Below are 71,456 nucleotides of genomic sequence, written 5' to 3' on the forward strand. Positions count from 1 at the left end.
AGCTGCATTCCACTTCCCCATGTGAACTAGTTTGGTGTCTGTTAACCAGTGAGCCTTTTGGGTTGGTGGAATTCAATATTTTGAAAGTCATCCCACCATGAGAGTCCTTTTGAACTGTTAAACTTTTAAACAAAAGCTGCTTTTTGTGTGTGTGTTCAGAAGAGCGATAGGGGACTAGGTATATTGGTTAGGGTTTTCTAAGGAACTAGAGCTGATAGAATGAATATATTGGGGTTGGGGATTTAGCTCAGTGGTAGAGCGCTTGCCTAGGAAGCGCAAGGCCCTGGGTTCGGTCCCCAGCTCCGAAAAAAAGAAGCAAAAAAAAAAAAATGAATATATTATTAAAGGGTTTTTTTTTTTTTTTTTGAGTGTCTTTTTGATGTTGTCAAGTTAATACAATGGTGGATAGCAGAACAAATTTGTTGACAGAGTCTTAGAGGATTCCCAGTGAGCTGCCGCTCTTCAGTCTACCTTGGAATCCCAAAGAAGTCGGTCCTAATTCTAGCAAAGAAATGCCTCAGCAACAGGGTAGATGAACTTGCCAGCCAGAGTGGAAGGCAAGTAGGCAAAAAGCCAAGCAAGCATCCTTCTGTGTCCTTTTGTATAGACTGCCACCAGAAAGTGTGACCCAAGTGGGCCTTCATCCTCAAATGATCCAGCCAAAAAACTTGGGTTTTAGTTTGATTCAGATATAGTTAAATAGACAACCAGATTAGTCATCACACCAGCACTGACAACATGGTGTAAGTGTCGATGATTTGCTGAAGAATGATACCTCACACTCAAACGGTGTGCAACGGCGATGAGTGTCTATTCTGCAGAGAAACTGCATGCAGGGGTCTAACATACATCAAGGTGGAAGACAGGGGTGTAGACTTTTGCAGGGCCAAGGCTGGGTGACTTTTACCTTTCTTTCACTTGATTGGTTGGCTTTCTCTCAGGGCTCTGGGTTCTTTGCAGGGCATCCTTGGAATGGCTACTCACAGCTGTGGTTGGCTGACCCACGTTTCTGGGGCTTGGTTTTCATTTCTGGAAAGCAGAAACGTGAGGGCCTATTGTCCTAGACTGTCAGTTTGCAGCCTGCCATGGAGTCTGGCTCTGGATAACTCAGAGACTGGGGTTCTCTGGAGAGTAAGCATCCCTCACTCTTAGCTGTTGAGCCATCTCTCCAGCCCACTCCCAAACCCCGCTGATCAGGTGTCCCCCAAGACAGGGTTTCTCTGTGTAACAGCCCTGGCTAGCCTCAATTTGTAGACCAGATTGGCCTTGAACTCACAGATTCCCGTCTCTGTGTCTTACTCCTCTCAGGGACATAAGACCATGCTAGGAAACGTGGTAAAGGAGAGCAGGTTGAGACCGGAGACTCGGTGGGTGCACACCTGAGGCTTAGATGACTCCCAGCTCCCTGCCGGACTCCTGACTTGGACCATGTGCCATGCTTCTCCATAAAGAGACGTTTCCTAGGTCACATAGGCTCAAAACTGAGTTCTCCATGCTAATGAGGTACCTGGAGGCCCAGAGGGTTCAGCCAATAGCTTCCTTCCCAGACATTCCTCCCATAAAGGTGTTTAATCTCACCTTGAGAAGCATCCACTTTCCGCCATGACAATAAACTGTTTAGAACCATGGACTGTCTCTTTTCATCAAGATCTGCTGTGGGGAGCCATGAAGAAGGCCTTGACTACAGAGCTGCAGCCTAATCTCCCTCAAAAGGCCTCTCTGCACTCCCAGCCACCACCACCACCAAGCCTGCATCTGCCAAGGTAAAGACAGTCACCATGAGACAAGTGGGGAGCCAGGGTGTGTGTGTGCGTGTGTGTGTGTGTGTGTGTGTGTGTGTGTGTGTGTGTGTGTCTGTGTCTGTGTCTGTGTCTGTGTCTGTGTCTGTGTCTGTGTCTCTTTCTCTTTCTCTCTCTCTGTGTATCTCTGTGTGTGTGTCTGTGTGTGTGTGTGTGTATATCTGTGTGTGTGTCTGTGTGTGTGTCTGTGTGTGTATATCTGTGTGTGTGTCTGTGTGTGTGTCTGTGTGTGTATGTGTGTGCGTGTGTTCCCCTTTCCCCCTAGACACTGGCCCCAGCCCACTGGCCCCCTACTCCGTTCTCTGCTCTTCCAGAACTCCCAGTGGTACTTGGATGTCCAAGAATCTGGGAATCGCAAGGCTTTTGTCACAGGCCAGTGACCCCCAAGTCAGCTCTGGCTCTCCCACATCTTAGACTGGGTTTCCCATCCCAGGGGCAGTGCCTCAGCACTTCCTTACTGCCCAGAAAAGAGCAGTCAAACCCCCTGCTTCGCCTCCCCAAGAGTCCATTGGCCACAGGCCTACAACCCTGCACCCTCAGTGTTGGGATTAAAGGTGTCCATCACTACTCCTGGCTTTATATAATTTTTAGCTTAACTTATAGGTTCTATAAAAACAGGTTAGTGTCAGGGTTGGGGATTTAGCTCAGTGGTAGAGAGCTTGCCTAGCAAGCGCAAGGCCCTGAGTTCAGTCCCCAGCTCCGAAAAAAAGAAAAAAGAAAAAAGAAAAAAAACAAAAACAAACAACAAAAAAAAACAGGTCAGTGTCTAAGTCTGGCTTTTGGATTGTGCCTTGTTGACCCATCTAGAAGTTTCTTTATTTAAATCACTGTCCATAAAAAGAAAAGACTTAGAAGTTATGAGATTATGTGTGAAGATGTTGACTTTTCTCTAGTAAAGGTACAAGGACTTCTGTCTGGTAGAAATGTTATATCAGAGGCTCTGGCTGCCATCATGCACTGTACATATTCAGCACTCAGGACGCAGGGGCAGGCAGACTTCTATGAGTTCAAAACAAGATAGGGGTGCGCAGTGAAACCCTTTCTCAAGCAAAATGTAAGTCGAACTGTATGGCTAGAACCTTTTGGAATCTGTTTTGTTCACACAAAGTAATTCTCTAGGAATTCATGTAGTTGAAAATGAATTCTTTTTCTTGAAATTTCTTTTCCAGGATGGGCATGGTGGCATAGCCTAACCTCCTACTCCGGAGGCTAAGGCAGAAGGATCATGGCTGAAGGCCAGTCTGGGCTGCGTATCAAGACACCTTCTGGGGCTGGAGAGATGGCTCAGAGGTTAAGAGCACCTGACTGCTCTTCCAGAGGTCATGAGTTCAATTCCCAGCAACCACATGGTGGCTCACAACCATCTGTAAAGAGATCTGATGTCCTCTTCTGGTGTGTCTGAAGACAGCTACAGTGTACTCATATATAATAAATAAATAAATCTTTAAAAAAAAAAAAGACACCTTCTGAAGGGGCATCGATGAAGGAGGAAGAGAGAGGAAAAAGAAGAAGAGAAAGAGGAGAAGAAAGGGGGAAGGGAGGAAAAGAGAGTGGGCAAAAGACAGAAATGGGGATGGGGAGTGGGGGGGAAACTAAACAAGACTCTCCTCAAGGGCAGTGCCCAGCCTGAGCCAGCGTCATCTCCTGGATCATTCCCCCTTTGATGAATTGTCATTTCTGTGAGTCATGTTCAAACTTTCTGAAAATAATACTTTGTCATAATTGTTTGGTTTGGGCAGATGTCTTATAGCGTGGCTCAGTCATCATCATCATCATCATCATCATCATCATCATCATCATCATCATCATCATCATCATCATCATTATTATTATTATTTACAAAACTTGTACTTGGTCAGAAAAGGCCAGACCACCTTTTCTCCCCCAAGGCAGAATCAAAACACTGATTGCTTTGAGACAGTGGAAGGCCCATGAGGTCTCTATCCAGTAATGGGTTATTTTTGTGAGATTTTGGGGTAGGTTAAGAAGGAGGTTTTAAGATAGCATATGCCACAGGCTGTTTTCATTTTCCAAGCAGTGCTCCCAATAGTACATCAGCACAGATATGTGTGAGCATTGGATGAAACAAAAGGCCCAGGCATCCGACAGCTTTCTGCTGCTAATGAAACACAGGTGTCCTGATAGAAATTCGTGCTCAGGAGAAAAGGTGGAGGGACGGGGCCACTCTTTTGAGTGAACTGTTTCTGAGCATTATCAGAATAAGCTTCCTTAAAAACAAAACCCTTGGGGTTGGGGATTTAGCTCAGTGGTAGGCGCTTGCCTAGCAAGCACAAGGCCCTGGAGTTCGGTCCCCAGCTCGAAAAAAAAAAAAAAAAAAAAAACCCTTGGGCTGGAGAGATGGCTCAGTGGTTAAGAGCACTGACTGCTTTTCCAGAGGACCTGAGTTCAAATCCCAGCAACCACATGGTGGCTCACAACCATCTGTAATGAGAACTGATACCCTCTTCTGGTGTGTCTGAAGACAGGTACAGTGCACTCATATAAATAAAATAAATAAATCTTTAAAAACAAAACAAAACCCTGCAGCTCGGGGCCTGAGGAAGTAGCTCACCAGCTAAGAGTACATACTGCTCTTGCAGAGGACCTGAGTTTTGTTCCCAGCACGTCCATTGCACAAATTCCATTGCACAGATCACAGCTGCTGACCAAGGCCAAGAGAATCTGACACCTTCTGCCCAGCGTGGGCGCCACACATGAGAATACACCCATACACACATGCATAATAACACCAAGGGAATCTGACACCTTCTGTCCAGCGTGGACACCCACACATGAGAACATACCATATATATATATATATATTAAAATATAAATAATGAAAATATGAAAATAATGGGGATTTAGTTCAGTGGTAGAGCGCTTGCCTAGCAAGAGCAAGGCCCTGGGTTCGGTCCCCAGCTACGAAAAAAAGAAAAAGAAAAAAAAAAAGAAAATACAAATAATTCAAAAAGCAAGCCACATTATATTATAATATATATAGGAGTGACATAGAATATATCTCTCTTCTATGGACACATTACTACACACATACATACACACGCATCTATATAGAGATAGATATAGATGATATAGATATAAATATGTGTATATATCTCAAAAGCTCACATGTCACACCATTTAGATTCTACACTATCCATATCTTGTCAGTCTTCTTTAATTGTTGCTTGTAATTTCCTCCAACTTTGTAAATCACAGACATTATAGAGTTTCATTTTATGAACACTTCAGGATCTCCTTTGGTTTTGTTTGTTTGCTTGCTTGTTTATCGTTTTTTACTTTGATAGATCCTCCACTTTGTAACTCAGTCGGCTGCCAGCACACACCGCCATGCCTGATCCCCTTTAAGAGTTTTTTTTTTTTTTTTTAAAGATGTATTTATTTTTTATGTGGGTAAGTATACTACTGCTGTCTTCAGAACACCAGAAGAGGGCATCGAATCCCATTACAGATGGTTGTGAGCTACCATGTGGTTGCTGGGATTTGAACTCAGGACCTCTGGAAGAGCAGTCAGTGCTCTTAACCACTGAGCCATCTCACCAGCCCCCCCCTTTAAGAGTTTTAACATCTTTGTTTCATTTATTTTGCTTTGTCTTGATTTTTGTTTTCCAAATGGTATGAAGCAGCAGTCCAAATTCATAGCTTTCATGGAGACACCATCAAAGAAAGAAATATTTAACCATTGCTAAAGACATTAGTAAGGAGCACTTTATTCAAGGGAATGCTATATTGTGTGAGGTAGGAGAGAGTTTAAACTCAACTCTGAATGCAGATTCGGTGGAGATTTTAAGCTGGTATGATGGTGCATAACTATATTCCCAGGCTTTGGGAAGCTGAGGCAGGAGTATTATGAGTTTGATGCCAGCCTGTGATACATAGAGAACCCTGCTGTAGAGAGAGTGTGGTGTGTGGCGATGTGAAGTCAAGGAACAGAATAGGCAGTCAATGGAAAGGAAATTAATCGGAGGAACTATCAGGAGAAAGTGATGTCTTAGGGTTTTACTGCTGTGAGCAGACACCATGACCAATGCAACTCTTACAAGGACAACATTTAATTGGGGGTGGCTTACGGGTTCAGAGGGTCCATTGTCATCATGGTGGGAGCCTAGCAGCATCCAGGCAGGCTTGGTGCAGGAGGAGCTGAGAGTTCTACATCTTCATCTGAAGACTGGCTCTCATGTGGTTAGGAGGAGGGTCTCATTGCCCACTCTCACAGTGACACATTTCTTCCAACAAGGCCACACCTCCTAACAGTGCCACTTCCTGGGCCAGGAATGTTCAAACAACCACAGGGGGTTCTGACTAACCTGACTTTACAGACTTCTTGCTGAGGCAAGCCAGAGTAGTCAGATAACACCTCAAAGTGATGAGACTCAGGAAGAGAGAAATCCTTCCTAAAGGGACATTCTCTTGTTCATAAACTTGGTGATGCAGACCTAGCAAGGACAGGCACTGAGCAGTAATGCCAGATGGAAAACAAGCCCCTTTCTAGAGTTAGTCCAGGAAGAGATGGGCTGGGGATGTGGCTAATTAGAACGACCGCCTAGCACTCATGAAGCACTCGGTTCGATCCCCCCGCATTGCATGAACTGAGTGTGGTGGCATTTACAGCACCGGAGAAGTAGGGGTGGGAGGATCAGAGGTTCAAGGTCATCCTCAGCCGTTTGGCAAGTTTGAGGCCAGCTTAGGCTGCTAGATGATATCCATTCTAAGAGAGGAGAGCATGAGAGACGGGGAGAGGGTAATACACTCCATCATTCCCCAGCACACATTCAAGGCACCGAGAAAGCAGCTCCTGCCCTTTTTAGAACCCAGGCAGAAGGGAGGCAGAAAGAAGGGGAGATGCTCACTTGCCCCAGATTTGTGGGCTCTGGCTTTCAATTTCTTCACTTGAGAAACCTGTCCGAGCAGTGGTGGCTAGGATCTGGTCAGTGCTTACCTTATAACTAATAGCATCACACTTATTGCTGGCTAAAAAAGTGGGTAGCCATGGTCTCCCGCCCTGGGCAACCAACACAATAAATATCAGCAGTCGGGAGGGGGTGGGGCACACAGGGGTTGTTGTGGTCTCCGTTACACACAGGCGCGCACGCACACACACACACACACACACACACACACACACACACACACACACTCAGCAAAACCCTGTCCTCAGGTACTCATTTTCTACATTAATTTAGAAAAGCAGATCGTACTTTAAATGAAACCGACATGCCCTCCAGGGCTTCTGGCTGGAATGGTACAGCTCACTTCCTCAGACATCACAAGTAGATAACTATCTCCAAGGAAGGAGTTCCCTGTGGGAGCCGACGGAACCTCAAGACACAGTCAGCAGATCATTGACTTTTAATGGCTAGAGTATATTAAATATGTTTTAAATATTAATGCCATGCTGCCTTCAGACTTCCTATAAAACACTGTAGACTGAAAATGTGTGTTCTCTAAATGCGAGCTGGGTCTTTGGGAGGCCATTAATTAGGCATGAGAGTGGAGCCCAGATGATGGGATCAGTGCCTCTTTTTACGTTGCCCGTCATTTTTTAAAATTTACCTTTTCACTTATTCATTTTACATCCTGCTCACTGCCCTCCTCCCAGTCACCCCTCCCACAATCCTTCCTCCTTCCCCCTCCTTTTCTTCTCTGAGTGGGTGGGGCTCCCCTGGGTATCCCCACCCCCCACCCTGGCACTTCAAGTCTCTGCAAGGCCAGGTAGATGCTTCCTCTCCCACTGAGGCCAGACAAGTAACAGTTTGTTCCTGATCCCCAGCTGCTCCTACACTCTACTCCACGGTAGAGTAGCATATACAAAATTAAATATAAATACAAATACATATATAATAATTATAAATATAGTAACTATAAAGTATAATAACATATAATATAGTAAATATAAATGCAAGATTAAAGATAAAAGTAGGGACACACGTGGTTTCACACCCCTTTACTCTATGGTCTATGGTACTTGGTCATAGCAGCCTGCACCAACACAAATGATGCTTCCTCTTTGGAAGATTAATCTAACAGTCACGGTCCTTGCTATCTATATCTTTGTTAGTCAGTGTGATAAGAATAAAAGAGGTTCTGCGCCGCTTCGAATGGGGAGAGGGTAATACTATGCCAGGAAAAGGAGACCAAAGGCAGAAAGGACTTCAAGAAACGAAAAGGAAGGAGATGTCTCAGGGGTTACATGTGCTTGACTCACAAGCTCCATGACTCGATGTTGATCCCCAGGACCCACATGGTGGAAATCGAGAACCAACTCCCACGATTCATCCTCTCAGCTCACACGGGCATGTGTATGACTGTTCCCAGCATCTGCTGTCAGGCAGCTCAGAAACCCCACAACTGCGGGTTCAGGGTGATCCCGCACCAGTGGCCTCTGTGTGCACTACACTCAGGTGCACACAACCAACACACAGCTTCAACAAAACAAAAATAAAAATTAGGGACAAGCATGGCTTCACACACCTTTAATCCTGGCACTTGGGAAGCCGAGGTAGGCTGAGCTCTGAGTTTGAGGCCTGGTTTACAAATCGAGTTCCGGGATAGCCAGGGCTACACAGAAGAACCCTATCTTGAAAAAGTAAAACCAAACCAACTCTCCTTCCCTGCCCCTACTCCCCCCTCTCCCCCAAAAAAGGAAGAAAATAAAAGAAAGGAAGAAAAGAAAGAAAGAAAAGTGGGTGCAGGAAGATCTATAAACTCAAGGTCATCCTTAGCCACATACTGAGTTGGAGTTTAACCTTAGGCTAAACGAGACCCTGTCTCAAAAAAGGAAAAAGAAAAATTGGCCCTATGACTGTCTATGGTGCTAAGAAGGTATCCTCTATAATGCTCTGGTGACAACCACTGTTTTCTCTTGACCTAATTGGAAATACAGACTTCCAAGACCCCATTCATACTCTCCATGCCTTGGTTTGCTTTCTTTTGCTGTGATATGCACCAAGACCAAAAGCAACTCTGGAGGAAAGGGTTTAGTATAACTTACAGCTTACACTCCTCATGACAGAAGTCAGGGCAGGAGCTCAAGGCAGGAACCGAGAGGCAGGAACTGAAGCAGAGACTGTGGAGGACCACCGCTTGCTGGGCTGCTCTCTGTGGCGTGCTTTCTTACACCTCCTGCCTTACACTAGGACAATTTGTCTGGTCGTGGCATTGCCCACAGTGGGCTGGCCCTCCTATGTCAAGAAAATGTCCTCGGACTTGCTTACAGGAAATGGGATGGAGGCAGGCTCCAGTCACCAGGCTTGGTGGCAAGCGTCCTTACCCACAGAACCACCTGCCAGGGCCTCTGGCCCAGCTCTTCCTTCTCACGGTCTCATCTGAGCTCTCCCGGGATGAATCTTCCCCAGAGAGGTTTGCTGAACGACTCAGCTAAAAGTACGACCCTTCCTCCCACCCTGACCCTGTTCTCTTGTTGAATTTTCTTCCGTGCATTTATTGTGATTTAAAACTACACATTCGTGATGCTAGAATTTATAACGTAACTGTGTATTTGCTCTTTTTCAACTTTGGCACAGAGCTCCTAAAAACCTTGAATTTCTTAAAGGACATGAGACAGCTGCTGGGGTTGGGGAGATGGCTCAATGCTTTAAGAGCACAAGAAACAAGCGCTTGCCTAGGGGCAAGGCCCTGGGTTAGGTCCCCAGCTCCAAAAAAAGAACCAAAAAAAAAAAAAAAAAAAAAAAGCACAAGAAACTCTTCCAGAGGACCTAGGTTAAACTCCTAGCACCCACTTGTAGTACATACCTGCCCACTCCAGTTTTAGAGGATCTGACTCTTTCTTCTGGCCTCCGTGGGCACTGTATATATGTGATACACAGGCATCCATGCAGGCAAAATGTTTATAGTCATAAAAGGAAAACAAATAGCTATTCAAAAAAAACTCCCTTCCAGGTTCTTGGATGACCACAGCATTTGGGTTTGTTGTCAGGGAAACTAGCCAGGGTTGGATGGGAGGACTGGAGTTTCAGTGTCTCTTCAGGGAGCAAGAAGGACTGACTAAACCCAACATCAGAATTTGGTCACTCATGCCTCTGTGGCAGAACCTCTATAAAACCCCTAGACTATGGGACTTAGTGACTACACAGAGGTGCTGCTCTGCCGGAAATTCTAGTCTTCTCCTTCTAACTTTCTTTATGCCTTTCTTCAGTCTGGCTACCCCTGAAGTACATCCTATATAATAAACCTGCCAATGGTATTGTTTCCTGTGCTGTGAGCTGCTCTCGTACTTTTCCACCTGAGGGTGGGAGCCATAGGAATTCCTGACAGAAAACAAGTTGGTAAGAAGTAAGGAATCTGGGTTTGTGATAGGAGCAGTGTTGACACCAGCTCTCTGTGGACAGTTAGAATTATACTGGGAGAAGTCAGAGCCTAGGTGGTGTGGGTTTGTAACAATGACTTGGAGGGAGACTTCCCTCAAGGGACTGACTTTTCACTTAGGTGTAATGGGTCAACATTTGGCATCTCTGCCTCCATTTTGAATCTGCTCACTTTGCTGTTAGTCATCCTCCTGTGTCAATACCTTGAATTCCAGGCACTACAGATATGATAAATAAGGATCTTGTGTGGACAGTCTTATCTGTTGCTTATGAAGCAGTGACCCTTATCACCACATTTTCCCCCCTGACCAGCCCAAACCAAACCAATTTGACCAAGACTCACTAATGAGGCATACACCCCTGCTCCAGCCCCATATCAATGTGTGTTCAGGTCAGTATTCCTGTCTATAGTGGAAGTGTATGCTTTATATCTTAATGACTTTCAATATAGGATAGATATTGATTGGATTTCTTTTCTTCCCCTCTACTAATAGTTTTCCTTTTGGTTTCTGGGTCAAATGGTGGCTAGCACAATTTGTTGGAGATCTTACCTTGCCCCGCTGTGCTCTCAGAGTGCACCAGAAGGACTCCTACGTGTTAGAGCTGTGGGCTCTCAGGTTTCCTTCTCGCATGAAGATGTCACACGGTACTGGCCTATGCCTGGCATTGAGAAATCTGAATCAACGTGTTCAGATACTTTCTAAGTACCATAGATATTCAACTTCTTCTGTTGGAAGACTTTAGACCGCACTCTCAGGGCAAGGAGGCTGTTTTTAATCAAACACATTTGTTACTGGATGTGTCATGTTGTTGAGGAAATCGTGGTCTATTTTCCAAATGTTTATGTTCCCCCCTTTTTTTTTTTTTTCCCTTTTTTTTCGGAGCTGGGGACCGAACCCAGGGCCTTGCGCTTGCTAGGCAAGCGCTCTACCACTGAGCTAAATCCCCAACCCTTATATTCCCCTTCTTCGTACTAAGTCTTCCCTCTGCTGTCTTGATGCCCAGATACTTCCTGCCCTCAGCTGACTGTCCTCTGGATGATCCTTCCTATTCACTCTGCAGCCAGACCATAGTCCAGTTAACCTCCTGATGACCTTCTGCCTGACCGATGCAGTATCTTCTGGGTGTACTAAGTAGCACAAATGAACTCTGAGTTGTCTGCCAATGAAGGTCTTATTATTGTATACATTTACTCCTCTACCGACATCCAACTTGGTGAACCAGCAAGTTACTTACAGGACTACGGATGAGAGGGGACTTACAGAATCAGAAATGACTCAACGACAGCTGCATCAGCAAAGCTCTCCTTAGCACAGGTGACAACCCACAGAGCTGGGAACACTGCACATCCCGCAGGCAGCTCAGCAGGCCGGAGAGTGATGCCTCTGCTCTACATCTCTTCCATGCAGCCCAGATGGGTTCTGCTTCTTCCAGGGAGCTGGTCTGGCCTCAAGAGTCTTCTTTGCAGCTCAGCTTGTCTGAGACTTTTTGGCAGCTCTGCTCCTATAGTTTCCTGTCAGGGAGCGGTCTATCGAATCTGGTCAGCTTCAGGATTTCCTGAAGCTACTTTGAGTTTATTTACCTTCTTGCTTTGAGAAGGCTAGGCTAACTCCATGACAGGCTTCAAACTGGCAGTTCAGGAGACGAGGCCTAAATCTGTTTCTAAGAACTAGGCAAGTCCAGGCCTCAAACGCTGCCCTTTCACCTCGTCTGACGTCAGAACAGTTCCCAGACTTCCAGAGCGACAGACTCCATGCCCCTAGGCCCCAGCAATGGTTATGGAATATTCCTAGAGATGGAGCAAGATGAAGGTCACCTGCCCCAGAATTCCCCTCAGGTACTTTAAATTGGTCCTGTGAGCTAACTTTGGGAGCTCTCTCTTTGTAGATGGCAGACCCCAGCGTGCTGGACTTCTGCAGAATAAAACACTTCTTGTTTGCATACTATTTGAATCCGGGAAGGTATTCTTCGGCAAATCATGGGCACTTACGTTTGGGGTCCCTAGAGGTGTGAGCCGGCTGGAAGGGCCAGTCACTCCTTTGCTGCCTCAGCAGTGTGGCCAGTGTGAGGAGAGCAGAGGAGACAAATGCACTATTGGTTCTCACTTGTGCTTTGATGGCTGTTCTCTCACTCCAGGCCTTTCCTTCACTCCAGAAAGCACAGAGGAGGCCAGGGAGCGACCCTGTGGGAGGAATGACCTGGAATCCTGGCCATGAATCAGCCACCCCAGTGGACACTGTGTATGAGTCTCACACCCCATACCCAATGGAGACACTGCTATGCCGCGTCTGAGGACTGCCCACTTGGCGAGCACCTTGCTGCCCTTTAGCCAGCGACAAGATTTTTACATGCACTCAGTTTTAGAACATTTATTTATTTACATAGTTAGTAGAAAGGCGTTCTTAAAAATATTTATTACATTTGCTTTTAGAAATGATAGAAAATAAAACTGGCTAGAGTCACGTTCCACAACTCCAGAAAGGCATTTGCATCCTTTCGGAGGAGGGGTTTCTGCAGTGCTCATGATGGAGATTCTTAAGCAGCTGCAGGTGAAAGCAGGAGCCCTTCTCAGCTTTCCAGAGTTTCTCTGTGGTCACTATGTACTTTTGAGTCCAGTGGAAAGGGTTCTGAAAGTAAAAGGCACCTACAGTAAAATCAGTAAAATCAGACTGCACCCAATAAAAGCTACAGGCTTCTATCAAGGGCACCGCTCCCCTTGAAAGATGCTGACAGACTACCCAGAAAGGCACTGGGAGCCAAGCTGTATATAAACGCTTACCCACTGAAACCAACACGAGTACTGCGTGTTAAGCGTGCAGTACTAATTTCCAGTCCAGATTTGTCTGCTGCATCAGCTCTGACATGAACCACTGTATAATCCCACCACAAACATAAAATTGTTTGTACTCCAGGTGCACAGCAAAACCTAAAACTGCAACTTTAAACCAAAGTCCCCCTTTATTCTTATAAAGCCACAAAGCTGAAACTGTCCTAGAATTTAAGCACCTAAGGGATATTCTGACCAATTTTTATTTTCTGAGCTATAACTAGGATCCTCAGGATTTGTACATGTGTACAAATATTGCAAAGTATTTAAGCTGATACAAACTTTACAAAATACAAATAATTCTTTACTATAAAAGATTCATATCCCAAACATGAGTCAGCACATAAAAAGAACAGAACAGGTCGGAAGCAGGTCTGCATCTGTCTATCCGTCCATCCGCTCTCTGAGCGACCTACTACTCAGACCCACTGCTCATCGCAGCCAGCTTGTGTTTAGCTGGGTCTGGTTCTTGATGCTGGTGTCCATTTTGAGCACTTCTCGAATGGCCATGGTGGCGTAAGTAGAGGGAGGAAGAGAGAAGTCCATCTTCAGAGCCCTGTATCTGCCTTCTGCCAGGAGAGAAAGAACAGAGCGCAGTCAAAGGCGGATCGCGTAGCTGCAGGCTGACCAAATGTCACCCCCAACCCTCCACCCCAAGCTATGCCTGTTTCTTTACAATTCCACTCCTCAGGTCCTCGGAGAGAGAATGAGACCACAAAATGAGAGCACAGGAGTGTGTGGACCAGCGGGGGTGTGGTGACTTTACCAGGCGGGGCTGGCAAAGTGGCCCACCAAGTAGAAGCACCTGCCACTAAGCCTGGTGACTTGAATTTGATCCCTGGGACCCAAAGAGTGAAGAGAACCAACCCCCCCAAAAACACTTTGTGTTGCACTGATTTACCAGAAGCAAAGACTGGTGGTGGTTTCCCTTCGAGGTTGTCCACATCCGTGTTGAAAAGTGGAATTTTGGGATCATCGTATGCAACAACTTCCCTTCAAAACACAGAAAGGCGAGCGAGAATGAGCATCAGAAGGGGTGCAGGTCTTGTTATCCCCATTTGCTGAGCAAGGAAAACACACAAGCTGACTGGCAGGCCTCCCCAGGAACAGACGAGGAGGACTATGGTAACAACACTTCACCGCTGCCTTATTGTAGAACGCAAATGGCATCAGACAGTGGGAAGGATGTGGACTGCTGCCCTGGCACGGTAGGCGTCACTCTGTGTGGGCAAGGTGGAAGTAACGGTGACATTTGCATCTCCTCCACCGTGGGTGCCATGCCACCACCTTCTCCTGAGAGGGACCGCTCTCCAGAGTGTGGATGGTAACCTCCGACTCTGCCAACTTCACGGCCACAACCCGGAAAGGAAAAGGGAGCGGGAAAGAGAAATTCCTGGAAATGGGCAACTAGTTCAGGACTTCATTTTAAAGTTAAGAAACTTGAGGAAAGGGGCTGGAGAGATGGCTCAGTGGTTAAGAGCACCGACTGCTCTTCCAGAGGTCCTGAGTTCAATTCCCAGCAGCCACATGGTGGCTCACAACCATCTGTAATGGGATCCGATGCCCTCTTCTGGTGTATCTGAAGACAGCGACAGTGTACTCAGATATAATAAATGAATAAATCTTTAAAAAAAAAAAAAGAAACTTGACGGAAATAATATAAATATCAAAGGTATCTTTTAAAATATTTTTTAACTCTCATTTTATTTTGTATGTATGAATGTTTTGCTTGCCTGTGTGTCTGTGTACCAGGTGTGCAGTGCCCAAGGAGGTCTGGAGTTACAGACCATTGTGAGCTGCCACGTGGGTGCTGGGAATTGAACCTGGGTCCTCTGGAGGAGCAGCCAGTGCTCTTAACTGCTGAGCCATCTCTCCAGCCGCAGAGGCAAATGGAAGTTTTACAGAGAAAGGCAAGAAAGTTCATTTTCTGTGTATCTCTTCAGTAAGTCAGGGATTCCAACAACATGTAAGAGAAGCAACTTTCACTACACGATTGTAGCCAACTCTAATTGGTTGAACACTTGAAAAACAAAGACAGGTGGCAGTGGTTACCATGGTAGTAAGTACAGGCGAGTGGCAGTGGTTACCACGGTAATAAGTACAGGCGACTGCTATGGAGCCTTATATGCTAGGTTCTGAGCAAAGAAAGACACACACACAACGCAAAACCTCGTGATCCTAAAGAAGGCCCCAGCTCTGCTTCAGTTCTCACTCACCAGCTGACGCTCTGAGGTCGGATGATGATCTTTCGGTAGGCCCCCGATAAGGAGTAATCGCGAATCGTGTGTCTCATGTTGTCAATATCAAGGTTGTCCGCGGCAAGCATTTCCCTGTAGGCCTCGCTAACTAATATAAACACAAACAGTTCATTGGAATGCAGCCTGTCAGCAGGTGACCCTCAACGAGCATTCAACTAATGCTACCAGAAATACCGTTAACAAAGTTGGTTAACTCTAGTGACACAGTGACCAGGCCGAAGGTACCTCCCACTTTACTTCAGCCACCCTGTGGTTTTATGTACGTAATCAGCCACAGGGATTGAGGCATAAAGTTCCCACGCCAACTTCAAACGGCCTCTTCACATGGACTTCCTCAGTACAATTTATACAATGACTCGAAATGTTTAAAAATGGGAGACCCAGGCAACCACCTGGTCACCTCAGCCCACTGGAGAGTTTTCTAATATTCCCTTCCATGAGAACATATTAGACGGTCCCTTCTATTGCAAACAGGCTTGTTTTCCTGCGTGCTCCCTTGGCTTGTCTGGAACACGGTAGATTAGCTGTGCTCCTGTGACCACACTTCTGGAACTGTCGGGCCTTTCCTTTGACTCTGGCTCCTTCAACTGTCTCTCCTTTGACATTTTTGGTTTTGTCTGACCCAGACTAAGAGGATTCAACAGTAACACCTGACTCCTTTTTTTTCCCCCCAAATTTTTTCTTTTAAAGATTTATTTATTTTATGTATGTGAAAACACTGTCGCTGTCTTCAGACACCAGAAGAGGACATTGGATCCCATTACAGATGGTTGTGAGCCACCATGTGGTTGCTGGGGATTGAACTCAGGACCTCTGGAAGAGCAGTCAGTGCTCCTAACTGCTGAGCCATCTCTCCAGCCCTACATATTATTTCTTTGATCGTTCAAGAGATGGCTTCCCTGTGTAGTCTTGGCTATCCTGGAACTAGCTCTGTAGAGCAGACCTAGCTCAGAGTGAGTGAGTGAGTGTGTGTGTGTGCGTGCGTGTGCGTGTGCGTGTGTGTGTGTGTGTTTGTAAGAGAGAGACGGTTCTGTTCATAGGCATAGGGCACATGTGGAGGTCCTTTCCTTGATTCACGTGTGTTCTAGAAACTGAACACAGTTACCAAATTTTCATACAGCAAATGCCTTTACCCATCTTGCTGGCCCTTAGTATTTTTTCTTTTTCGGAGACAAGATCTCACTATGTATCCCTAGTTGGTCTCTAACTTACATGGGCAGGCTGGTCTCCAACTCAGTGATCCTCCTGCCTACACCTCTTTAGTGTTAGGATTAAAGGTGTGAGTCACCACACACAGCCTTCTAGGTCCTTAAGTTTTTCTAAGCTACCATCTAACTGAATTTGTTTTCATGATTTAAAAACATTTTTCACGGGGTTGGGGATTTAGCTTAGTGGTAGAGCGTTTGCCTAGGAAGCGCAAGGCCCTGGGTTCGGTCCCCAGCTCCGAAAAAAAGAACCAAAAAAAAAAAAAACAAAACATTTTTCACTTTTGTTTATGCAAAAGCTTGCATATCCGTGTGTATGCATATATACGTCATTCATGTGGATGCCTATGGAAGGCACTGGATCCCCTGGGGCCTAAGTTGCAGGTAAATGTGTACCACTCAGTGTGGGTGCTGAGAACTGAACTTCGACTGTCTGGGAAGACTAACAGATTCCTGGGCCACAGCTCTAGGATACTGCCATGTAGCTCAGGAGCCTCTAATGAACCTTCTTGCCTCAGCTCCCCCGTGCTAAGGTAATGGCCTGAAGATCTGACTGTTGGGCCTGACTCCATTCCATGACTTCTGTGACTCTCACTTTCCCTATTACTAACATGAACCTCATCATACAAGTATGGCAAGATTTAGGAATACCGTCAGTCATTTCTTTATTCAAGTCAGCTATCAAATGCTGCAAGTACACTGACAAGGCAAGAAGACTTCCGGGTGCTAGCCGTGCCCATGTTACAGATCCAAAAGCTCAACTACATCCAGTAGGGTGTGTCCCGCCCGTGACTACAGGGTTTCGTGAATGGCTTTGTCAAGAGTTCTTCTAAATTTTCTTTCTTATTAGAGCCAGCCAAGTTCCCGGTACTGAGAGGAATAAGAAAGAAGAGGGAGGAACGGACTTTTTCTCTGTTGTGACGGCTGGCTCAGGGTATCAAGCCTGACTAATGGACACTTGGTGTACATTGGTGTACTCTAATGGACACCTAGTGTATCCATTAGTTTTGATAACTTGACACCAACTATTGTCACCTGGAAGAAGGGACTTGTTTCCATCAAACTGGCCTGTGGGAGTCGGTGGTGCGTCTTTCCTGACTGCTGGTTACTGTAGGAAGGTCTAGCCCTCCGTGGGTGGTGACCCTGGACTGGGTCCTGGCTTGTCTAGGTAAGGAAGCTGAGCAGGTCACAGGAAGCAATCCTGTAAGCAGCACCCCTCCAGCTCCTGCATGTGTCCTTGCTGTGTTCCTGTCCACCTCCCTCAGTGACTAGCATGTCACCCGGTTCTTTTCTCCTGCCCTGAACAGAGCAGAAAGGCAGAAGAAAGGCTGGTGAGCTCCTGTTTTCCAGACCTCAGACACTGTTTTTCTCTTGCCCCCAGACCCCACAGCTTGTACCAGCAGACCCTAGGCTCTTGACCTGAAGGCGCTGACTGGACAGACCAATGGCTTCTCTGGTTCTGTCTCTAGCACACAGGTGGCCCGGGACTCCTCGCTGGCTATAATCATCAAGTAAGCTAGGGCCTCTCGCAGGCCCCTTCCCTATCTCTATGCTGTCTGTGCCAGGAGGGTCCTGGCGAAAGCAAAGGCTCCCTCACGCTTCTGAAAGCATGAGCCACAGAACTTCACAGAAGAACCCCAAAGACAAGCTGTGCTCTCAGCAGCCATCCAGAGGGAGGAAGAGAGAAAACCAAGACATTCGAGCTGGGCATGGAGGTCAGTCACGTGGCAAACAGGAGGGAGGGGCCTTCAGAGACAGAGCAAGGAAGCCCCGAGGACCAGAGAAGCCTTACTTGTGTTCAGCCTGCATCAGACAGAAAAAGGAAACAAACACCCCAGGAACAGGCAGAATCAATGGATCCTCATGGCAGCCGAGAGCATTTTATACCCTCTCCTCGGTCGCTTCTAAGAGAAGCAGGCAGTCCTTGCCTACCTTCCTCATCCTCTCGCTCCTGTCCACTGCCTTCTCCTCAGAAAGTCAGTCAGTACAGGCACTGGAGGCAGAGCCACGTGGAGGACTTACTCAATCACCTGGCTAGAGGCATCCCATCAGCCACTATGCCTTCAGTCCTAATCGCTACAAAATGTCAAGGACTGTAACGTTAGTGGGCAGAATTCTGGCCCTGTGACAGAAAAACACATTGTCCACGGGCCAGTGTGGGCTGAGAGTAAGTGTTGGGTCAGTTCTTCCAAACGGCCCAGAGTTGTTTCTTTTTCTGCCCCTGAATCTACCACCGAGGGCATCCACGAAAGTGATGGTAATGACAGAAAGTCTGGAGAGTGGGACGTACTGTAGAGCATCCTAACTTTTCATTTCCTCCTCTCAGACTGGCATCCAACGGACAGGATGAAGCCATTTTCTAGTCTGAGCACTGGAGATCACAGGCCCATGACACTGCAGTGGGGCGGATTCTAATTTAAAGTTCCCTCCTGAACATACTCCTTCCTGGAAGGCCTGAACAACAGATACTTAATACATTTAATGTATTTTGTGTGTGTGTGTGTGTGTGTGTGTTATATGTGTGAGTGTTATGTATGTATAAATACATACATACATACACTTTTTAACTTTTAAATTTCCAGACAGGGGCTGTCTAGGTAGCCCTGATTGGCTTGCAATTCAATTTAGAAACCAGGTTAGCCCCCGAATTCTCAGAGAACTGTCAGCCTGTGCTGGGATCAGGCACCATATCCAGCTATTTTTGCAGGCTAAATCTCTATTAAAATGTGCTAGAAAGCTCTAAGAATGAATTTCCCCCTCTGGTTCAATCTTGGATATTGTTGGATACTCAATCACATCATATTATTTGGCCCAAATAGAACTTACTTTTATGTTTGGGGTAGATGACATCAAAGCCAGGCAAAGGCATCACCACATCGTGAATGGAGTAGTTATTAACGTCATCTTCCTCAATATAGGTGGCCGTGGCTGCAAGTCCACAAGTAAACAGGTTAAGAACAGACATTTTCCATGAACTCAGGTTCCTAAAAATTATACACATCCAGGTGCATTGAAAGCACAGGTGTTCAGCTGCAGAGGCCCGGGACGCTTAGAGCGCTGTTGTTTTTTTTTAATCAGCTGAGGAACCTTGAGCAAGGGGCTACATCTCATAAAATCAGAATGCTTCCCAGTAGTACTGTGACAGAGCAATGCAGCAAACTGTACAGTGACACTCAGTAAATATTCCATTGTGGACAGGATATTAGCACTTCTTTTTTAAAAAAAAAAATTATTTCCCTTTTTGTGTAAGAATGTTTTCCCAGTATTTATGCCTGTGCATCATGTGTGGGCAGGACCTTGGAGGCCAGAAGAGGGTGCTGGGTCCCCTGAAACTGGAGTTACAGACAGCTGTGAGCCACCATGTGGGTGGTGGGTGCTGGGGACCGAGAACAGCTGGGGCTCTTTATAGTCCAGCCAAGTTCTAGATTCATCCTAGCCTTCTTGTCCTGTCCTGTCCTGTCCTGTCCTGTCCTGTCCTGTCCTGTCCTGTCCTGTCCTCTCTTTCAAGACAGGGCTTCTCCTGTAACCTGACTGTCCTAGTCATAGCTCTGTAGACCAGTCTGGCCTTGAACTCATGGAGATCCCACCTCTGCCTCCTAAGTGTGGGATGCCACCACGGCCGGGCAAGCATTCTCCTCTGTGAACGCTGTGGCTCATTCTATCATGCTCACCAGTGCAGTCAGCTCCAGGCTGGCGTTCATCTGAAGAAACTGCCTGACGGCGTTCGGAAACACCAACACATCCATGAGTAGACACGCTTAGAAGCCCCAGATTGACCGTTTGTAAAGACTTTTAGCCAATGCTGGCCCAATATCATTCTGCTATACTTAAGTTCAGACTTAGCTGCTTATTCAAAACACTTACATATTCTTTCACAAACTAGCAGCCTGACCTCATGCGGCCCTTCTAGGTCCCAATTATTACACATCGCTTTCTTAATTAGCACCACGCTGATTAACATCCGAGTCCTGACCACAGTGCTTCCCGTCGTACCTCCTTTGAGCACGAGGTCCCCCGGCACAGGCTTTAGCCCATACAGCTCAATTCTCCTGCTCACCATGCTATTCCACACATAACTCTGGTAGCTGTGGATGTACATTAAGCGGTTGTTTCTTGGTATCTGCGGAGAATGGAGAAGCAGAAAAAGGAACAATTCTGAACACTTGAAGTGCTGTTTTCCCAGACATTTTGTTCATTTCGTGGTAATTCTAACACAAGAAACTCTCATTTCAGACCTGATGCGGGGCTGGGAAATCACTTTAAGGTGTCCTGAATCACGCACACATGTGGGCTGGGCTTACCAATACTTGAAAGCCCACTGGCAACCCCTTAGCTACTTCCTGTCCAACTCCCTTCCTTGGGCAAAGCTCCAGTGAAGACGTGACAGAGGCACGACGTGCAGTCGGGCCAGGATGACGGAGAAACTTCCATTGGGTAAAGGCACTCGGAGTCACGCCTGACAGCCTAAGTCTGACCCTCAGGGACAAAATCTAAAGAAGGGACTCTCACAGTTGCCCTGACCTACTCCAGTGCGCTCAAGTAAATGCCTGGGCACTGCTCGAGCATGCAGGCAAACCAGGGTTAGAAGAAATGACCGCACAGTGGGGTCTGAACTCTCAAATCCCACTCGGCTACATTAGGTATTTTCCACAGGTAACACCTACAGTCTCAGTAAACACTGCCAGCATTCCCCACACCCATCTGCGCACCGCCCGTCAGGATCAGAGCGAAGCACACGCTAGTGAATTCCTCTGAAGACCACTAAGGATCCATGTTTGCTGCTCCTTCGAGATCATTTTAAGATTGTGTGTAAAAAGCACTGACCACCTCCGAGTCATCGCCTGACTCCACAAATCGCACTCACTATGCCAAACGCAGAGACTATATTCTTCAGTCCATACTTTGAAAGTCCTCGAAGCAGCTGCCCCTCCACACACCTTTTGACGGGTAGCTTTTTGAGGGCAGAGGCTGGGTCTTTGGTCTTGGCCCACTCTTCTCTGCATTTCACCAAGTAACCCTTTTCAGCTGCAGGAGAGAGAAGCGAAGATCAAACTCTCCAACAGAAATTGGGTATCGCCTAACGCACTTCATAGGGAACCTAAAACTGGAGCATGTTTCTGTGTAATGAAGACGCTCACAGTCACGCAAGAGCAAAAACACGGGACCCTGGCGAGAGTGCTTCTCTCTGGTTCTTCCATCAGCCGGAGTTACGATTCATCATTGCAGCAGCTAATCCAGGAAACACCAAGCCCTGAAGGAAGTTTTTCCTTCCCTCGTCCCTGTCCTGTCAAGTTTCACGCTTTCTTTAAAAATAAAAATCCCTCTTGTACAGTGTAGTCTTAAGAGATTTCCCAGAAAAACTTTAATCAACTTTGTAAAAATCCTTAAGGTACTTTGCCAACATCACGTATTTCATTATACTACGCTTTAGCAAAGCAGACATACATATAAGTTCCTCTACGTCAGGGAATTTGAAGTAACCACACAGAAAGCAATTTACTTCAAGTACACTCAACCATGCACGAATAAAGGGCTAAGACTGGGATGGAGACTTTAGAATCCAATCCAATATGCAACACTGTGAAAATAAAACATTTCAATATAAAAGGTCCAGAAAGCTTACAACAACGCAGCCTGCAGTTTCTCTCACGTAAAGTGACGCCATGAATATCTAGCTATGCATTCTATGCGTTTTATTTTTATACAAATCTTTCTCACCTCCAGAGCGGGGTTTCAGTATTAAATCCATGACTTCTGTCCAGGAATTCTGTAGAATTGCTCTAGAATTAAACAGTATTTACGTTAGTTAACTTTGCACGATAAACTTTATGTGCTCGAGTCACACTTCTTAGTGTATTAAACTTAAAAGTATGCAGGAAAGTGATAATACATTCAGTGGACACTACCCACTGTAAAAGGCTTCTCTGGGCTGGGCGGTAGCTCTCTTCTTAGAGAGCTTACTCCTCACGCATAGGACCTGACTGTCATGACCGCCAACGCTCACAGCTGCCTGTAACTCCAGCTCCAGGGGATCTGCTGCCCCCTTCTGGCCTCCATGTGCATCACACGCAGTACGCACAACCTTGACAAAAACCCACACAGATACATTATTTTATCTGTTCTGCTGAACACCTGCATTCAGTTTCTGAATGACCAGTCATATATGGGATATCTGTATCATCTCCTCCATTGAGCATCAAAGAGGAAGGGAGTGGAAAGAATGTATAAGCTGGAGTGGGCACAGGGAGGGAGCCGACTTCTGAGCAGGACAGACTGCATGCACTCTTAAACACTCAGCAGCTGTGGATATTCACACAAGTTCCCCAGAAAACGGGGCCCGTTGACACCCCATCATAGAATGGAGTGGGGCTCATGCACCCTTACTTCAACGATAAGGCACCGAGGATTCTGTAAAGAACTCTAGGGAACCTCAGGGACACGCCTAGGTCACATGAGAGCGGGGAAGCAGTGGGGGGGTTGGGGTTAGAGGACCGGGATGAGAGGGCGAGCGTGAGGACGGAGGGTATGCAGGAGAACACCACTGAATATGTACACATGAAACCATGAAACCAACTAGAACATGTAACTAACAAAAACCATTAGGAAAGGTAAGGGTTGTACTTTGGGACAACGGCATAGCTTTTCCTATATTGCCTTTATATAGGATACAATTCATCTTCTGTCTCACTAAATGCTGGGAAACCCTATGCTGATAACAGTAAGTTCTCTGAGGGTTAGGACATAGTCTGACGTTGTGGAAACAAATAATTTGAAAATCTGAACTAACTCGTGCAGATGTTGGGGAACACTGCAACTTCTGTTTCCGGGTTAAGTCTGACAACACTTTATTGAGCAATTATTCATACTAATATTCTTCGGGATACAAAACTACAGGGTCACATGGCTTTGCTTCTGCTACGTTAATTAAAAATATTAAAAGCAGACTGGTAGCAGTCTTCCCCGGATGCTCTGTCCCACAGCGACCAGTGTCGTCATTATGCTTGTGGGTATTTCCTGAGAATGTGGTGCATGTTCCCTCTCCAGGTGCTGGAGGTCTCGTCTAGGGCCCCGTATGCGACACACGCACTCTGCAGGCTCAGCCACACTCCAGCCCTAACTCCTGACCTTCTCTGCATCAGCACGTGGATCATTCCATGCTGCCCGGGCTGTCCTGTCCCGGACTCACTGGGTCTGGCCTGAAACTAGAAATATTTCCAGTTCTCCTTTTACAACAGTGCTCGAAAGAGGCACCACATGGCAGACTGAGCCCTAAGCAAACATAACCCGATGTTGAAACGCTGAACCAGGAAAAGCTGTTTTTACGGCTGTCCAAGTAGCTTGCAGCCCTCCTGAGGCGCGGCCCCTGCCTCTCCCTGCTCAGACAGAGCCACGACAAATGTTCTTGACTGCACTCTGTGTGCCGCCAGTGTGCCAGCTCCCGGGAGGGCAGTTACTTTACGCCATAGCAGGTCTCTGCTGACAGTGGGGACCCCACTGAACACTTAGGCATTTATTGATAAGATTTCCACTCTAATTTACCCCGGAGGGTTTCCCTATCATCTAGATGTGAACCAAGCTCTTGAACTCCACATTTTATCTTCTAGGGCTTTCTTGAGAGGGTGGGGGAAGGGCGGACGGAAGATGAATCAATGGCAACCCACGTGCTAAGAGAGATCAGTGTGCACACCTTGTGTTACTGTTTTTCACTGGTGTCCACTCACCTGTTAAAAAGTAACAGAGAAGCAGAGTGTGGTGGTGCACACCGTTAGTCCCAGTACTTGGGAGGCAGAGACATGCAGAGTTGGACGGCAGCCTGGTCAGTTCCAGGACAGCCAGGGCTAAACAGAGAAACTCTGTCTTGAAAATTGAAAAGATAAAAACGAACAAAACTCCAAAACTAAGAGACCCCCTGGACTGACTTAATAGTGGGAGGAAAAATTTAGATTTAGGTCTCATTTTTTATCAACTGTGTCTGTGTGCCTGTGTGAGTGCATTATGTATGAGTGAGAGTGTGTATGAGTGCGTCTGCGTGCGTGTGTGTATGAGTGTGTGTGTATGTGTCTGTGTGAGTGCATATGAGTGAGTGTGAGTGCATATGTGTGAGTGTGTGCATGTGTCTGTATGAGTGTGAGTGCATGAGTGTGAGTGTGTGTTGTGTCTGTGAGTGTGAGTGCATGTGAGTGTGTGTGTGAGTGTGTATGTCTGTGTAAGTGTGTGTGTATGTCTGTGTGAGTGTGTGTGTTGTACAAGAGACCCAGGGATGCACATGTATTCACGCCTGGCTCTGCTGAAGGTGCAGGGGACTTGAGGTGAGGTCCTATGCACACTATGTTACTCTGTCTAAATAGTGAGAATGTCTCAACAAACAAGACAAAATAAAACAAAGAACTCACAACCCGAATAAAAAGATGAAAAAACGTTAGAAAACTGAACACACACCTTCCGACCTGGTACGTAGGAACAGCCGTGGTCCCAAACCTTTGCATGCCGTAGTAGTTGATGAAGCCGGTCTGCTGCAGCGAATGCATGGCTTGCTGCACTTGTTCATCCGTTCCCGTTATATTCCTGCAGGGACCCAAGTTATCCCGAGGAAAGACGGACAGCCGGACACATTCACGGTGCACGCCAGAAGAGAGCTCTACATTTCAACTTTTTTTTTATCTCCCTCCCGAGGACCTTGTTGCTTCATTAATGTGATTATATAAATTTGCCATTTTTGAGATAAGGTGTCTCCCTGTGTAGCCCTGGCTGTCCTGGAATTTGCTTTGTAGACCAGGCTGGCCTCAAACTCACTCCAATTCCACTGCTTTGATCCTTAGCGCTGGGGTAAAAGGTATGCACCACCAGCGTCTAGCTCGTTTTAGTCAGCTTTAAGTACCAATTATTATAGCGTAAGCCATGTGCAATATGGTGCAGCACCTTCCACTAAGTAGTTCCCAAACTTCTTCACCATCTCCAAATTCATTCATTCACTCACTCACTCACTCACCCACTCACCCACCCACTCACTCACTCACTCACTCACTCACTCACTCACTCACTCACTCACTCACTCACCCACTCACTCACTCTGCACACTCTTGTTAATATATACAGCCCCTGGCCAGCCTGCAATCCATGTAGACCAGGCTGACCTTGAAGGCAGTGTCATCTCCTGCCTCTGCCTCCTGAGTGCTGGGATTACACGTATGTGCAGCTGTGCCTGATCCCAAACTGAAACTTAGAGCAACAAATAACTCTCCCAGAGCCAGCTCTAAGCTTTCTATGACTGTGTCCACTCTAGGCACCTCACACAAACCCGATCACAGGCTCTCTATCTTTCAGCCTGCGTCTGAAGGACACAGCTCTGAAGGCTAGGGGAGCTTTGCAGGGAGGGACAAAGACCGTTTATCAGGGAAAATACTACACAGTATTTGATCCTCACGCCTATAGGCCTTGCTCTTCTGACCCAGGCACCCCGTACCCAATCAGCACATATGCAGACTCCTGGAGCCCTGCTGTCAATCCAGCTCTGCACCCCACTCCCACCCCAACCCCAGTCCCGCCCCCCCACCGCGGCTCTACACACACACACACACACACACACACACACACACTCTCCCACCCCAGCCCCCCAGCCCCAGTTCTGCACACTCTCACTGTGGTACTTTACCTGAGAACGACAGTGAAGTGGTTTCCTTGAAGCTCTCCTAACTTCAGAGGGGTTTTCTGATAGCTGAAATTGCCTAGCTTAAAGTTCATCAGGCACTTATTCAGGTGGGCAAGCCTTTGTGCACTTATTCTTTAAAGAAAAGAGGAGCAGAGGAAGGACATGAGTTCCACAGAAGACGAGGGCACGCTAGGGCTGTGATGGCAAGGGGGCTAGCAGGAGGCGCAGTGTCCCTTTCCCACTGAGTTACTCCTGTAGCAGAGTTGGAACGGTGGGACGTGAACACCAAGGAGAACACTGAAGTGAGAGACGTGACGGTGCCTACTCCCTGTGGGCAGGAGGTGGCAAAGCTGGCAGACAGCACTCCACATCACCTAGAGAATGGTCTCACGTTTAAGATTCGCCATAGTGGGACCAGTAAGAAAAACATTGAAGAAAACTCTTAACCACAAAACAACCTTGGAAACAGAGAAGAAAGAAACGCCATCGGTTCATCCCCAAAAAGCACAAGATCTCTGTGTTTCCTATCTTTTAAAAGCACACTGAAGATGTGTACAGCTAGACTCACACAACCCTGTACCCTGATATTTTACACAAGTGTTTCCCATGCAGTTAGAATGTCTCACTAAAAAGTCTTCTGTCTTCCTTGACAGGAAATCTATGCAGAAAAGCACACAGCACACTGAAAAGTCTTTGTTCTTTCTTTATCCCACAACCATCTCCACTCACAGTTCTTTCTTTAGTTGTAACTGTGCGTGCGTGCGTGCGGATATGTGATGAGTACAGGTACCCCTGGAGGTCAGTCACTGGATACCCCTAGAGCCAGAGTTACAGGAGGCCACACATCGCCCAGTGTGGGTGCTGGGGACCAACTCAGGTCCTCTGTAAGAGCAGCACACGCACTTTACTGCTGGATTTTGTCTGCAGCCTCCCGGCCTGGAGAGTTTTGAAATAAGATTAATATTACCATAACAAATATGTAAGTACATAAATAAATATCAAAAGGTGTTTATTCCAGAGGGCTTCATGTTCTTGATATATAAAAATTTTGAAAATGTTAAACTTTATATTTTTATTTAAAAAAAACAAAACAAAACAAAACGCCATACTGAGGCTGAAGAGAGCTCAGCGGATCAGAGCGCTTGCTGCTCTTACAGGACCCGCACCCACGCGGAACCCCAGTTCCAGATCCAACGTCCTCTCCTGATTTCCACAGGCACCAAGCCTGTGCACAGGGTGCACACACAGGCAGAATACTCACACATAAAATAAGATAAATCTAGAACAAAACAAAACAAAAAAGCAAAGCCAAGAGCCCCCGTAAGGGCTGTAAAGAGGCCGTCCTGCTTAGCCCCAGGTCATTCCCAGGTCAGCCAAAGTTACAAGTGAGACCCTGCCTAACCCTGCCTAACGACAGACAAACAAACAAACAACCCAAGCCTCAAACTACAGATAAAAGGTGCTTGCCCCTGCGTTCAGCCCCAGGCCAGTCACGTGACACCACCACCTCAAGGCTTCCTATCTGTGGAGTAACCCGAATACAAACGGAGTCCTTAGGTCCATCTAGGCTCCAAGAACCCACTTCATTTACCTATTAGCTGTCTTTGAGACTCTCTAATTTGTATCGTGGTCTAGTTGTTCCCAATTCTCAATTATTGGAAGCAAAACAACCCAATACACCACGGTGACCAGGGCACGGCTTTAATCTTTCCCCTGCTCATGTTTCCTTTGAAGTCATAGCTACTCTGTGGAGGGGGTGAGCCCAGCTTGTGTCTGCCAGTGGCTTCTAGTATATTTATGTCTGTACGTATATGCGCACATTTATGTGTATGTGTACATGTGTGTGTGTGTATACTTGCATATGTACATCTATGAACACAGGGCCTTGGCAGTCAGGGGTGTGGCTCCGCCCCCACACAGTTCACAGACCGGTTCCACAGGCCTCTCCTGTTTCGACACATGGGGGAAGCTGATGGGGCCACTTTGCTCTCCTCCTTGGCCAAAGTAAATAAAAAAGATAAGGAGATATGTGCACTTTAGAATGCACCTTTCCAGGGCTGGAGGTGTGGCTCAGCAGTTAGAGCACCGGCTGCTCTTGCAGGAGACCCAGGTTGGATTCTCAGCACCCACACAGTGGCTCACAACCATCTGTACTTCAGTTCCAGAAGATTTGACCCCTCTGCTGACTTCCATGGGCACCGGGGAGGCACACAGTGCACTTACACAGAAACTAGCAAACCACTCATACACACACAAATAACACACATCTTTTTAAAAAACCATCTATGTAAGAAAGCAGACTGACCACGCTCCTCACTGCTTCATCTCCCTCGCCCGCTTTTGGTCACTGTCGGGTACCCAGCCTTAGGTTAAAAAGATAGCTGCTGCTCCATTAATTGATAGAAAAGGTAGGAAGAAGCCACCCATGTCAGACAACCGGTGAAACCTGAACACCCAGTCCAGTTCCCCTATCGTGTGTGAAGCGGTAGGGCCTCACACAAACCGGGACAAGCCAGAGCAGGGGTGCAGCAGGCCCTTGGATCCTGGTGTGGAGGGAGAATGCTGAAAGTCGCAAAGGACCACAGAAGCAGAGGGTCAGCATAAACAGAGTGCGGCCTGATGGAGCCCTGAAGTCAGGGACTCTGCCGGAGAAAGGAACAGTGCTTCAGAGCAGGGACAGGAATAAAGTAAAATAAAATAAAATAAATGCAATAAAAACAAGCAAAAGCAGGGCTGGAGAGATGGCTCAGCGGTTAAGAGCACTGACTGTTCTCCCAGAGGTCCTGAGTTCAATTCCCAGTAACCACACAGTGGCTCACAACCATCTGTAATGGGATCTGATGCCCTCTTCTGGTGTGTCTGAAGACAGAGACAGTGTACTTAAATATAATAAGTAAGTAAGTAAGTAAATAAATAAATCCATCCTTAAAAAAAAATAAGCAAAACCAGAAGATAGCGTCTTACTAGTGCCAGGAAAAGAGTCTGATGGTTGTCTTTTTCTTCTCTTTCTTTCTTTTTAAGACAGGGTCTCACTATGCCGCCGTGCTGGTCTGGAATTCACTATGTAGGCTATGTGGGTCAGGCTGGTGTCACAGAGATCTGCCTGCCTCTGCCTCCTGAGAGTGCGTGTGTTTAAAGGTGAGTGCCCAGCCTTGTCTTTTTCTAAAAACATAAAACTCAGCATCCTGGCTGTTTGAGTGCTCACTGTGTGCAGTGTGTCCCCACCACCTGAGAGAGAATTCCCACCCAGGCAGCACTGGATCCACGGCCTCCAGCCTGCCCGGCAGCCTCCGTGGTTAATGTACCTTTTTGTGTATAGATGTCACCACTTTGGACATTTCGTGTAAATGGAAAAGAAATCAAATAATGATTTTTTAAAAAAATGCCTGACTACTTAGTGTAATTTTTTTTTTTACTGTTTTTAAATGTCAGGGTCGGTTGGGGATTTAGCTCAGTGGTAGAGTGCTTGCCTAGGAAGCGCAAGGCCCTGGGTTCGGTCCCCAGCTCCGAAAAAAAAGAACTAAATGTCAGGGTCACCCTGTGCAACATAGGCTGGCTTCAAATTTGCTATTTTCCTGCTTCACTCTATAGAATTATTGGCTTGTGCCAACACGCCCAACAGTGCAACAATCTTAAGCTTGTGCTGTAAGATATCTCGCTCTTTTTTACAGCTGAACAACATCCTCTTCCCCAGTACACAGTGGACAGCTATCTCTGCATCTGTACGAACGCCCAGAGCTGTATTCAGTTGTTAAAGGCGAAGGTTGATGACACTGGTCACCACCTCTGCAGAGCGCAGAGCAAGCCCTTGTGGTTGTAAATTCATGTGTGATAACTTGCTTTTCAGCAGTAAGGGCTGACAACAGAAGGTTTTAGTAAAAGAGCCCAAGAAATGCTGGCCCGAGCTCAGACAGGAGGGGGCAGGAAAAGCAGCGAATCACTCTGAATCAGGCAGCTTGAGATTACAAACTTGATTAGACTTGAAATTATGAAGTAGATTAGAGTTGCAAGAAGCTGGAAAGAAATGTTGCTTATCCCAGGACTGATCACCCCGGCAATGATTAAAATCCCTGTTGGAAGAATAGGTTTGCCCTGCTCACTAGTTCTCACAGGAAAGGCCAATTCACCCATTGCATGGCTCCAGGGGGAAAACCCAGGGTGTAACCCAGTTCCTTGAGGTAAGTGTAAAGTGGCCAGCAGTTAGAGTGGACTGTGGTTACTGACAAAGTCAACAGGAAGGTGAAAACAGGGTCTCCGAGAGCAATACCTGATTGAGCCTGACACCTGCTGGCTGGGGAAGAGTCCAGTACCTCAGCTTAAAAAAATTTAGTAGTATTTTTTTGTTTTTTTCAAGACAAGGTTTCTTTGTGTATCCTTGGCTGTACTGGCACTTGATCTGTGAACCAGGCTGGCCTTGAATTTATATAGATCTGCCTGCCTCTGCCTCCCAATTAAAGATGCCTGCTTAGAAGTTATTATTTTTTTTTAAGATTTATTTATTTTATGTATACATTGTCACTGTCTTCAGACACACCAGGAATCGGATCCCATTACGGATGGTTGTGAGCCACCATGTGGTTGCTGGGAATTGAACTCAGGACCTCTGGAAGAGCAGTCAGTGCTCTTAACCGCTGAGCCATCTCTCCAGCCCAGTTATTATGCTTTTAATCCTCAAATTAGCAATGCCTCTCCTCTGCCCCCATTCCAAATAAAGCAGCATCTTCCTGAGTACCTAGGAAACGTCATGGAGAGGGGCTCCTAGGACTAACATGCTGCTGCCTCAGGTTAAGGAAGAAAAGGAGCTTCCTTCCCTCCTCGGTCACCCTCTTTTCTTGCCTGCTCTTTCTTTCCTTCCCTTCCTCCTTCCCTCCCTCCATAGTCCTAATCCACTTGAACGGTCTTTCCATTTCCCCCTTTAGCTTAGCATACGGTGAGTGAGCTTCCTTCCGTCACTTGTACAGATGCCATGTGATGCCTTGCACCCCGCTGTGTGCCCATTTCCTGCCGAGATTCCAAGCCTTCTCAAAACAGTCTCCATCTCTACTTTTTTGCAACACACATTCCTACATTCTTTTTTCTCCCATCTTCCCTCTTGAGGTGTCTTCCTCCCCTCTCATGACATCATCCACCACACACACACACACACACACACACATCACACACACCCCACACACACACACACACACACACACACACACACACACACCACACACACACACACACACACACACACACACACACACACACACACACACACACACACACACACAGACACACACACACACACACACACACACACAGACACACACACACTCACCCACACACACACACACACACACACACACACACACACACACACACACACACACACACACGTTTACATCTGCACACAGGAAGGGGAGGTGTGGTATTTGAGTCTTTTGGTATTTTGCTTATCTAATGCTCTTCTGAGGCATCTATTTACCTAATGGCCTAGCAGGTTGTCCGTCTTTCCTGTATGGATGTCATGCTATCTGTATGATTCCAAGTGTCGACATATGCTGCTGCAGGGGCAAACAGGAAGCTGTATTTCTTGCAACAAGTCCACAAAGCTCCTCAGCCCGCAGTGATGTGCTGTGTGCTGCAGGTCCTTCTAATATGGCTATAAGCTATTTTACTGGTTGGAGATAACCACAAGGTCCGCAAGAAACACCTCCACCTTCTGTAATCAAGACCTAGTTCTCACCCAGAGGCAACACTGACTGCCCCACCTGCCTCCAGGGCATACTTGACAAGTCTGGAGTCAGTTTTATTTTCACAACTGTAGGAGGAGCAGGGGTTTGTTGCATTGGCATATAGAAAGGACCGAGATCAGAGAGGCTGTTAAAATATCTTACAATGAACAGGACCAGTTCCTGACACAGACAGCACACAGTGCAAAGGCTAGGCGTCCTCATCTAAATGAAAACCACAACATCCCTGAGCTGAGCCAACTTCTCTTGACTGGCCTTCACTGTTAAGTCCCAGGCCAGCCCTCAGACGCACGCCCCTAGTTCAGCTTCTATCTTGCTCCAGCAGGGTTCTATTCATCTGTCTGTCCTGTCTGACCATCGTTCCATCTGTATGTGTGCTACATGCAAAAGTTCTCACTGTTTCCTACGTGAATTTTTTTTTTTTCCTTTCTTTTTTTCCGGGGCTGGGGACCGAACCCAGGACCTTGCGCTTCCTAGGCAAGCGCTCTACCACTGAGCCAAATCCCCAACCCCTCCTACGTGAATATTAAAGGATACATGTTGACATTTAATAAACGAGAGAAAGTCACACTTATTCTCTTGGCTATATCACAAACAACTTTTTAAATTACTGAGAAAATAAACAACCCCAAAACCAAGAACCAAAACAAACAAACAAACAAACAAACAAAAGGCCCGTTTGATTAGGAAACACAGAGAGATTCAGGGTGAAAAAACCAAGTAGGAAATAGCATCCACAAAAGAGCAGAAACTGAACTGGCAGTTTGTCTGGTCAGTAGACGGATCTGCTGCCAACCCTGACCCCAATCCAAAGGAGCCACAGGGTAGGAGAGAACGGATTTCCTCCAGTCGTCCTTGACCGCCACGAATGTGCCACCGTGTGTGCATACATATGTCTACATGCACACATAGCAAACAAACATGTCTACAGGATTTTAAAAGGCAGAGGACCAGATAAAGCTGAGAGTGGTAAGTTTGGTAAAGCAGAGCTGAGGCCTCTGCGCCGTCAGTCTGGGCAGGCGCTGGGGCGGGAGCTCCACTTACTTGAGAACAGCGATCTCCTGGACTGTGATAGCCCTTTTGTCTTTGGTTCCCATATAGGAGAATATGTTTGGTTTTACCCTGGTAAGACAGAAACAAAGCAATGTGAAGTCACATACCACAACCAAAGCACATTTCCAATAACTCAAGTCTCAAGATACATACACTAACACATCAAGAGAATAAGGAGAAACTTTATTGAAGAAAGTACAGATGAATATGCAAATTAAAGCAGCAACGAGACGCCTTCTCTGCAGGGTTTGACTCAGAGCATCTGCGGCTACCAGAGAATCAACTTCAGACTGGGCTAACCAGGAAAAAACACACAAGGTGCACTCTTCCAGTCAGAAACAATTGGTTCAGTTATATAAAACCATGACAGTACAGGGGGAAAACGTTCTAGAGGCGTAACGTAGCACTCTCAACATTTTATAGCTTCAGTTCTCAAGTCATAATAGTAATGTGGTTACTATAATATAATATTGCCTTAAATATAATCTATAATTCGACATTTAAAAAAAAAACACCAAAAGCTAAAACAGGCATCTGGATACTTCTGATATGAAGATACCCGAAGTTCCATTCGCCTCCTCCCAGAAGTGCCACCTGTACATCGCAGAGGAACTATTTCCCCAGCCCCAGGAGGGCCATGCATTCTCTAGGACATGAGGCTCTGGTGAGAAGACAGACTGTTTTCAGGAAGCCAGTATAAGAAGTGGAATGTTATTTAATTAGGTACGTGTTCAGGGCTGACCTGCACTCTCCTGGGACTCCCAGAAGCCTTGACTCCTACCATCTCCTATTATAACATTGGAAACAAGGAGATCGCCAGGTTACAACGGCTTCTACGGTGGACTTTACATGGGGTTCTAGGACAGACAGGGCTAGAGACCCTGCCTGAGCAAACCAACATAAACAAAAACAAAAGGAAAAAGAAAAGAAAAAAACCAAAAGGAAATAAAATAAACTACATACTCTGATCTTGAAACCTGCAGCTTCTGGAACTGTGGGAGAATTATGACTGACTTCTGCTGTCTAAGGAACGTGGTATTTTGTGACAGCTGTTCTGGAAAACACATACCCTGTATAGCCATGTTTAAGCAGTTACGTTTCCACAGAATACAGATTAGTTGTGGTATCCGCAGACATTCTTTTTCTTTCTTAAAAAAAAATTATTTGGGGTTGAGGATTTAGCTCACTGGGAGGGCGCTTGCCAAGCGAGCGAAAGTCCTTGCTTTTGGTCCCCACCCACGAAAAAAAAAAAAAAAAAGAAAGAAAGAAAAAAAAAAAAAGAAAAAAAATTATTTTAGGGGCTGGAGAAATGGCTCAGCGGTTAAGAGCACTGACTGTTCTTCCAGAAGTCCTGAGTTCAAATCCCAGCAACCACATGGTGGCTCACAACCATCTGTAATGGGATCTGATGCCCTCTTCTGGAACATCTGAAGACAGCTACAGTGTACTTATATATAATAAATAAATAAATCTTTAAAAAAATTATTTTAGGGGACTGGAGAGATGGCTCAGCGGTTAAGAGCACTGGCTGCTCTTCCAGAGGTCCTGAGTTCAAATCCCAGCAACCACATGGTGGCTCACAACCATCTGTAATGAAACCTGATGCCCTCTTCTGGTGTGTCTGAAGCTACAGTGTACTCACATACATAAAATAAATAAATATATTTAAAAAAAGATTTATTTAAAAAAAAATTATTTTAGCTGAGCATAATATATTCCTTATTCCCAGCACTGGAGAAGCAGAAGCTGACAGATCTCTGGGAGTTCAAGGCCAGTAGCATGGTCTACATAGTAGGTTCAGGACAGCCAGGACAGTCACACAGAGAAACCCTGCTTTGAAAAACCAGCGGGAAAACCCTATTTTGTATGTATGAGTGCTTGCCCGCACATGTCTATGTGTGTATTCCAAGCACATCTGGTGTCTGTGGAGACCAGAAGAGGATGCTGGATCCCGTGGAACTGGAGTTATAGATGGTTACAGGCTATGATGTGGGCACTGGGAACTAATCTGAGTCCGATGAAAAAGCAGCCAATGGTCTTAACTGCTAAGCTATCTCTTCATTTCTACTAAAAACACAAAGGCACAAAAACTTCTGGCACCTCACCCACCCTCAAAACCTACAATCTCTACTTTATTCATTTTTCCCTGACTGTGCTGGTAACTCTCAGTTGTATGTGAATTACTTACTTCCAGAACTTTCACCCTGAGAGCGTGGGGGTCAAAAAGTTTACTGCTCTTCTTCCCAGAGCATCCCTGCTGACCGGATTCCTCCTTTCCCCTGAACTCACACGTAAGGACAGAACCCACGCCTACCTTACTGATCTGTGCAAGAACAAGGACAAGGCACTAACCGCAGATACTTGGACAACACATTGATGGCGTCCATGGTGTCTTTGTTTTCCTTGTAGAGAACAAAGTGGCAGTAACTTCCCCGGGATTTTGGCCAAGAATGTTTTCTTGGATCTTAAAAACAAAAACAAAAAAAGTTAATGTCATATAAACTATTAAAAACTCTATGACTTGGGAAAGCCTGATTCCAATCACGCTACAATCTAGGAACACATCTTAAACAATGCACAGGTTTAGATTTAAACTACTCAGAGTAAAAAGATCAGGGCTCAGGAAACTAAGCTGCAGCTGCAGTGTGCAGACACTGCAAGTGTTCATGAGTCCCATGCGACAGAGGGGCTGTTTGCTGAGGAGTGTATCTAGTTCCAAGGGCACAGAGCTCCAAGAAAGAAAAATTGTAAAAAGAAGGATTTGGCACAATCAATTAGAAAGAATTCCTTTGTTCTGAAAATTTTTCCTTTGCTCTTAAACAAGTCTTTTTACTCAAACTTAGAAATCGTTTCTCTTCAGAGCAGAAGATAGTCCTGGTATGGAAGTTAACTGAACATCTGGCTTTGTCAAGCAAGAGCATTTCTATGTAGCAGGTTAGTGATTTAATCTACAATGTAAGGAACCATCAACCAGGGTAGGCAAGCAGTAACCCACCCCAGAAAACCACCACAGTGTGTATAGACGCCGAGAAAATCAATTTCCTTCTTAGGACTCCGAGAGTCATGTATAGAAACATTCTGTACAGTCGTGTATGGAAAAATATTACAAGGACCCCTTCAGCTGTTGGAGTGAATTTCTCACAGCTTCAGCCTGTCTACAGGAAATGCCAACCGCTCTTACCTGCCGCAGCTCTGACCTCTGTCCGAAGGCACAGAATAAAGAGCACAAGAGAGCAATGTTTAATTTAGAATACTGTTAGCATGCTTTAGCGGTGAGCATGCACATGAGGGCGACTGAAGGCTTCCACAGCACCTCACAGTTCTGCGCTGGCCAGCAGCCACTCTGCCTTTAACAGTGGAATGCTGCAGAGGCAAACACTGCACAACTAGGAAACTCCCCTGGAGGCACAGCCTTCCTTGTCTCAGTCTCCTCACAAGGTCATGTCAGTCCATCCTCCAAGATGTCCTGTCTGCAGCCATGGGGTACAGCACATCCTCAAGTCTAGATACTGAATGCCTCTTTTTCTATGGCTGTTTTCCCGTAAATACGGCAAGCGATGTCTGAAAATGCTGTGTGTGACTATCGTGGCAACGAGAAGCTGCTGTTTTGTTTCATGTTGCTGTGTGTTTTAAAAGTTTCCTGCACTGAAATGCAAAAATCTTTAAAATCTGGACACTGGGATCATTAGTTTTCTATACTCAAACGTCCAGACTAGACGACTTAAGAAATGACTTAGGAGACAACGTCCAGGGCATGCAAGGGTCTGTCCTTATCATCATATATGTCCATAATAAAAAGCTAAAATCCAAGAACAGTGCGAGCTGGTGAAGTGTAGCGACACGTTGTAACCACTGGCCCTGAGCAGTCACAGAGGAGTGCAGTGGCAAGAAACAGTGCAGCCGAGAGGCTACAGACCCAAGTGTTTCCTCCCCTGGCGGACAACAGGTGAGTTTTGCTGACAAGTGTGCACCTCCTATTAGCGGATCCAAGTACAAACCATGAAATCAGTGGCCTCTGCAAGTAACATGCAAGGATTCATGCTCTTGGAATACTCAATATATAAAAGAGGAAAGCGTTTGCACTGGGAATATTCTGAATAAGCAAAAGTTCCATCTCTTGGACTCTATGGGAACTCCAGCCCCTGGGAACATGCATCAGTGCACACCTGACCTCACGATGTGAATGGGGTTAGGGTGCGTTCCACACATTTTTAAGGCACTCTAATTTATAATACACTTGCAAAGAATTCTAAGGCCAGCGTCGCGCTTCCTATTTCCACAAGGCGGGTTCTTCCTTAGGAGGGTGTGACATCACAGCCCAGACCAGGTAACAAGTGAAATGGGAGAAGTCATGCCCAGAGGTCCCGAGAGTGAGAAGGCAGAGCTGGAAGCCTGGGGAGGGTGACACGATGGGGCAGCACGTACAACCTTCTTTCTGCTTATTCAAGGTCACCTTCATCAAAGCACCGGGACACCAGCTTTCTGCTTCTCTGTACCCTGCTGCACCCACGCCTTTACAGCTGTCCTTGTGTCTGCACCTGCCCCTTTCTCTAGCCCCGGCATTTGATATATAAAATACATTCATGGCTCCTTATCTTCCAAGTCACATCGATGTCTTCTCCTTACTATATTTCTCCCCCTTTTCTCTTTGCTTTACCGCTTTATTTAAAAAGCACTGGCCATGGCTGCCTTCTGTCTCAGCCTACTGTGTAGACTTTTCCAGTCTTGTCCTTCCAGTGCACACCCGCTAGGCAAACAGGCACTGGGGGTTTCGTCTGCTGCTCAGTGATGGACATGGTTCTGAGTCACCATCATGCCACATCTGGAGCACTGTAGGTTAAATGTGGGTCCCAAGTCTGCTCCGCCACAGGGCTTGGGACGCCTGGGGAGGACAGACTCGGGAAGTGGATGTGCTTACCCCTCGTCCCTGCTGCTGGGTGGGCGCCGCTGGGCGGGTATCGGGCTGTGGGTTCTGGGATTCTTTCTTTTTGTGGAGCTGGTCCCAGAGAGATTCTGTGTCTGTGTCTCTCCCTCCTCAGTTAGGTAAAGGCCTGGGTCCAGAGACCCTGCCTGGGAACCATTTACCTCAGAAAATATAAAGAACTTGTATTTGTCCTACAAGTTTTCCCTCCCTCAAGGCAGTAGCCCTTTTGGACGATGTAGCTCAGGCTAGCCATGAACTCACGATTCCTTTGACTCTTGAAAGCTGAGACGATATGCTACCATGGCCAGCCCCAGATCACTTTTTTTAAGTTTGTGACTAAAAACAAGCAGTGGGATGCATATAACCCCCAAATATCAATCTATTACTTGCTTGTATAATGTTATAGTCATTTTATAAAATTTACCATGCTTGAATAGGTAAAGCAATGTGTCTTTTTGGACTAGGTTAATGGCTAGTTGTTTCTGATACTGTGCATTGTGATTCAGAAGTCAACGTGTCTGTTTCACAACACACAATTCTATTTGGGAAAAGTTTAATATTGTTAATCTTGATTGGGTGGTAGGAGCAGCACAAACCTGAATCCTAGCACTTGGGAGTCAGGTGGATCTCTTGAGTTTAGGGCCAGCCTGAGCTACAGAGCAACTTCTAAGACAGTCAGAGATACACAGAGAAACCCTATCTCAAAAAACTAAAAAACAATTTAAAAAACAAGCAAATAACATTTTAAAAAAATATTATAAATCTACGTTGGGTGTAGTAGTGGACAACTATAACCCCAGCACTGGAGAGGCACAAGTTGGGTTGGAAAGATCAGGAGTTCAAGATCACTACATGTGAGTTTGAGGTCAACCTGGGTTACATGACACCCCAAGATAAATAAATGAAAACAAAAAAGACTGCTGTAACTTTGCTAAGTATCAAATAACCCAGAGATTACACCAGGGCTTGGCAGTGGATGAGCTCCAAAACAAATCAAAAACTTTAACGACCGCTACATCCAAATGTCCCAGGGCCCAGGAGAACTGGGCTCCATTCTCAGGACCACAGATGATGCCTTCTTCTCTCTGATTCCTTGGGGACTTTTACTTTAAGACACTCTCAACTGGGGACAGGAGAACGGGAGAAAAGTTGGATGTAGCCTCCACAGTGACTTTCTCAGCCTGGGAACAACAGCCTTTGTGAGGAGGTGGAAGAAATCACAGAAGACAAATTGAGCCCACCTTTGTCTAAATGCTCTCAAGCCCGAGCGGTTCAGGTCTCTGGGCAAATGCTGGCCCAATGTGCTTCTTTGAAAAGTAAAATATTCTGTTACTCAAATGGCGAGGGGGTGTTTCACATCACATAAGGCACTTATGACCAAGTCTTACAATTGACTAAAGGATACATGCTGATCTCTGAGTTTGAGACTATATAGTTTGAGCCAAGATGAGTCTGATACACCAGGGCTACATAGTAAGACCCTGTCTCAAAAACAAACAAAAGGGTGCCTATGACATAAGCACAGAAAATCCAGATAGAAACAGAACAAGATGAGACAGTATGACAAGAAAAACAAGAGTGCAAACTAGAATGGCTACCTTGGGCTACGAACTCCCTCATCCTTGCGCAAAATACAGCCTCTCCTAAGAAATGAAGGTCTTTTTAAAGAGGCAACCGGTCAAGAGACACACAGTGACACAGCTTGTGTCTGTTGCAATCTGCATCACCATGGCCACACCGGCAGAGTAAGGCCTTGCCTTTCCTCTCTGCAGAGTGGTTGCTGGCCAAATGCTGATCACCTGCCTCCCCGATGTATCCACGAGAGAATTAAGAAAAAGAATGTCGGGCTGGAGAGATGGCTCAGCGGTTAAGAGCACCCGACTGCTCTTCCAGAGGTCATGAGTTCAATTCCCAGCAACCACATGGTGGCTCACAACCATCTGTAAAGAGATCCGATGCCCTCTTCTGGTGTATCTGAAGACAGCTACAGTATATTTATATATAATAAATGAATAAATCTTCAAAAAAAAAAAAAAAAGAATGTCCACACCTTATATTGATAAGTCACCTTTGTCCTCCCCATCTGGAAGGAACATCCTGCCCTTGGGAGAACTGAAAACAAAGGAATGGAGTCGCTGAAATCACCCCCTTTCGGTGAGTTCTTTGCAAGCTTGTCAGACAGAGGGACGCTAAGACACTGCTTCACACTGACCTAGATGTTGTAGAACCAAACAGGCAGATCCTCCTGCCTTAGCTGCCCATGACAGGCACGTGACCCCATGCCCAGCTTCCCCCGCCCCCTTTTTTTGGTATCAATTGAGAAGGGGCCTGCAGCTCAAAGCTTCTCACTTCCGTTTGACTGTTTCCAGGGAGTCTACCTGGTTTTTCTCTTCAGTCTTTCACTTCACCAGAAGCATCCTTACAAACAACAGTGTCTCCATACACAGCTTTATCCCTTAAATTCATTTAATGGACGCTGACGGTGCCCTAATGGGTTCAAGTCTCATAGGACATCATCCTATGGGCTTCCTGTGGTACATCTACTTTGAAATAAGAGACCACTGACAGGAGAACTTGAGACATGTAGCAGACACAGACATCTTATGTACTGATTTGATGGGGAAAAAAAAAGAAATATCTAATTTTTCTTAGGGTTGTAAGTAAATGGAAATCCTCATGGCCATGGAGAACGTAAGCAAACATAAACATCAAGTGACTGGCAGTGCGTTCCCGCTGACTGAACAGTAAACAACGAGAGATGGACTCGGGTGAATGGCCAACCCCTTAAAACGCCATGCTTTCTGTATGTGAGTGAAGACTAGGAGGGGACACCAATGAACAATAACCCTCCACTGTCTCCACCCACTCTGCTCCTGAGGGAACGGGAGTCTCTTAGGCACCACTGTAAGTCTTCACTCACATACGAGGCTGAATTCCCACTAGACGGACAGACTGACAGACTGCAGGCTTGCTTACATCTGAAATGACTACTGACCACCCCCCCAGGAGTGACATGACCCACAGATCCCTCTCCATGCGATGGCAAGTCGGCCCATGGGCATGAAGCGTAAGGCAAAAGAGCAGGGTCCGCCCCTCCCCCATCCCGGTAGCAGACAGGCCAATGTCACACTTACTTGCCAAAGCCTTCTTGCCAGCAGCATGGTAGGCTACGATGTATCTCTTCCCCTCTCTCTCCTCTGTTTTTGTCTCTAGTCCTGGGAAGAGAGATTTAATGGCTTGATGGATGATGGTTCGTTTCTCTTTGGTGTCCTCAATGACCTATGGAAAGTCGGAGAGACAGCATTACCCTAACAAACAGTATCAGTTCACTAACTCCACAGTCAACAAGAACGCTTGCTAGTATTTCAGAAAACGTTTTTCTGATATTTCTTATCCCGAGGGCTCGTTGTTGGAGCACGTCCATCTGTGGACACCACACAAGCCCTCAGACTCACCTCTTCCTTTAATCCCAATAACCTCCCTGTTAATCCACTATTGTGCCCCGTGTGGAGATGAGAGCAAGGATGTCTGAACTTACACAGTGGGAGGGCCTAAGAGCTGGGTGTGAAACAGGCAGTGAGGCTCTGTGGTCACCACAGAGGTTGCTTGTGATATCAGACAAATACAGGGGAGCCCCAGAGCAAGATGCCGACAGAGGAGCATCTGGGGTATCAGAAGGTTAATCCCTCTGCTGCACCTGCCTCCTTCTGAACTGTATTCTATACTAAATAGATTTGGTGGTGGTGGTGGGGTGTTTCTAATACAATAGGAAAATCAACATAAAGGAAATGTAGACTTATCATTTAAACAACTTTTTGGTCAGTTTTGACATTTCTCAGCAGATTTTACCTCTAACCAATAGCACAAAAGGCTGGCTATCCTGTATTTTAAAGATAAAAAGATTTCCCAAAATGCATAGATGCTCTCTATATTCAGTGCACAGACTTTTATAATTAATTTATTCTGTTAATGGGCTGGCAAGATGTCCCCATGGCTGAGGCACCAGCCACACAAATTTTCCTCTGATGGCCATGTGTGCACATGTGTGCACACTATGGGAGTTTTTAAAAACTATAAAAGAATAAGGTAACTGGGCCACTTGACCTTCAAGGTCCCTTGCCTCTGACAGCCAGAAAAATGACAAGTGCTGACTAGGAGACCTACTAACTTGATTTCACAGACTAATTTAGTTGTTGTGACCCGAAAGCTGAAAACATCAACACAGAGACTACAACCGATGGGTACCTTTGCGAAACACACAACGGTACAGAAAAGAAACTGAAGTAGGAGTCCTGAGCAAATGATTTCCTCGCAGCACAGAGCAAGATCTGTAACTGCTAAAAGTGCTAAGTTGAGGCTGCAGTTTATAAATATGAACACATATTTAGACTGAAAATCCGGCAAGTTCTAAGAAGGCTTGGTGGCTTGCACTGCCTACGATCCCAGCACCTAGGCAATCCCAGGTTCAAGGATAGCCGGGCCACTCACACATTGTGTGCTCCAGGATCGGGAGGGAGGGCTACCACAACTAGGGTTGCAGAGGTGACCCAGCAGCTAAGAGCACTTGCTGCTCTTGCAGAGGGCCTGGGTCAGTTCCCGATGTCCAGTGGCCCCTTATAACCAGAGATGGCTCCAGTTCCAGAGGAGTCTGACGCTTTTGACCTCGCTGGTACCAGGCACACATGTGCTATATATACATACATGCAGGCAAAACACTAACACATAGAATGTATAGATAAGTATAAATATATATGTTTATATATCAATATAATAGATAATATATAAATAAAATATATAAATAAATATTTAAGTCCAAACTAACACCACTATACTAAAACAACAACAATCTGTTATTTTCTTTTCATTTAACAGATGAGGTAATTTGCCCATAATTTATGCTGTTTAAAGTTAAAACTGCCCTGGCATGGTGGCACACGCCTTTACTCTCAGCACTCGGGAGACAGAGGCAGGTGGATCCCTGTTGAGTTAGAGGCCGGGCTGGTCTAGTGCGTTACAGGACAGCCACGGACACATTGAGACATCCTGTCTCTAAAAACAAAAGAAAACAAAACAAAACACCAAGGTTAAATCTGGGGGCTGAAGAGACAGTTTGGCGAATAGAGCAGTGGCTGTCCTCCCAGAAGACCTGGGTCCGTTCTCAGCACCCACACAGCAGCTCACAACGGGCTAAACCTCCACTCCCAGGAGATCTGATACCTCCCCCTGTCGTCCTTGTGCACCAGGCACATGTGGTACCCAGTTATGTGATGCAGGTAAAACACCCAAAAACATAAACATAAAAAAAAAAAAGATAAAGTTAAAACATCTGTTAGCATCGGGCACATCTGTGGACGCCTAGAAGCGACTTCACACTAATCAGACATCTTTCCTGCCTACTCTCAGGGACTTGGCGTCATCTCTAGGCAACAGCTCCTGTGTCTGTCCCTTTGTGCATGTGGATAAAAGACTTGTTCTCCCTGCCCCCCTCTCTCTTTTCTCTCCCAGAGGCTGCCTCTGATCTCCCCCACACCCAGTAAACCTCCCATATGAGACCTGTTGCATGGTGTGATTTGTTTGGGACCGTGCTGCCTACTTCTAACAACTTCAGCAGACAATATAGTTTCCAGGGTAACAGTTTTCTTACACACAGGAAATGTGCCCAAGGGGAAGGTAAAACCCTGCATCTACGCTATCTTTTTAAATATTTTTATTGATTCTTTGTGAATTTCACATCATGCACCCCAATCCCTCTTATCTTTGACCCTTTGCAACACCCCCCCCAAAAAAAAAAAAAAAAAAAAAAACGAAAAGAAAGAAAAAAACTCATCATGGAGGCCGTGGTGTGTCACACCTTTTGACCAAATAGCGTCACCTGCAGATGTGCATTGCAGTGAGTCGTTGGTCTGGCTTGAGACCTCTAATCCCATCACTTAGGAAGCAGAGGCAGGCAGACCTTTGTGAGTTTGAAGCCAGCCTGGTCTATAGTACATTCCGGGACAGCCAGTGCTACATAGAGAAATCCTGTCTCGAAAGACCTCCCATCCCAAAATGTTTGCTTGTTTTTTACTTTGTGTATGTGTTTACTCGTTTGTCTATTTTCATTTTACAAACATTGCTGTTTTGCCCATACTGGAGAGAGTCAGATCCCCTAGAACAAGAGTTACAGACAGCTGCAAGCTGCCATGTGGGTGTGGGGAACTCAGGACCTCTGGAAGAGAAGCCAGTGCTTTTAACTGCTGAGCCATCTCTCCAGCCCTCATGTGTGTGTTTGCTTCCAGGTATGTATTTGTACCACATGTGTACCTGGTACCCTACAAGGTCAGAGGAAGGCATTGGATCTCCTGGAACTGGAGTTTCAGACAGTTGTGAGCCACCATGTAGGTGCTGGGAATTGAACTCAGATCCTCTGCAAGAACATTAGTCTTAACCGACGGTCATCTCTCCAGCCTCAACTGCTCATCTACACAATTCTTAAACCCATCCTTAAAAGCCAAGGTGAGGGGTTGGGGATTTAGCTCAGTGGTAGAGCGCTTGCCTAGGAAGCGCAAGGCCCTGGGTTCGGTCCCCAGCTCCGAAAAAAAGAACTAAAAAAAAAAAAAAAAAGCCAAGGTGAAAGTCCTCCCCACTCCCTCGCTGTCCTTCACAGCGGGTGAGAAGGCAGGAGCGCGTGGGGAGGTGGGGGGGGCGCCAGAGGACTGCCTCAGGATGCAGAGAAGCTGAAGAAGCCAAGGCTGGGCTGAGCTCTAAAACTACTCACTACTGACGGCAGTTTAAAAAAAAAAAGTTCCCAAATCTCCTTTAAAAGATTTTCCTTTCTTTGACAAATGTGATGTCTTAACACTCTAGAGGCAGTCAGATCTCTGAGTTCAAGACCAGCCAAGGCGACATGTCCTGTCTCGAAACAAACAAAAATCAACCATTTTTTCCAACCAAGGTCTTAGGTAACTCCGGCTGTTCTCCGAGCTGCTGCTCCCTCCCCACCATCTCCTCCTGGTACTGGGCTCCCAGGCCTGTGCCAGCGCGTCCAACTAGTTTAAGAGATTATTTTGAGAAACAGACACACTTACAGATTATATGATCACAAGACCACAACCAAACATCCCAGGACCTCTTTTTAAAAAATATCTTATTCCTCTGTTAAAGAGGTGGGTACAGGACTGTGTGGACTCCACAGCTTGATGTATGTAATAAAAGTGAACAGAGCTGTTTCTAGAGAGAATTCTGCAAGCCTGGTGCCCTTGCAACAGTAAATAAATAAATAAATAATAAATAAATAAATAAATAATTTTGCTGGTGATATAAAGAAGCCATAGAATACAATTTATGAAACTATTTAGAAAAGACTAAAACCATACAAGCTATGGAAGACAGACAGCACCACATAAGGAACAGGGTTTGTTTCTGTGACTTCTGATTGTCGGCCATAAAACTGCGCAGAGGTACAACCGAGGAGCTGAGGAGCTAACTCAGTCGCACAGACGGGACTTGCCAAGCAATCAAACCCATTCAGAAAAGCTGGGTGTGGTGATCCACATTTGCAATCCCAGCACTGGGCAGGCAAAGAGAAGACAGCTCCCCAGGGCTCACCTGCCAGCCCGCTGGGGTTAACTGGGTAAGTTCTAGGCCAAGTGAGTGACTGTCTCAAAAATCAAGGAGGACGGCTCCCAAGGAGTGACTCCAGAGGCTGTCTGCTGGCTTCCACAGCATGTGTGCACTCAAGCATCTATGCTCTCCCACACCCGCACAGAAGACACAGTAGTCAGGGATTGTGGTGATGGCGGTGTGTGCCTGTATGTAACCCCAGCTCTTTGAAGAGCAAGGCAGGAAGATCAGGATCCAGGTCATTCTAGGCTACACAGTTGGAGGCCAGGATAGGCTAAAAGAGAAACGATCTCAAATAATAAAAAAAATCACCAAAACCCAAACCAAATCAGAAAAGTAACCATAATCTTAGGGTTGGGGATAAAGCCCAGCTGGCACCAGTTCAGCAGCTCCAAACCCCTAGGCTCCAGAACCAGAAATAACAAAACAAAGGCAGGGTGTGATCGAAATGGCCCGCAATCTCAGCCTGGGGGAGGCTGCGGATTGAGAGCCCCAGGCCGACTTTGGCTCTATGAGAGCCTGTGTTAAAACACACAAAGTCAAACCGAAGCAAAGAGCGCCAAGAGTGAGTGGCAGAGAGGGAGGGGGAGGGGATACGGAGAGGGAAGGAAAAGAGAGGGAGATGGGAAGGAGGGGAGAGAGCACAACCTATGCTAGGACCTTTCTATTCCGTATTGTCAGGGATTTTCGTTTATGGGTAAATTCAGGAATTTAAGAACCCTAAGTGGTCAGAATTTCCTATGTCTGGGAAGTGGTGGTGGGAGAGGAATGCAGGGGTGTGTTTGAGGAAGATAATGAGCTGTGAGGTGGCTCCCCTAGGAGGTGTGGCCTTGTTGGAGGAAGTGTGTCACTGGGGGTGGGCTCTGAGGTTTCAGAGGCTCAAGCCAGGCCCAGCAGCACTCTCTCTCCCTGCTGCCTGCTGATCAGGATGCAGGACTCAGCTCCTCTCCAGCACCACGTCTGCCAGCATGCGTTCCACCACGAGGACAATGGACTAAACCTCTCAACTGTAAGCCGGCCCCGATTAAACGTTTGCCTTTATAAGAGTTGTCGTGGTCATGGTGTTTCTTCACAGAAAAGGAAACCGAAACTAAGAGGCTAATTGGTAAGAGGAGAAATTTTAGACAAATATAAACTTTAGTAGTTTATTACAATTGTGATTTGGGACCCAGCTCAGTGGCAAATGCTGGCCCAGCACGCAGAGTCCGGAGTTTGATCTCAGGTAGCTTATAAAGCTCGTATGGTAGCTCACATCTGTAGTCTCAGGGTTTAGGAGACAGAGCGAGGCAGGAGGACCTGACGTTCAGCCGTCCTTGATTATCTAGAGCATTTCAGTTCCAAGACAGTCTGGTCCACAATGAAAGTCTAATCTCAAAACAAAACCAGAGGGAAGTGGGGAGACCTGGTGCACGGCATGACTGAGGTGAAGGAAGCCTTTGATCCCCAGTACCATGTTTGGTTAACATCACAGCATCACTAGACAGGCTAACCTAAGGAAATAAAATTTCACAGGAAAAAGCTTGAATGGCGGCACTGGCTTCTACCTGTCATCTAAGCTCTCTTTTTCTCATACAGCAGCGGATTCAGGGTGAGCAAACAGTGAGTAAAGGGCTTCCTCCTCTGCTCTCCCCAGCCCCCCATCCCACCCCTCCCCCTCTCAGTGCCCCAGCGACTAAGATGCTGTAAGGCCAGAGCCCCCTGCCTGATCACCATGACTAGCCTGTGGGTCTAAACAGCAGACCTCTCAGTTACACTGTGCTCACAGACTTTCTTCTTGCAGAAAAACATTACTTTGGTAGCTAGGCATGGTGGAAGTTGAGGCTGAATTTTAGGCCAGTCTGGGCTAGAGAGAGATACACTGACACAAACAATAGAAGCTGGCTGTGCTGGCAAACACCGACATCTCGTCACTTGCACGGTGGAACTAGGAGGAATACAGGTTCAAATCCAGCCCTCACTGAGATCCTGCTTCAGTAAGAATAAAACCGGGGTTGGGGATTTAGCTCAGTGGTAGAGCACTTGCCTAGCAAGCGCAGGGCCCTGGGTTCGGTCCCCAGCTCCGAAAAAAAAAAAAAAAAAAAAAAAAAGAATAAAACCAACCTTTTTCCTTTCATATATTTATCTTGAAGTTGATTATTTGCCCCGAATATGCTTGACTGACGGTAGACTGTGCCCTTTGAGATCAATAAGTCACCCCTTTGTTAAGCATGGATCGTTCTTCAGGAGTCACGTGTTATCACCCACCCAATGGCAAGCAGTCCAGCCCTAAGACCTTGCTTCCCACCCTGCTTACCTCGATGGCGACACTGGTTTCTTTATTTTTGAAAAGCTGGAGCTCCTCCAACTGCTGCCTGTCCTCAGCTGTCAAGACAGTGAGGGCATCTTCTGGAGGGTCCTTTAACCACAAGAAGGCAAGAGAGTCACACAGTTTATTTCCAGGGTCACTAGGAAGAGCTGCTACAGACAGAAGGTGGCTTTTCTAGAGACGTCTTTACCTCTTCGTCCACTGGAACAGATAAGTCATCCAAATGGCTGATCCGTCCGTCCTTCCCGATTTCATGAACCACGAAGTCAGAGTATCTAATGAGAAGAAAACCAAAGTGTTTAAGAGGCGGATGCTGTCTTGCTTCCTGCCTAATTTTAGGATAACGGTTTATTACCATTCAAAACAAGGGATTTAGAGAAAATCGTTATTGTCAAGCAGTACCAAGCCATTTTCTCTTATTTTAATGACCACTGAAACACATGCAGTTTTTATACTAGAAGCTTATCATAGAATATTATCAGAGAATATATGAACAGATGCAAAAGGAAAGTGCATCAATATTCAGTCAGTTTAGCGCTTGAGCAGCAAGCACGGATGAGGACCGCGTTTGAGGTAAAAAAGCCAGGTGTGGTCACACAGGCCTGCTGGGCTGTCGGTGTATATGCACTGGTGAGCCCCAGGTTTTGAGACCGTCTCAAAAACAACACAGAAGTGTAGGATGATGTCATCACGCAGGTGTAGGCAGGTACAATAGAAGGAGGCCTGTCACTGGATGAGATGGAGACGGTGAAGAGCTTTAGAGAGAGGAGGAGACTGGAGGCGGCAGGAGGAGAAGCTACGGAGAGAACATGGAGGCTGATGTTAAGGTTCCTCTCTGCACATTTACAGGTTGTTATGAATGTTCTTAAGGGATGGATGTGCTTTGTATGTTTAGGTGGGCAATTATATCTTATCAATTGGATCAGAGGTTATTGTGTTATGTGTTGAAGAGAGTATGAGGTGGCTGGAGACACTAGTCCACCATGGAATTGGGATGTGTGTTTCTGGCATGGTGGTGACCTACCTTGGGAATAGATGGGTAGAGAGATTGCTGCTAGGCTCAGAGAGAAGCCATCGGCAGTGTGATATGGGACAGAACAGAGCGGGTGAGACGCTTTGCTGACTGAGATTACGATATCTACCAGATATCTTGGGGCACTATGGGTGTCAGAACTTGTAGGGGTAAAAGGAAGCCATTTTTTAAATGAAACAAGGAAGGATTGAAGAGATGGCTCAATGGTTGAGAGCACTAGCTGCCCTTGAAGGGAACATGGGCTTGGTCCGCAGTAACCTCATGGCAGCCCACAACTGCCTGCGACTGCAGACTCGGTGGACATTTTCTGGCATCCTTTAGGCACTGTGCACATGTATGCAGATAAATACATGCAGGGACTCACATAATACACATAAAAGCAATCTTTAAAAAAAATAACCATGTGGAGAGTGAGTGGGGAGGGCACCTGAGGTCGGCCTCTTGACACACGCACACACATGCATGCATGCACGTGTGCACACACATACCTAAGATTAGACAGTCTATCTTAAAGTCATAAATGCAGTCATTAGTTAATTAAAACTAAATAAGTTAATTAAAAATAGTTAAATCAGAGTGCAGGGAGCCTGTCCTAAGCTCCCATGAAGACTTGTTCCCACCAGCATACAACCCCAGCGACTCTCACTGTGATGGTGTCCTCTGTCTTGTGGATATGAACCCTGAAGCTCAGGAGGCTTAAATACCTACTAAGTAACTGAATGGAGTCATAGGCCATGCCCAGCTCCAAATAACCCCTTCCTACTGAACAAGGTCTATTCAGATAAAAGAGTTAAGATTATATGTCAAATTAAAAAGAAAAAAAAAAAACCTTAAAATGTCTCAAAGAATGTAACAAGACAAATACTACCACCCCTGTACACACATCCACAACCCGTGTCCCTGGGACATTCTGTTTATTCAAACAGTCCTGGGAGAGATCTCTCCTTGATAAGGACTAAGAATTCATCGTGAGCCAGATTGTGAATTAAAGGCTGAACTGCTTTATGTAGCGAGACCCTGTCAAGAAAGAATGAGATTAAAAGCAAAAGAAACAGAGGAGAACTAGAAAGAAAGCAAGGAGTATCACAGGTACAGAGCAGCAAGAGTGCTTTCCTGGTGTGCATACAGTTTAGGTTGAACGCCCAGTTACTTACTTAGGCAGCTCCCCCACAGTCTGGCCCCCTTCTCATCACGGATGTAAACACTGCTTAGGTTTAGAAAGTAAGTCGAGGGGCTGGAGAGATGGCTCAGCGGCTGAGCACACTGGCTGCTCTCCCAGAGGTCCTGAGTTCAATTCCCAGCAACCACAGGGTGGCTCACAACTCTCTGTAATGGGGTCTGATGCCCTCTTCTGGTGTGCAGGTGTATATGCGGCAGAGCACTCACACATTAAACAAAATTTTAAAAAGGAAAAAAAAAAAAAAAAGCTGAATGGAAAGGCACACCCCCAAATTTCTAATGTACAAGAGGCCGAAGATTGAGAGTTCAAGACTACTTACAGGTCAACCTGGGCTACTTAGGGAGACACTGCCTCAAAAAACAAACAAACTAAAGTTTTCTGTTTTGTTTGTTTTGTTTTTTAAGGACAGAAATTATGGGGAAGATGGGGGAAATGGAGGAGGGAGCACAGGGAGAGAAGGGAAATTGAAGGCCGGGGCAGTAACGCAGTAGCTGAGCTTGGTTGGCACGCCTCAGTCCTGGGGTTTGAATAGGAAGAAATAAGGAGCGAAAGCTAAACTCAAGACTGCACTGCTGATTTCTTTCTGAAGGACAGCGCAGGTCCAGAACCAACATGCTCGCTAAACGCACCTTTCTTTTAAGATCCCCGAGAAGCCCTGATGAGGACTCACGAACTTGGTGATGCCCACATCAAGTTCGGTGAGCCCATGCTTCATCATGTCCGCAAAACTCTCGGGCTCCTCCTCTTCCCCTGCCTCCGAAAGGCCGTCCTCTTCCTCCTCCTCCTCCTCTTCCTCCTGCACCTGAGCGCCGGAGTTCTCGCCATCTTTCATGGTGCTTTCCGCTTCTGGGGACCCCGGCTTGGTCTCACTGCTGTGAAGACTGTCACTCTCCACCCCGTCCGGACTGTTGGTCACACAGCCCTCGGACACCTTCTGTTTCTTCGTCTCCTCGTGTGGGGTCACACTGTCGTTATCTTCCACAACGAGGCACCCACGTTTCAGGGACACACTTGTCATCTCCATCTTTTTTGTTTCCAAGAAAACATTTAAGAGAACCTTTGACAGAGGAGAAGGAGTAGAAAAGTTAACGATCTCCCACAAAGAGGCTGGTTTGGCAAACAGAAGCATGCTGAACTTTGTACGGAGAATCCTTAAAACAAAAATCATTCATTACGATAATTCTCGGGGGTGCGCAGAGACGGCTCAGTGGTTAAGAACACTTGCTGATCTTCCAGAGAACCCAAGTTTGGTTCCTAGCACACATATCGGGTGACTCCCAACCACCTCCAAGTCCAGATTTAGGGGAATAGATACTCTCTTCTGGCCTTCTAAGGTAATCACAAACATGTGGTACACACCAACACACATATGTATAAATAAAATATAAAAGTAACCTCCAATGAGAAAAATACGTAATTCTGACATCTGACATCAGCACGGACTTCAGTGTGTAAAAAGAAGAAAACTAGCACAGCACCTTGTATTAGAAGTCCTGAGAATAGACAGGTGTGGCACATGCCCACACACACACACACACACACACACACACACACACACACACACACACACACACACACACACACACAATTACACAGACAGAAGATGAAACAATCCAAAACAAACCATAAATTGTGAATACATAAGGTTGGGCTTTAACTCTCCAACCTTGGCCTTCTGAGTGCTGGGATTGCAGAAGTGTTCCACTCTACCAGCTGATATGTGGTGTATTTTACCACATCGAAAAAGACACAGCCCGGCTGGACAGACGGCTCAGCAGTTAAGAGCACTGGTTGCTCTTCCAGAGGTCCTGAGTTCAATTCCCAGCACCCACATGGTGGTTCGTGACCATCTATAAAGGGATCTGATGGCTTTTTTTTTTTTTTTTTTTGGCATGCAGGTGTACATGCAGCAGGGCACACATAAAAAATAAATAAAAACGAACCTAAAAAAAAGTTAAAAAAACAAATTTAAAGGCACAGCCAAAACCCAAGATTATTATTTAACTAGACCATCTGCAATCTAAGACGCTACACGTCTGCCCCCAATGAGGAGCTTGGGAGAGGGGCAAACCCATCAAAATAGACTCTGAAGGGTATGCACCCATCTACTTCATCTCACCGGAAACTGAAGTAAGAATGGCAGTTTTCCCTGTTTTTATTACAAAGAGAGACAGAAAGGTGAACTTATCCATAAAAACCATAAATGAGCTCTAAAAATATTCCGGTCCTCTAAGGTTAATGAAAAAACCAGAAACAGCCATGGTTAGATAATAAAAATAAGGCACGTTTTAAGAACCGGCAGATCTTACTTCACGGCAGACACATGACCCCCTGAGCAACCACGGCGGCAGAGTAACTACGCTAACGGGAGACCCGACAGCCGTCCAGAGGCCACGACTCTCAGCAGACGGGCGAGCACAGCAGCAGAAGCCACGCGTGCAGCCTGCCTCGGGGACTTCACCACCCTCCTCTCCCAGAGGCAAAGGGAACACCAGATCTCCAAAACCTGGAGTCAGATGCCAAGTCTTGCCATTTTGTGAGTGGTCACTCACCCTGGGTTAAACTGTTGGAAAACTAAAACGAGATGCCTTGGATTAAGTTTAATACCTGCTGCCACCCATCCACCTTCGCTCACTGGCGTTTACTATTCCCCTGGAGACATGGAGGGGTCATGACACACAAGAACCCCCTTTTTTGAGATAGGGTCTCCTCACATATCCGTGGCTGTCCACCTGCCTCTGCTTCCTAAGTGCTGGGATTTAAGGTGTGTGCCACCACGTCACGTCCCTATGACACTTCTTACTCAGTTTCTGATTCTTAAGCTATTGCTGTCACTTAACCATGGCTTGCCCCTTTAGATGCGTTTGCGTTTTGAGACAGGGGTCTCACGAAGTGCTGTGTATGACAAGCAAGCATGCTAACCAATGAATGTGCTGTTCTCGCTCTGACACAGGGTCTTGCTAAGATGCTTGAATGCCCTTGTTCTCACAATGTAGCCCGGGCGGGTTTTGAACTTGTGATCCTCCTGCTTTGGCCTGGAGCAGCAGGCCTTACTTTCTTTAATGGCAGAACTCACTCCACATCCTAGTCAGAAAAAATTAATAAATCTATCAGAGTCATCTACTCTAACATTTACTGAGTACATCCTGGGTAGGCACTGGAGAAAAATGGAGGACTTCCTGCAATCAAACAGATTACAGCCTCCTTAAGAATATATTAAAAACAAAATAAATTTGCGGGGGATGTGCTCAGAAGCAGAACGCTTGCGGGGGAGAACACTCAGAAGCATGCCTTAGGTTCAGTCCTCAGTACTGAACAAACCAACAGACCAACAAACCAACAGACCCAGTAGTGGGACATGCAAGCCGTTTAGAGTGAAGTAGAGGAAGGGGTGGTCTGAGTGAGGCCTCTGTAGAGCGTTGAAGAAGGCAGACCTGAAAAAATGTTTGAGAGTTCCGAGGGACAGAACAGAGTCTGCAAAGGTCCCAGCTAGGAATCAGGTCAGAGACAGGCTGGCTAGTTCTTTTCCATGGTGCCATCAGTGCTCATGGCGGATCACTCCAGTCTCCAACAGGAGTGCTGACAGCCGGCAGTGGCCCAAGCCTAGGAGTTCCAGGCCAGCCTGGTCTACAAAGACAATTCCAGGATTGACAGGCTACATAATAGACAGAGAAAGAGACTCTGCCTCAACCCTTCCCCCACAGAAAGAGAGAGACAAGTTCAGAGGGGAGCTCAGTGGCTGTCCCTCTCCTAGAAGGCCAGAACTCAGAGGGCTGAGGCAAGAGGTGTGTCCCAGGTCAGGCCAGCCTGGTCTACATAAGTCCTGTCTCAAAACAAAAGAGGTGTGTGTTCAAATGAACTTGTTAAAGGCAGGAGGATCACAAGTTCAAAACCCACGTCGTAAGAACAAGGGCATTCAAATTCAAATAATTCAAATAATTTCCCCCTTCTCACTACAGTGAGCTGGCTGATTTTTGACAGCTTCTTCAATAATAAAAACATTGCCCTGACACTGGGGCAGAGTGTTTTACAAATGTTCACAGATTTTTGTTGTTGTTTAAGAGAGGGGACAAACCAAAGTAACACCTATATTTTAGAGATTCTTTTTTCAAAATTAGTGGCTTTGAAGTAAACTCTCTCCTAACCCTTCTTGACAGTCACTAATTAACAGCAACGTACTGGTTATTTTAAAGGCCTCCCTCAGTGACGGGCTGGTGGTATGGACCGGGTAAGTAGCCTGTACAGTCACCGAGCAGAGGCTGGAGAAAGACCCCAGACATCAGCCCGATCGCTTCTCAGGATTGAGAAGAGCAGCGGCCCCTAAGGCCTGCCCAGCAAGTAAAACATCTGCGGCCAGTGCCCGGCACCAGGCCGGGACCAGTGCAGGTCGGGCGATCTGGGAGCGTTGAGCAAGAACGGGAAAGGTTGGTTTGCTTTTCTAACTGGGGGACGAGTTCGGGGAGCGCCCGAGGCACGGCAAAGCAAGGAAGAAGAGGGAAAAGAAGGTTCTAGCCCACAGCGGCGCGGTCACAGAAGGAATAGGGACGCGCCGCCGCCCAACGATCGGCAGGAATGAGAGCGAAGAGCCGAGATCGGAAGCATGGAACGGGAATTTGGGGTCCGAGATCAAGGATACAGGAGAGTGGAGCAGAGATAGGGGAGCGGGGAAGGTGGAGCGGGCGGAGGAGAACCCCGGAGCGGCCACCCTCCCTCCCGGGCCGCGCGCCTCTCTGGAGGCCTGGGGCCACGCCGCAAAGCCGCGTACTTACCGGGAGTCTGAGGGCGCGGCCGAGCGGCGAAGAGGGCGCTCGGCTCCGGACGCGGGAGTGAGGCAACGGTGATTCGGAGAAAGAGAAGGCAAACGTGGATCCGCACAGGCTGCACCGCGCGGAGACTCACAGGGACTGGTCTCCCACCAGCCGCCGGGCTCGCACACGTGCAGCGCTGCGCCGCGCCGACCACGCCCCGGGGCGGGGCCCACTCCACCCGCCCTTGGCTCCGGGGAGGACGCTCCGCCCATTGATGACTGGGAAGTGTCTTATGCAAAGAACCCTGAACACCTTTAGGACTTCAAAAGCAGAGACTGCCTTAGTAGTTATTAATTGTGCTTGAATGGGAGCTTCTTTCACAGCGATGGCCTTTTATTATGGTTAATAGTGCATATTAATAGAATGGGTTTCTTACCTTTGATAGGTCCCCAGTAGTATTGTCTTCAAGAAAACCCCATCATAGCTGGTTAATGCTTTGGCATAAAGACAAATAAAACGTATTTTTCTTCTCATGCTCTTAAAGTAGCAAAATCAAAGTACCCCATAGCATTTCAGGTCTAATATTTTGCCAGACCAGCTCAGGGTAAATAAAGTATAATAAAATAAATCAAGATTTGTGGAGAGTCCATAACCCTGTGATCCAAGCATTCAGGTGATAGGGGCAGAAGGATCAGAAGCTTAAGGGCACTTTGGGATATGTAAGGAATCCCAGGTAGATATGGGTTAGGTAAGACGCTGCTTTTTAAAAAACAAACAAAACAACCAACAACACAACAAACCAAACCAAACCAAAACCCCCATGTTAGTTCAGATCTTCGTATTTCTCTTAGTCCTGTGTGTGTTGTCTTTGTTGTATCCATGTGTTTTACATATGTGATACTTACATACGTGATGATTAGTGTTGTCAGTTTGACAGAGCCTGGAATTACCTGGATACAAGCCTCTGGTCATGCCTATGCAGAATTATCAATAATGACTTAATTGCCACTGTGCAGGACCCAAGTACTGTGAATAGCACCATTCCCTGGCTGGAACTCTGAACTGTGTAGATCAGTGGTTCCTTAACTTATGGGTAGCAACCCCTTTGGGATTTCAATGTCCCTTTCAAGGGGTTGCCTAAGACCATCAGAATATCAAAATCTAAGATCCATGTTCAGTTCTGAGTTTGTGGAGATCAGAGGCCCATATTGGATGTTTTCCTCTTTCACTTTCTACCTTACTTATTATCACTGTGTGTTTATGAAGTGTGTGTGTGTGTGTGTGTGTGTGTATGTGTGGGCGTGTGTACTTGTGGCAGTCGGAGGACAGTCTGAAGAAGCTGGTTTTCTTCTTTTACCTTTACATGGTTTCTGGGGATAGAAGCTAAGTTGCCAGGCTTGCTTGGCAAGTGACCTTACCTCTGATCCATCTTGATGGACCCTGCACCCTACCTTTTCACTGGCTCTGGGCCTCAGCTGGACTGGTTGACCAGCAAGCCCAAGGATCCTATCTCTGCCTCTCTGATGCTTGGATTACACGGATCTGCTGCGCCCAGCTTCTTACACAAGTAGCAGGATCTAAACACAGGTCTTTATGCTTGCAAAGCCAACCCTGTATTGACTCAACCATCTCCTGAGTCCCACACTTGTTTTTAAAATATGGATTTAGTGGGAAGGTCCAGCTAAATGAGTCACCGTCTTAGTTACTCTCTTATTGTTATACTGAGACACCACCTCCAAAGCGACTTATAGAAAGGAGAGTTTATTGGAAGATGAGTCCATGACAAGGGACATGTGAACATCTGGAGCAAGTCAGGAATGCTATGGGCTCTTCTATTAAAGATTTGTTTATTTTATGTATATGAGTACACTGTAGCTGTCCTCAGACACACCAGAAGATCCCATTACAGATGGTCGTGAGCCACCATGTGGTTGCTGGGAATTGAACTGGGGACCTCTGGAAGAGCAGTCAGTGCTCCTAACCTCCGAGCCATCTCTCCACACCTATATTCGCACATATAAGCCCATGGGGACATTCTCATTCAAATCACCACAGTCATGTATATTAGTTTAGACTTGTGGCTTCTACACTGCCTTCCTCTAAGATTATTCTTCATAGTTACCTGCGGTAGTGGCTGCTCTTCCTGGTTGTCAACTTGACTGTATCTGGAATGAACTGCAATCCAGAATTGGAAGGCTCACCTTTGATCCTGATCTTGAGTCTGGGAGATACAAGTTTCTGATCTGGATCTTGGTATGGAGATCTTGAGGGAAAGTAGCTATGAATCCCAGGAGCTTAAGGCCAGGAGATCTCTGGGTTCAAGGTCACCTGGGACAAAGCAAGTCCCAGTCGGAGGCTTGGTGGTACACACCTTTAATCTGAGACACATCTCCTGCTGGAGACTTACATAAGGATATTGGAAGAAGGAGGAGTCTCTCTTTCCCCCCTGCCTGCCTTGTGGGACTGAGCCACTGCTAGATCCTCGGACTTCCATTCACAGATGCTGCTGATTGCTGTTGGAGAGTTAGACTACAGACTGTAAGTCATCAACCAATTCCCTTACTATACAGACTACCCATAAGTTCTGGCACTCTAGAGAACCCTGACTAAGACACCTAACTAAATTCTTTCCTTTGTCTTTAATTCATTCATTCATTCATTCATTCATTCATTTTTTTCTTTTTAATATAGGTGCTCAGTACATAGCCCAGGCTGGTCCTGAATTCAACAGCCTCCTCCCTCAGCCTTAAAAGTACAGCAGTTAAAGACTTGTGGCGCCATGCCTGGCCCGTTTCACTAATTCTTGTACATCCCCCACACTCTTGGACTATGGTAAATTAATAAGACCTTACAGCTTTGTGGTGTAATGTAGCCTAGACTCTGTTTTAATTTTTAATTTATTTTATTACTTTTCTTTTTTAAAGTTGTGGTTGTTTTGTCCGTATGTATGGCTGTATACCAAGAGTGTGCCTGGTGCCTGGTGAGTGCAGAGAGAGTGTTGTACGCCCCGGAATTAGAGTTAACAGTTGTCAGCTGCCCTAGGGGTGCCAAGAAGTGAACCTGGCTTCTCTGGAAGAGCTGCTAGCATTCTTAATTGCTGGAGCCATCTCTCTAGACCCTATTAATTGATTGATTGATTGATTGATTGATCGATCGATACAGAGTTTCACCATATAGCTCTATCTGTCCTTCAGCTCACTCTGTAGATCAGGTTGGCTTTGAACCCATAAAGATTCACCTGCCTCTGCCTCCTGAGTTCTGGAACAAAAGGTGTGCACCACTATTCCCGGTTCCTAATTTTTATTTTCATTTTATGTGTATGGCTGTTTTGTTTGCATGTATGCCTGCACCTCAGTGAGGTTTCTTCTCACCGAGTATTTTCTATTTCCTCTAAAGGCTTTCTGTTTCTTTGTTTGTTTCCATTTAGTCCCATTTGTTTTGGTCTCAAAGGCACTTTCCAGGGTTTGCCTGTCAAATTTCAGTGTTCTCTACCTATCTCTTGCTTCTAAGTAACTCCACTTCCTCCTCCCTGGAAAACAGTAGAGGTTTGGGGGGCTCAGCTAGGCAAACTGGATGCCAGTTTTTGAGTGCCCTGCCTGATTCCTAGAATGTTTCAACCCTCCAAACCTCCTACAAACAGAACTGGACCTTCCCGTTCAAAAATAAGAAGATCATCTCTAGGCAATCTGACCAGCATTAAATAAAGATCTGGATACTGGCATTCACTGGCAAATTCCCAGTCATGCCAAACCTAGTAACTTACCCTGACACTTCTTGTCTGTATCCGCACTTTCTTCTTTATCGGGATTTGCCTAAGTATAAAACGTTCATTTATTTATAGAGCGATGGGGAGGCGTTTGGGTCAGAGGACAACCTGAAGGAATCGGTTCTCTCCTTCTACCACGTGGGCCAGGTATGGAACCCAGGTGCCTTGGTGGCAAGTGCTTTTACACACTGAGCCATCTCGAGATGTTCTCTATGTTGCTCTAGCTGATACTGAACCATCATAAGGAGGCCAAAGTATTTTCTCTCCCCTCTCCCCTTTCCCCTTTCCTCTCTTCCGTCTTTTTTGAGAGACCTCGTTATCTGTGGTCAAGAGCGGCTTTGAACTCAGTGTGTAACTGGAGCTGACTTTGAACTCCTGATCCTCCTGCCTTCACCTCCCAAATGGTGGGATTACAACTGTGAGTCACTATGCCAGGGCCGAATTCTGTTTTTAATAACTCCGGAGAAGTGAAGGGAGCTCTGCCACAGAAGAGCATGCTAGCCAGCCCTCTCTGCCTGGGAAGCAGTAGGGTCGCTGGGTTTCCTGAGCGGCCGATCTGACAGCCAACCAGCAGGCGGCGCCACGGAACAGGACAGCGGCGCCGCAGATACGCCGCTCTAGGCCAAGAGAACGGAACCAGAGAGTCGGCGATAGGAAGTCGAGGTGGCGCTCAACCCGGCGTCCCTGAAGGCTGGTCTGGTCGCCTAGTGTGTGTGTTCTCTAGCTGGACTCTGCAGGCCAGGCTGGCGGTGCATGGAATCCAGGACTCGAGCGGAGGCAGGATGCTTGCAGCTGGCGAGATCGGCGATGTGCCGGCAGCCCCGGTGAGGCGTCCCTGGTAACCCGGAGAAGGGACTCTGGTGACCCTGTGAGGTGGCACAGAACGCCTCCCCCCCCCCGGGACATTGTCCCCGCAGGGTAACTTGGAAGCGTGTGGCAGTGGTTCCCACGGTCCGAGGCAGTCAAGGGCGTCCCGGGGGAGGTAGTCACGGTGCAGTGTCCGATGTCCCAGAAGATGACAGTTTTGAGAGTTGGCGGGAAGGTGGCCTCAGTGTTAGGGCAGGGTAATTTGGACCCTGGGGAGGTGGTTCAGACCTCTGGGGAGGTGGCAGTAGTGTCAGGCATGCCTCTGGGAGAGGCGCCTGGGACGTCTCCGCCCGACACTACGAGACCTTTTGGAGCCCTGTATGAATTCCACTTACGTGAGTCTAACTTGTTTGCCACACCTGTTTCTCTGCCAGTGCTGCCCCGAGAGCGGTGACGAAACGAAGAACACAGAGGAGAAAAGTAAGCAGGCTCCAAACCCTCAGTTCTTTTTGTCTAGTTGTCCTTTGAAGCTCGCTCTTTCAGAGTCTTTCAAAAAGAGGTTTCTTGGCCTGCTATCTTTTAAATGAAGTATCTTTTTCCTGTACGATCTTTAAACAGTAATAAATATTAGTTATCTTTGCACGTGGACTTTTGTCTCTCTAAAAGAGCACTTTGACACTCTTACCTAGTGACTGGTTTGAGTTCACTGGGACCTGTCATTTTAATGAACCGTCAACTCGTTATCAGGTATTTGCTGGTCACTATTATGGGCTCCGGGAAGAGGTTTGATGATCGCTTACTTGCACTTTTGCCTTTGGTGAATATACAGTTAAAATGTGCTGCAGGTAACACACATCTTAGGTCCTGGGGCTTGGTCTGTGTAGGTGACAAGGAAAAGACCTGGTGCCTCCATTTCCTACCTAGGACAGGAAACTATGTCAGGCTGTGAGATATTTGTCATTTCACGTTGAAGAGATAAGCTTGGCAGGTTGTTAGGAATTCAGTACTCTGAAGGGGCTGGTTTTTGTTTTTGTTTTGAAACAATGTTGAATGTAGCCCAGGTTTGCTCCAGGTTCCCTACATGACTAAGGATGACCTGGACTCCAAGTCCACAGCCCTCTGTTTCACAGATGTTAACATGCCCAACCTTTTTAGAAGCTTTTGAAGAAATTTTTTTTTTTTTTTTGTTACCAGTTACGTTCAGTGGCCTTGATAGTAAGAGAAAAGGGTGCCCACATTTCCATGTGGCTCCTAGGAGGAAGGTTTGGCTTCTGATAAGCTCTCCCCAGCCCCTCGGAGCTTGAGAGATGGCTTGGTGCTTAAGAGTGCTTGCTGCTTTTACAGAGGGCCTGGGTTCGGTTCCCAGAGCCCACATGACAGCTCAATACTTTAGTTTCAGAGTTATAAATGTCTGGTCCTGGCAAACCAGGCCTCTGACTTACACATGGTACACATAAACTCATGGGAGCAAACTACATGTGCACACAAATTAAATGAACAAACCCTTAAACAAATAAACCATAATTTAAAACTCCTTAGAGCTTGACATGGCCTGGGGAGTCACCGCCAGAGTTCTTGCCTCATACTTTGGAAGCCCCAGGTTTGAACCCAAGCCCTGCCACCACCACACAAACAGAGAGACAGACATGGACTTAGCAGTTCAGAGAATTTGAGGACCTGACTTCGATTCCCAACCCCTACAGTGTGACTAACAGCTGCTTGGCACTAGCTCTAGGGATCCAGTGCCCTCTTCTGGCCTCTGTGTACACTGAAGAATGTGGTGCACAGACACACATGCAGACAAAACACATACAGATAACATTTCGAAAGTTTAATAAGTACCTGCCAGCCCATCCTTAAACCGAAAGTTAAAAACCAAGACAAAAAAACTGAACAAGGAAACAAACCTTCTCTACCTTTGCCTACCCACATGCCTTGACTCTTCACATCAAACAGTCTATCGTTTTAGAATGTTAAGTGCAAACTACTTCATTAAGGACTTTGTCCTTGTCCACAGTGGCTCAGTTAACTGCTGTGTGCAATGGTGAATGCTCTTTATAAGCAAATAAAACAGGAGAGACATAAAAAAAATCTGCCAAGGCAGGTGTGGTGGCTCAGGTCTGAAATCCCAGCCCTTCGGAGGCTGAGGCAGGAGGATTCCCATGATTTGGAGATCAGTTTTAGGTCACAGAGTTAGACTGTATGTTTTTGGGTTTTAGCTCCTTATTTATTTTTTAGTTGCGTGCTGTATAGTTAAGGCTAAACTTGTCTTTTTAAAATTGAAATTATTTTCTTTAACAGGCAAATGGATAAGGAATTTTATTCAGCTATAAAAGAGAAGTGGAATTGTGACATTTTCAGGAAAATAGATGGAAGCACAAATTATAATGTTGAAATAAGACAGACAGACAGATACTGCATGTTTTCCCTCATTGGTGGGACTGCATCTTAAAATGGCGTATATGGGTGTGTGTTGGTTACTGTTCTAGTGTTGTGAGGTGACACCGTGGCCAAGGCAACTTAAAACAAAGCATTTAATTGGGGGCTTGCATATCAGAGGGTAAGTCCATGACTATCATGAAGGGAGCATGGACAAAGGCATGGTGTGGGACATCTGTTTCAGAGGTTTACTCCATGAGGGCAGGAAGCATGGTGGTGTGCAGCTAGACATGCTGCTAGAGAAGCAGCTGAGAGTTCTACATCTCTGAAATTGTTTTTAATGGTGTTTCGGTTACATATATGTCTGTGACAGTGTGCGTGCCTGGTGCCAGGGGAGGCCAGAGGAGGGCTTCGGCTTCAGCTTACATGGAACTGGAATTACTGATGGTTCTAGGCCGCTGTGTGAGGGCTGGGAATCCAATCCTTGTCCTCCAAAAGCAACAAGAGCTGCTAGCTCTCCAGCCTGTCTTAAGAAAGCAAAAGTAAAATCAAGTGTGGTGCATGCCTGGAATCCCAGCACCCAAGAGTTGGAGGCAGGAGGATTAGAGATTGAAGTTAAAGTCATCCTTGACTTTACATGGCAAGTTTGAGACAAGCTTGGGATGCACGAGATCTTTCTCAAAAGCAAATAAGCAAACATAGCTAATACACATCTCTGTGTAAAAGGATCTCACATGCTTAAGAATATACTGTGCCCCTTTAAATAGCCACACCTGACGGGTGTGGGGTTCACTGTTTCCAGTGAAGGTCGAGCCTGTTGATACTCGCCACAACTCATTTGCTTTATTTCTGAACGATTCTTAGGAGGTCAGGACGTGAGTGCAGTTGGCTTAGTCTGTGATTTGAGACACTGTGTCTCACGTATCCCAGGCTGGCTTTAAACTTGCCATGTAGCTGAGGGTGACGCTGAACCTCCCATTTACAGGTCAGATGTTATTAAAGTTTAGGTACAGAAAAGCTAGGAGACATGAATTTTAGTCTCAGTTTTCAACCTTTGTAGGGTGAGGCACACATTATTACTTACCGTGTAGTTTGGAAGTTAAGACTTAACCTTGTTTTATTTCTCCTACCAGTGGCCTCTTGCTCCTCATGTCTGTAAACAATCTTCTAACTCTCGTTTTTTTCTAAGTTTGTTATTTCATTTTATTGAGACAGAGTGAGAGAGAGAGAGAGCGAGAGGGAGAGAGAGAGAGGGAGAGAGCGAGAGCGTGAGCGCGAGCGCAGGCATGGGCGTGTGTGTGTGTGTGTGTGTGTGTGTGTGTGTGTGTGTGTGTGTGTGTGTAGGCAGGCAGGCATAGGCGTGTGTATGCCATGGTGTGTGTGTGGAGATCAGAGGACTTGTGAGTTAGCTCTGTTCTTCGACTGTGTGGCTCCTGGGCACCAGGCCTAGGACATCAGGCGTGATAGAAGGTGTCTTTACCTGCTAAGCCACGTTGCTGGCTAATTTGTTTTTAATTTATCGATTTGTTATTTTTGCAGAACTGAGAATTGAATGTGGGTTTTTGCTTAGGGTGGGCACTATCACTGAGCTCTGTCCTCAGCACCAAAATATTTTAATTTGTTTAAGTTACATAGAACAAAGGGAAAAGAATGTTTTCTGGAGTAAGGAGAAGAGAGAGAGAATACTCAGCAGCAAACACGTGGTATGTAACTGCTTCGCACTTTGTGTTTGTGTGTGTATACACGTGTGTGTGCATGCACATCTCAGGACACATAATTTGCAGAAGTCATTTCTACACTGTGTGGGTTCCAGGGATTGAATTTAGGTCATTAGGCCTTTCAACAAGTCCTTTACCAAGTGAGCTGTCTCGCTGGCCCTGTAAGGTTTTGTTGTTGTTTGTTTTTTATGTTTGTATTTATTACTATTGAGTGTGCGCGTGTGTGTGTTGATATGCATGCATGTGTGTGTGTGCGTGTGTCTGTGTGTGTGTGAAGCAGCTACTTTGTAAGGAACCATTCGCCACACACCGGTCATTAATGGTAGTTAGACCGGGAGAAGAAGGCTGAGAAGCCAAGCGCGAGTCTGGCACCCTCAGCTCTGCCAAGAAGCTCTCTGAGGCTTGCCTGAGGCGGGGGATGGCTGAGTCCTGCACAGTTGCCCGTCAAGTAAATGGGGCCATTGGACCAGATTCTAGGACAATAGGAAACCATCTTATTGCTTCTAAAGCCTGCTCTTTTAAAGAGATTTTTTTGTTTTTACTGTGTAGCCCAGGTTGGGTTAAGACTCTGGATTCGCCTGCCTCTGCCCCCTGGTGTTTGATTATAGGTATGCACCACCACACTTGACTAGTCGCTTTTGAAGTGGAATTTTGATTAAAAAATGTTTTCTTGGGTTGGAGAGATGGCTCAGTGGTTAAGAGCACTGACTGCTCTTCCTGAGGTCCTGAGTTCAATTCCCAGCAACCACATGGTGGCTCACAACCATCTGTAATGGAATCCGATACCCTCTTCTGGTGTGTCTGAAGACAGCTACAGTGTACTCATATAATAAATAAATAAATCTTTTTAAAAATGTTTTCTTAATTTGTTTAAAATGTTTAAATTTTTTTATTTGCATAGTTGACGCTTGCTCCACAAAGTATCAGTGGCCACATAGCCTCTGTCTAGTAAAGCATCCTGTGATACTGGAAGAAGGCAGAGCCTGCAGCGTGAGGGCTGGTGTACAGGAAAGACCAGCTCTTAATCCCAGAGTAACTAGAAGGACTCCTAAACTGAGATGAGAGTGGACTTCATATCCATCCCTGCCCTCTCTCTGCATCGCTTGGTTTTCTGTTACTATTATTTTTTTATTTTATGTGCACTAGTGTTCTGCTTGCATGTATGTCTGAAGAAGGGTGTTGGAACCCCCGGAACTGCTATGTGGGTCCTGGGAATCGAACCCAGGTCCCCTGGAAGGGCGGTCAGTGTTTTAACCACTGACCTATCTCTCTAGTTTCTGCATTACTTGTTTTAATATTTAGTAAATGTTGTCCTCTATTTAGTACCTTCTTCTTATGCAATATATAAAAATGTGTTTTTGGGGCTGGGGATTTAGCTCAGTGGTAGAGCGCTTACCTAGGAAGCGCAAGGCCCTGGGTTCGGTCCCCAGCTCCGAAAAAAAGAACCAAAAAAAAAAAAATGTGTTTTTAAAAGTCTTATTTGTATAGGTTTATGGATGGGTTACCATCTTGGTTTTATTTCAGTATGTTCCAATCGCAGATACTATTGTTTTTCATATTTATTAAAGCCAGAGCAACCCTTTGATGCTAGGTCATTGTTTTGGTTCCTTATCAACTTTGGAAAGTTATGTATTGTCATACTTAGGACTCTCGTAAACTCTGAGATTCGGGAAATTTTTTTCCCTTTGCTTTAACTTTCTCAGCCCACGAGCATCCCTGGTAATTGGTTGATTAATTGCTTTGCTGTTAATATTCAGGTACTCTCTACATATACTCAGATGCATAGGTATGGGACAAGAGACATAGTTCTGTTTAAATGATCAGGAGGTACTGAGAATCAAACCCATGGACATAAGAGGCCTCCGGCCCTCAGTTACCCTCTAGTGTACTGACCTGCATGTCTTTCTTATAGCCTCGTGGCTGTCACACTTCCTGTAGCGCAGAGCTGCTAAGGAGATGCTTTCCCTTTCTCTAGGTGACGTGAACACCGCAGCTCTTGTTGGAAGCGAGCAGCTCGGTCAAGGTGGCGGTGACCATGAGCTTCTTTTGTATGTGTCTGCGTTCATAGAGAAGGAGGTGGGAAGTGACCTTAAGTCTTTGAAGACACTTGGCAAACTCATAGAACAAATGACAGAGAGCAAAGTGAAGTTAGAAGAGCAGGTAAGTGCTAGCCTCTGCAGTGCTGTCAGCTGTCTGTGTGGAAGTGGAGCACAAGCAGCAGCGTGTGTCGTGCACAGCGTGCGCTGGCGATGCAGAGCACGAGGGGTGAGCCTCTGACTGAGAGACGGCTTTAAAGACCCCTGCTGCAGAGTCAGGAGTTAAGGAAGAGCTCTTGCTGGCTTGTGTCTTTGGAAACACAGCGATAGCTGGCACTTTGTATCGTTTTGATACAATAGTTTCTTATGCTAGCATTTTCTATCACTTTCATTCAGTAACTTCAGAATGTGCAGAAATGGTTACACACCATCATCCCAAGTGTTTTTAAATGCACAGATAGAAACATGAGTACAGTGGTTGCTCGGAGTGGTGCCACAGGCTAATAACCTCAGCAGGTGGAGGTCGGGGGCAACTGTGTCAGGAGTTCAAAGCCAGCCTCAGCTACAGGATGATTTCAGACCACCCTGCCTTCCATGGGTCCCTGGCATAAACAATAACAGAACCTGAGAGAGAACTGGAAGGATGATTGCTCTGAGTGCTGCCTGAAAGGTTACTTTCTTCTGCTATTACACATTTTCAGGGTTTCATTTTACTTCGAACATAGTACTTTTATTTTTAAAAACCCAACAAAAATAATTTAAGCTAAAGATAAGAAGGTCCTTACAGTTGCCGTACTGTCAGAGGGAGATGTTTTATCATGTAAGTAAGAAATTAGCTAGGGCGAGCCAGCCCCATATGTGGGTGTGGTCTTCATGCTCTCCCATCCGCGTGCATCCATTAGGTTAGCTGGGCCTCCACTCCTCTCTGCTTTCCCATCACTCCTACTGGCAGTCTCTGTGTGTAACCTGACTGCTCAGCTTTTCCATTCCTGCAAGGCTCTGTTGGAGGCTAGGATTTTCACCATGGACCACCAAATTGTGTGCCCAGGGACTGTGCTCAGAGCTTCTTGCAGGCGAGGCGGGCACACTGCCAAGCTGGGACTCAAGGCAGCGCCCTGCAGACAGGATTGATGCAGGGAGCATGCAGCCTTCACACGGGTTCCAGAGCTTAGACTTGGGCAATCAGGCATTTGACCTGCTGAGCTACCTCCTGCTGCCCTGGCCTTCAGAAATCTATCCTTAGTGTTCTCAGTGTGTGTGAGTAGGCTTCAAGATGACACTTTCATACATGTATACCTCTGGACTTTGCACATGCCTGCTCTCTCTGTCCCTTCTCTCTGTCTGTCAGACAGAGGAAACCCTTCTACCCCAGCAATACCAAGGCAGCCTCACACCCCAGCTCCTCCCAGCCCCTTGGCAGCCAGTGGCCTTAGTGCGCTCCTGCTTCACTGCCAGTCCTGTCTTCTCAGTAGACGACCATATTTAGGTCTTTCCCATAAAACAAACCAAAATCCTCCCTTCATTTTTGAGTAGGCGTCTGTTCATCCATTCTTCAGTCAGGCTTCTCAAAGCCTTCATCATCACTCTCTGCTTTCTAGCCTGCCGTTAGCTCCTTTACCCCTTTAATCAAGCTTGCTTCCCTGAAGTCCACAAAGACCTGCTAAAGCCCATCATCCAGCCTTGTCGTAGTCAGGGTTCCATTGCTGTGAGCAGACACCATAACCAAGGCAACTCTTATGAGGAAAACATTTCACTGGGGCTGGCTTACAGTTTTAGAAGTTTGGTCCATTATCATCATGGTGGGAAGCATGGCACCGCACAGGCAGATACGGTGCAGGGTTCTACATTTGATCTGCAGGCAGGAAGGAGGAGACTGTGCTATGCTGAATATAGGAGACCTCAAAGTCCACCCCCACAGTGACACACTTCCTCCAACAAGGCCACGCCTCCTAATAAGGCCACTCCCCATAGGCCGAGCATTCACATTCTATGGGGGCTGTATTTCAAACCACCACAGATTTAAAAGTGGGCGTGTCTCAGATTATCCTCTTTTGTCTCAGGTTTCCTTCAGTGGCTACCAGCGTCACCATCTGCATAACACTCAGGTCTTGCTTTCTAACACTGTGATCAAAAGTACCTTGGGGAAGGAAGGTGGTTTGGGCTTACACTTGCATGCCATGGTCCATCATTGGAGAAAGTCTAGGCAGGAACCTGGAGACGGGAACTGATGCAGAGCTCATGTGAAAATGTCTACTGGCTTATCCCTCATGGCTCGCACAGCTAGGCTTTTTATAACTGAGGACCACCTGCCCCGGGGTGGCTCTGCCCGGGGTGGCACTACCTGGGGTGGCACTATCCGGGTGAGTTGAACTCTTCCACATTAAGCGAGGAAATGCCCACAGGCTTGCCTGAAGGCCTGTGTGCTGGAAGCCTCTTCTCAGAGGACTCTCTAGCTTGTGTCAGTTTGACAAACTCCAACCAGCCCTGCGTCCTAGGAGTCTGCTGCTTGCCTTCCTTCTTCCCTCCTAAACTAAGTGTCCCTGCAGCCCCTGTGACTGCTGCGGTCCTGCCCCCCCCCGCCCAGCTCCTTGGCTGTCTCTCTTCTTCCCTTCAGTTGGATTCTGTCCGTTAGGAGAAGGCGGCCCTGGTACATGTTCGGGTGTCAGGAGCGCTACTGTAGCACACCATTTCTCCTAGCCCCTAGGTCAGGCGATTTTGTTGGTGATGAGAGAGAGACCACCCTGGCCCTGACTGGCTTGGAAGTCCTTCTGTACACCAGGCTGACCTGGAACTCACAGAGCCCTACCTGTGTGTGCCCCGGTGTGTGCCGCCATGCCCAGACTAGTTTGTTACCTGTGAGAATGCATGCTTATATGTGTCTGCCATACTTAAGGCAGATGTCGCCCTTGTGTCTCCAGCCTAGTGCTGGGTTCAGAGCGTCTAATCAGGCTTGATTGCGCTGAAATTCCATACAATTCTGTGTAGTTCTGAGTGTGGTGACATTAACCTGTAATCCCAGAACTCAACAGATGGAAACAGAATGTTCAGAAATCCAAGGCCAGCTCAGGATGTATGAGACTATCTCAAAATAAAAGTAAAATATTAGTCATTGAATCTGATGTCATATATGTTTACCATATATGGTAAAAACATTTAAAACAGTTCAATAAAAAATATCCCATAATTATATCCCATAAAAATATCCTTTAGTAAATGACATGTCTAAAGACATTACCTGAATATCTTCTTACCAAATCAGTAGGTCTCATCCTAGGCCTCAGCAAAATACAGGGGACTAGATGAATTTGGGTGTACGAGGCAAGGCTTCATGTGTCAGGCTCACCTCAAACTCCTCCGTAGCTGAGGTTGGTATGGAACTCCTGATCTTTCGGCCTCTACCTCCCGAGTGCTGAGGTTACAGGACTGTGCCACCCTGCCTACTTTAAAAGATCTTTTTTCCTGTGATGCTGGGAATTGGACAGAGTCGATGCACACGAGGCTGTGGTCTGCTGTTGAGACCCATCCCAGCTGCATCATCAGTACAGCCTGAAACATGCTGCATTTGTGTTTCGAAGGAAAATAACTTAGTAGGTGAAGAAGAGATCTCTGACTGTGTGCTTTCAAAGTGTTCCAGATACTTGCTAAAGAGCCATGTAGTGGGAGGTATCTATCTATCTATCTATCTATCTATCTATTTATCTATCTATCTATCTATCTATCTATCTATCTATCTATCTATCATATTTATACATCTCGTATAGCATTATATGTTTGGGTTGATTGCTACAGATTGAAGAAATTGAACTTTTTAAGTGTGTGTGTGTGTGTGTGTGTGTGTGTGTGTGTGTGTGTGTGTGTGTGTTATATGTGTGCATGAGCATACAGACAGATAGGTCAATGTCTGGTGTCTATCTTTAGCACCGTCTGCCTGTTTCTGGGAGGCAGGGTCTCTTACTGAACCTGACGCTCACTGGTTTAGCTGGACACTGGCCACTGAGCAGTTCCACCTGCCTCTGCTCTCCCAGCACCAGGGCTACAGACACATTGTGTGCCTGGCTTTTTTCGCCGGTGCTGGGGAATCCAAATCTAGGTTCTCACGTTTGTGTGACAATGTTTGTTTACCTACAAAGCTACCTTCCATTCCTTGGTTAGTTCTTTTTGAGACTGTCTTATGTAGCCTAGGCTGGCCTAGAACTCAATAAATAGCCAAGGCTGACCTTGAAGTACTGGTTCTGTGCTTCTGACTCCCAGCTTCTGGGACTAGCCAAGCCTTTTGTTTGGTGGGCTTTTATATTTTGTTTTTAAGACAGGGTCTCTTCTGTAACTGAAACTGGCCTGGGACTCTGTAGTCTTGAGTTTACATAGATTTTTCTGCACCTACCTTCTGAGTGCTGAGATTACAGATGTGCACTATGTCAGCTAACCTGAAATTGTTAGTGGGAATCTTTGAGTTCTGTTGGAGCATGTTTTTGGAAAAGACCTAACTAGCATTTTACCTCATTGCTAATATTTTTGTGTGTTGTCAGGTACTTACGATTTCATCAGAAATCCCTAAAAGAATTCAAAGTGCTTTAAAAGATGCAGAGGAAGCCAAACAAGCCCTTGGTGACATTCTGGGGCAGGAGGCACCTCTCTTCAGCTCAATCAACAGCCATTTGCTGATTGCCCAGCCCTGGACGGATGACCTAGGGGCCATGATCAGCCAGATAGAAGAGATTGAGCGGCATCTCACTTACCTTAAGTGGGTTTCACAGATCGAGGAGCTGAGGTACCGTGGCATTGTTCCAGGATGACAGTTTCCTCCAAGGCTCAGGGAGTGTATCTGTGCTATTAAATAATTGAGTTAATTACAGATTATAATTCTACCTGTCATTAGGAAAATAGCATTACTATAATGCTTATTTTGTTTTATTGTGAGAACATAAACTTTTCAGGGAGCTTAATTTGCATTTGAAAGAACATGATGTGGGACAGGTTAAATTTCATTGCTGTTGTTTTTGAGACCGGGTTTCTCTGTGTAGCCCTGGCCATCCTGGAGCAGCCTGTAGACCAGACTGGCCTCTGTAAGTTAAAATTTTAAGGCTGAGCAGTTGTACTAAATGCTAGGTTTCCCTGAGTATGCTTGTCAGTATTCCTACTACTATTAAGAATTGTCAAATACTGACCTGTATTTTGTCACTAGAATATGAACTTCTTTAAATTAACATTTATCTATTTATTTCATGTATGTGAGGACACTGTCACTGTCTTCAGACACACCAGAAGAAGACATTGGATCCCATTACAGATGGTTGCAAGCCACCATGTGGTTGCTGGGGATTGAACTCAGGATCTCTGGAAGAGCAGTCAGTGATCTCAACCACTGAGCCATCTCTCCAGCCCGAATTTAAAAATTTAAAATATGGGTATCATCTAATAAGAACTGCATTGTTAGAAGCTGAAAGATGGCTTAGCTGTTAGAAGCATTTGCTGTTCTTACAGAGGATTCTATTTCTGGGATTCACACCTCTGTAACTTTAGTGCAGGGGGATCTGCTGCCCTCTTCTGGTCTCCATTGGCACCGCACAGTGTGGTACATGTACCACAGGCAAAGCACTTGCACACATAAAATAAATAAGTGATTGGATGGGCAGTGGTGTCATATATCTTTAATCCCAGCACTTGGAGGCAGAGGCAGATGGATCAGTGTCTGTCAGAGGCCAGCCTGGTCTAGAGAGTGAGGATCAGGACAGCCAGAGCTGCACAGAGAAATCCTGTCTCAAAAAATAAGTCAGTCAGAAAGTAAATGAGTGGATGTTTAAAAAGAGCTGTGGGCTGGGCTAGAGCATGGGTAATGCCTGTGACTAGGGACTGAAGCAGGAGGTTTGTTTTAAGTCAGCTTTGTCTACACAGTGAATTCCAGGAAAACCCAGTCTCCAAATCAACAACAAAAGGACAGCACAGTTAGGCCAGGGAGATGGTGCAAACCTGTGATCCCGACTACTGGGAGGCTGAGGCAGGAGGATAGCGAGTTCAAGATCAGTCTATGGCTAAATGACCAGACCTTCCCTAAAAAAAAAAAAACAAAAACCCTCAAAACCCAAAAACCAAAAC

General features: G+C 46.3%; 2 protein-coding genes across 2 annotated transcripts in view; one reads left to right on the forward strand and one right to left on the reverse strand.

Annotated features, from left to right (window-relative positions):
• Positions 1–13,092: 13,092 nt before the first annotated feature.
• Positions 13,093–54,862, reverse strand: Pus7 (pseudouridine synthase 7). The gene is made up of 16 exons (XM_032907105.1): positions 54,679–54,862; positions 50,539–50,966; positions 47,887–47,971; positions 47,685–47,786; positions 40,924–41,068; positions 35,218–35,329; positions 32,857–32,934; positions 26,084–26,212; positions 24,871–24,996; positions 22,150–22,211; positions 21,296–21,456; positions 20,425–20,551; positions 19,258–19,359; positions 15,185–15,314; positions 13,870–13,961; positions 13,093–13,537 (listed from the first exon to the last, which is right to left on the reverse strand). Exons 2-16 carry the CDS (start codon positions 50,931–50,933, stop codon positions 13,401–13,403), a joined length of 1,983 nt encoding a protein of 660 aa, XP_032762996.1. The 5' UTR covers positions 50,934–50,966; positions 54,679–54,862; the 3' UTR covers positions 13,093–13,400.
• A 4,212-nt stretch (positions 54,863–59,074) lies between these two features.
• Rint1 (RAD50 interactor 1) overlaps positions 59,075–71,456 on the forward strand; it is a 31,670-nt gene continuing 19,288 nt past the window's right edge. The window contains exons 1-4 of the mRNA XM_032907106.1: positions 59,075–59,247; positions 59,665–59,710; positions 65,303–65,487; positions 69,890–70,131. Of these exons, the coding sequence (XP_032762997.1) occupies positions 59,206–59,247; positions 59,665–59,710; positions 65,303–65,487; positions 69,890–70,131 (515 nt within the window). The 5' untranslated portion in view covers positions 59,075–59,205. The remainder of the gene's footprint in view (positions 59,248–59,664; positions 59,711–65,302; positions 65,488–69,889; positions 70,132–71,456) is intronic.

The sequence above is a fragment of the Rattus rattus genome, chromosome 6 (genome assembly GCF_011064425.1).
Source record: "Rattus rattus isolate New Zealand chromosome 6, Rrattus_CSIRO_v1, whole genome shotgun sequence".
In the NCBI taxonomy this organism is placed as follows: Eukaryota; Metazoa; Chordata; class Mammalia; order Rodentia; family Muridae; genus Rattus; species Rattus rattus.

What these genes read in the sequence shown, in the direction of transcription:
- Pus7 (XM_032907105.1), bottom strand. Translation starts at nt 50,933, where the DNA reads ATGGAGATGACAAGTGTGTCCCTGAAACGTGGGTGCCTCGTTGTGGAA. An exon ending in ACTGAAACCCCGCTCTGGAG is followed by an intron (nt 21,457 to 22,149) that starts GTGAGAAAGATT and finishes TCTCTCCTGCAG; the next exon opens with CTGAAAAGGGTTACTTGGTG. An exon ending in TAGTCTCTGCGTTTGGCATA is followed by an intron (nt 20,552 to 21,295) that starts GTGAGTGCGATT and finishes CATTCTCCGCAG; the next exon opens with ATACCAAGAAACAACCGCTT.